The sequence below is a fragment of the Pogona vitticeps genome, chromosome 11, assembly GCF_051106095.1.
Source record: "Pogona vitticeps strain Pit_001003342236 chromosome 11, PviZW2.1, whole genome shotgun sequence".
NCBI classification, from domain to species: Eukaryota; Metazoa; Chordata; class Lepidosauria; order Squamata; family Agamidae; genus Pogona; species Pogona vitticeps.
In genome coordinates, this window is record NC_135793.1 from 15,857,711 (window position 1) to 15,929,799 (window position 72,089).

Genomic DNA, 72,089 nt, shown 5'->3' on the forward strand with positions numbered 1-72,089 from the left:
AACATGCTGAATTAAATTTATTATTTATTTTATTATTATTTATTTATTTTATTTATATCCCGCCTATCTAGTCAATAGACCACTCTAGGCGGCTCACAACAGGGGTACAACATGATGCCGTATTCTCGGAGGTTTTCATGGCGGGGAGCAGATGTTTGTAGGTTTTTTGGGCTGTTTGGCCGTGTTCTGGAAGTTTTTCTTCCTAATGTTTCACCAGTCTCTGTGGTCGGCATCTTTGGAGGACAAGAGTTAGAACTCTTGACTGAGTTCAGAACACACATTTTATTTTTATTTTTTAAAAAATACTCACCTCTACCTCCTTCCAACATAAGTGAGTAGTAAGAAGAATATATGAAATCAATTATTTGACTGGTTCCAGAAAAAATCCAGCCAGAGAAGAAAATGTAGGTTTTGCTGTTGTTATTTCAAAACCTGTTTTCTGCTTTGTTTCTAGCACACCAATTTGCAAGATAATAGCATGCAAGTGCTAGAAATTTTTTTCAACATATTTACTATTTCCTCTCCAATACTGTTGTGTAAACTGAGCTCCAGATTTCACACTTCTCCCAGTATGAATATTTGCAAGTACGAGATGGTCAGAGAGTTACTATTGAAGCTTTCTAGGTATTATATTTTCTTAAACAAGAGATTCAGAAAGCTTGGTTCAATATGTAATTGCTGCATTGCACACATAAATTAGTTCTCTCTCACTCACCTTCTTATAACTGTTCAGGTTGCCAGAGTATCAGAGTCATGCAAATTCATTCTATTTTCAAGACAGAAGGTATAGGGATGTGAAGAGCATTTGCTAAATTCCTCCATCTCATTTATTTAGGCTGCCTTGATGGAACAAGATGCTTTAGCTAAGAATACTCAACCCTTGCAAAATTCCTTACTTACAACATGAAAATGAGACAGAGCTCTACAATTTGTGTGAAATTCTTTGTGTGAAACCAAAGGACTTTCCCTCTTTGAAGCAAAGCACACCCATGAAGGAGGGTTGTTCCCCAAATGGAGGGTTGTTCAGAAAAGATGCAAACAACCCATCAGATGTCTCTAACTCTTAACAGTCCATTAGACAAAGCAGCAACTCTCAAGATTTTGTGCAAGTTGTACAAATTATCTCATTTGTGCAAAAGGCATTCTCACAGATGTGACAACTGCCTTTGTATAGTCAAGAAATTGCCTTTGTGTTTCCAGATCTGTTTTTATTATTAGTATTATTTCTTAAGCACACAAATGGGGATAGAAATGCAAATACTTATGACTTGGTGGGCACCACCCAGTGTTGTAATTGGAGTACATCTTCACTAAAGGCACGTAGAAAAATTCTTTTTTTTCTGGAATCAGAAATCCCAAAAGTGGAATAATAGTTCAATAATGTTCAGCAAAATAAATTGAATAAGAAATCAGAGGGAAATAATATTCTGGAATTCAGAATGGCTTATATAAACACTGATGCACTTTTCCTCCCCTTTAGCCTAGAGTTCTGAAAAAACAGCTGGTGGAGCAGCTGCAGGAGAAAACAAATACTGTGTGGTATCCTCTCTCTGAACCCTCCCTATCAGCTTGGCAGATGCAGTGTCCTGTGGATGTATTGGGCTTTGTGTGTGTGTGTGTGTGTGTGTGTGTGTGTGTGGATTCCAGGAAAATCACCGTTAAGCGAAAACATTGTAAAACGAAATAAAAAACCCCACTGAAATGCATTGAAACCCATTCAATGTGTTCCAATGGGGTAAAAACTCACTGGATCTTCGCTGGACAGTGAGTTTTAAGCCCATTGGAATGCATTGAAAGGTTTTCAATGCATTTCAATGGCCTTTTTATTTTCGCTTTACGATGTTTTTGCTTATCAGCGATTTTCCTGGAATGGATTATCGCCGTTAAGCGAGGCACCACTAATTTGGTTTGGGTTTGCTCATCGGTTCAGAGACAGTGTATATATCTACTACAACACATCCTAGAAATATGTCTGCAGGGTAGTTTCTAGCTGAGGATACTATAATTTTAATTATTCAACTGATTAATCTAATTCAATGTCAGAACCTGCAAAAATGTCTCCACTAGCCAAAAGAGAGAGAGAGAGTGATCTGTGCCATATCAGTGCTTGTAGACAGATGGCAGCTTCTTCTCAAGACAGTATTTTCTCTCCTAGCATCTTATTAAAAGGACTGAGAAATGAGCAGTGATATTCAAGCATCCCGAGCGAAACAGCTCATCATCCAAATGGCATCTGTATCTGAAAGGCAATGACTCCATGAGATGTTCGCAAGTTATGACTCATAGTCACTTTGGTGGTACAAGAGTCCAAACGAGTGACCTGTCTTAATCACCACCTGATAATTGGATGAACTACTGCCAAGGTTCAGGGGGCTCATAAAGAAGTCACTATTACTCTTCTCCATCCCAAGAGAAAGATAAGATTTTATCCATGACACATAATCAAAAGGGCATTACTTTGGAAAGATAAATACATCGTGGTATGCCGAGACCTACATCTAATGAACCGAGTTGAACACCTGACCCTTAACATTATGAAATGTTGCTATTAGAAAAGAAGACATTGATTTCTGTCTTTTTTACTGCACATTCTAAAAATAATTGTCTTACATACACCATCAATTGTTTACACCTTGAACCCTGGGATGCAAAAAGTTTTCGATTTCTGCCCATATTTGAAAGACAAAGAGGAGCAGAGTGCTTGAATGCAGGCTTTGGTGAACTTCAGATGAAATGTGGGGATTTCATATTCTGCGGGAAATGGTATATCAGGTTAGTTAAGCACATGAAATATGAGTTGGGGGATCCATGCTTTAAATCTCATTCCAGCAATGAACTCACTTCCTGGCCTTAGGCAGGTTACTAACTCTTTGGCCTTAAAATACAAACCTGAAAAGGAGGGGGTGGGGGACAGCAGGATGATGTCAGAACCAGAGGTCTATTTCCACTTCAACATGTAAGTGTTTAAACACACACAAAAATTCACACTGACACATGTATTAACATTCATATTCTTAAACATAGTTTAGCTATTTTAAACCTAATTTTCCATATTTAAAATGTACTATTTTTCTGTCTCTCAAAGCATGCATTTCAAAGTTATTTCAAATTAGGATTGTACAGAATGCTCATTAAATTCTTTATTCTCGTTCCATCAGTTCTCGTTCCCGTTCTCGTTCTCTTGTCAGGAGGGACAAAAAAAATACCTTGTTCTCTAGCAAGGTGGGGAGATTACTTTTGTGCTTTCTCTTCCTTTCACGCAAAGAGGAGGCAAGTAAAAAATTTACAGCCCTACACATACATATTTTGAAACCACATTTTGGTAGAATAAACAGCATGAGAAAAAGCACAAAAAAGACATTGGATTGAATTACTCTGCACATTCGTCTGTGTTGTCTTGATATGCTCATGTCAATTTCCAGTGGAAGAAATAAAGACAGAAACCCTGAGGTGTCACTACAGTACTCCTAACCTCCATATATTTATGGAACTTCTTTTGGAGGACTTTTAGGGTAGTGACAATCCTAATAGCCCAGCTGAGGTATTACTTACTCTGGTTTTACCCATCAAGCAAGCAGGACAGTGCCTAGCTCTTCTATGCTGTTGCTTTCCCCACATAAGAAGTGGTACATTTGCAGAAGAGAGGTTCCTGGTCACATGTAAACTCTGAGAAATTGGGATTCTTGCTCATGGTGGCAGCCTATGCATCATTCGAAACTTCCTCTCTGCAGATAGTTCTCCTTCTATGTGGAGAAGAAGTGGACTGGCAGTTTATATTATTCCCCATTGGTGAGGGCAGAAGATTGACCACTGCACGTGTACCCATCCACCTCTTCCAACACATTGCTGCGGCTTTCCAGTATTTGTCACCTGAGAGGACTACCTGTATTAACTGCAGAAACTGGTCCAAACTCTGAATTTGCTCCTACTTCTTGTCATTGCTGATTTGGGGGCACACATTCACCAATTTCAGAGATTAATGTTTGTTTGGTTTTTTAAAAAATTGTATCTGTGTATCTTTTCCAGACCTGCCAATAAGGCCACTTCCCAAGAAGGGGGTTACTTACTCAACTGCCAGCATGACTAGGGAATGCCGTTTTACCTTCCCATTGAGGTGGTACCTATTTATCTACTTGCATTTGCATGCTTTCGAACTACTGGGTTGGTGAGGAGCTGGGACAAAGTGATGGGAGCTCACTCCATCGCGTGGATTCAATCTTACGACTGCTGGTCTTCTGACCCTGCAGCACAGGCTTCTGTGGTTTAGCCCACAGCGCCACCACGTTCCATCAGCATTATGGTTGCCCTCAAATGGCCAGTTGCATCTGTAAGGCTACATAAATGTAAGAACAGGAGTGGGCAATTGTGAGGACTACATTTCCCAAGATGCTGTATCGCATCCAATTGGCTATACTTTCTGACTCTTCGCTGCTTGGAATTGCTGGGATTAGAAGTCCCCCTGGTCAGATTCCTAGCATCCTTGTGGAGCATTATGGGTGAACAAGTAAGTGCCTGAGTATTGTATACTGCACAGTAGCAGGCAACACTGCAAGGGCCACATGAAATGGCCTGGCAGGATAGAATTGGCCCGCAGGCCTTGAGTTTAACATATGTGTTCTAGTGGTTTCTAGCATGGAAAGAGTATAGTATAAAAAGCCAGAGCTAGTCTGTTGAGTTTGGCCTTATGTTCATGACAAGGCAACAGCATGTTCAGGAAAGTGTTATTCCCCAAGGACTATGGGGAACCTTCCAGCTTGCCAAGAAATGAAATAATCTCTCTTCTTTTATCTGAAGCTTAGGGACATATGGTGAAGTAGGGGTTACGAAGGTCTCTATACTTGTTGCAGATCTTGTTAAATTACTGTGTTGTGGCCCAGCAATCCCACTCAATGTCACAGAATATTCCCTCACCTCTTCACCCTTCTGTGTTTTCTTTAATAGCTGGAGGGAGAATAACTCTAACTAGGTTGTTCTGCTTCAGACTGCAGAAGGGAGATGGCTTTTTTGAAAGCTTTTCCAAAGAGCCAACAAAGAAACCAAAACAACCTGCCAAAAGATACCCTCTGTGGCAGTGAGTATGGTAAACTCCCTTTCCTTGCCATGCTGGAAGTGATTTTCTTCTGTTTGCTTTTAATATGTGGGTGGATACTTCAGTGATATATAGTCCAACAGAACTTCTCCATGTGATTCTGTTGGTATGACCCACCTCTACAACGAAATCTTGCACATTCATTTGTGTAACTGACTGTCCTTTAACACCCAGACTACCACCGCTGGTCTTCTTTGAACTTTCATTCTTCTGAACAAAAGCTGCTGACTGTAAGCAAATCCTTGCATTTGCTTTGTGCACTTTCTCTTCCTTTTCAGTTTTATAGATTTCAAAACACAATTGGGTCAGAATAAATACATGTTTTGTATAATATGTAAAATAGGGAATTGAACTGGTGATGGAGTGAAGGACAAGAAGTTTCTCAGACGTGAGATTTATTACCCTGTCTTGCCTATCTTCTATTATTATTATTATTATTATTATTATTATTATTATTATTATTATTATTATTATTATTATTATTATTATTATTATTATTATTATTATTATTATTATTATTATTATTATTATTATTATTATTATTATTATTATGCTGGACAAGTACAATTGTTTTTCGAACCTCGTATTTAAAGGGCAGAGTGGCAGACACAAATAGATGTTTGTTGATTGCAAAAAAAGAGGTGGTAATCATATTGTTATGGCAACCACAACTCCTCTTGCGAACAATGATCAAAGCGAGGCTTGAGTGCTTTGTAAATGTGATTTCCATTTCACGGACCCTTCAGCTGAACTGTTGCCTTATTTTTTAATAAATGCACGTTGGTATTCTAAGCAAATTCTTTGGTGGGCTTTAATCGTTTAAATAGGATCATCCAAGTACAATTAATTTTATAGTCATCAACTCACTTTGCTGAAATAATTATATTTGTGAAGTTAATATTAGACTTTGGTTAACCTTTCTGGTTTAATCTTTCAACCAAGACTGCATATATAGTCAGCAATTCCCCTTCAAACTCATTGAGTCACTTGGAGGTCACTGCCTTTGATTTCTCTCTCAGGTACCTACCCAGTGTCTCTGAATATCCCAGAGATATCTGTAAGACTATCTATATGGGTTTTTCCAACATCATTAGCATCTGGGTACCCATTGAAGGAGTAGATTGGTTGGGAAAGACATACCCATGTGAATGCGGTATCTATACAGTGACTCTACTATTGTCTAAAGCTCCCTTCCCATTTACATGCCCATATTTTTCTGCTTTGTATTCTCTTCATATGTAGATGCTCACAAAAAGTTGCCTATTTGTTGTCCTCTTGTCAACACGGAAGACCTTTCCCAAGGATAACATAGTTAAGAAAGGACTTCCAGATGCTGGGTTAAAGCCTTAGCTGTTGAGTTTTCGAACACTGTCTTAGGCCAGAATGTAGACTCTTTTTTTGGAACTCTTACAATGAAGGCGCATCTGCATGCATGAATAAAATGTTCCTGTTCTCCATAGTCCACACATACAGTTTGAGCACCAGATGTGGCAATGTGACCGAGGAAACACCCTGAATCTGATGTTGGAGCTTTTGCCCCAAGGAAGGTGCTCCCTTCGAAAGAACCATGGGGGAGATCAGAGATGCAATAATTTTTTTGGAAATTTACTCAGTGCTGATGGGGCAGCCTGTCTTAACAGCCTGCTAAGAAATAGCCAGTCCCCAGAATATTTCTCACCTCCTGTATAAGGGAAGGATTTTTTTCTATTGAGGTTTCTGTAAACTATTTTAAATGTCTCTATGTAAGCCTTCACCACTTCACTTTGTGATGCAAAACACGTACATACAGAGAACAAGAACAGGATGACTGACGTTTCATCAAAACAATGCAAACAACCCATCCGCTGCTTTTAAGATTTAAACATTCATGAAGGGAAGCAGCAGCCAGTGTAATTGCATGCAGTCTGTGTAAAAATGGCTCTCATAAATGTGGAAAATGTTGTTGAAAATGAGAGCAAATATTTCACAGATCAGAAGAAAGATCTGACAGTTTCTCATTCACACATGCAAGAATGATAAAAGAGAGAATTTATATTCCCAGGGGGATTAGCCTAGGGTAGATCTGTTCATCATTATTTTAGCCATAACGAGCCCTCAAAATCATCCTGCTTAAAGGAGAAGACAGACTCACCCCCTATAGCCCGTGTTCTGTTCCATGGATCAATACATTGAGAGTTCTGTCGGAGAAATGGACCTCCCTCCAAAGAGCAGGGATGCCCTGAAGAGTATTCTCCACCTAAGATCACTTCCTAGAAAGGGTTGAGTAAGTGCCAGATATCTAAAAAGCTGCATTTGTAAAATTAGACTCTGGCCAGAGTCCTATTGCTTTTGGAGGAGGAAAAATCTGGAAGCCACTGTGGCTAAGAGACAAGGTGCTGATTTTTGTGACCAGGTAATGAGTATCTCATCTGTTACCCTATGAGCACTTCCTTGATTTCTCTTGTTCAAGCAATAGAAAGCAAAGGATTTGTAGACTTTGGTTGTTGCAGAAACATGCATTTATTCTGGTGACTCTTTTTGCTTTGGTGGTAAAATCTAGTTAAACACTAGAGAAGCTGTGGCTCCAACTGTCTTTAGCCAACATGTGTCACACCCCTTCAGCCTGAGAGTGTAACTTTGCCATATATTTGGTCCAGAGCTTGGCAATGTTACTCTTTGAAACATAAATCCTAGAATCCCCTAAACAGAATAGATAATGCCGATCTATAGATATTGAGTCCAAACATAACTTTTTCAAACATTGGGTCCAGTCCTTCTTGGATCATGCAGACATTTGCACCTTGAATTATGTTAGTTTGAATGATTGGCTAAAATCCTGTTGTATAGCTCTACCAGTACACCAGGAGTGACATCTCAAGCTGTGACAGATTTTGCTGATCAAAGAGCCCCTCTTCGGTTGCAGAGTGAGCCAACTTTGTGTCGTTGCATATGAACTGCACACAACCCATAATCAAAGCAGGACCTCTTAAATTAGCAATATGCTGATACCAATGACATAGTTGATGGAGCAAGTCAAAAGGATACTGGACAATATCTAAAATATGTTCTTCTCCTCTTTCTCCTTCTCCTTCTTCTTCCTGGTGGGGTGCTCGTTTTATTTCCCCCCCTTTCTTTCTTCTCCTCAGTTTTGATATTGAAAGGCATTGTTCTTTCCAAAACTATGAAACCATATTAAATATTATCTTTCCCCCCTCCCCATGAGGGCCTTCAAGTTATAATTAAAAATGAAATACGTATGTAAAAGCTTGTCTGATTTTCATGGGTCCTAATCACTCTTGAGATCTGAAGCACTTTGGTTAAGATGGGTGGGTGTGAGAAAGAAAGTCTCTGTAGGATTTTTTGTACAAGGATAGGGCAGTAATATTTGCACAGCAGGAGGAGAAAGGCCTGATAGATTTTGATAGTGCTTTATGCAAAGCAGTTATGTGTTATTTTTATATAATTGTATGGTATATTGCTTTGTGTGTAAAGAGAAATGTAGGCAGCATGCTGGGGGAGAGAAAAAAAATAAAACAACACTTTCTCCCCCTATTAAATGCTTCATTAAAAGAAAAAGAACTTAAGGGTATTCATTGTAGATTCAAGTTTGGCATCTGTCTTTGACTGGATATAATTTATGCTTCTTTCAAAACCCAATCTTTGCAAACAACCCCTACAAATGATAAACTAATTATTGAACAAACAGATCTACAGTGCACGGCCTGCTGCAGAAGCATTAATCACTCTGTTTTGCATCTCGGAAAAGCTGCCCTGCGAACAAGGAGACAATGGGAAGCTTTCTTGAATTCAGTCCGAAATCCACAAAACATGGCACTCATTTAATCAAGCACATTCATCCCACATTTGAGAGTGAAGTCATGCATATACAAAGATGGACCTACCCTTTGACTGCTTGAACAGAAGATGGTACCAGTCAGCTGAATTTTGCTTCAAAACTTGGGAAAAGGCAGAATCTTCCTTGATATTTTGGGGATGGGTAGAAACCAGGAAGCATTGGAATAAAAATGTTCTTTGTTCATAGATGGCCTCCTCCCAGTTTCCCTGCTGTTAGGCTTTAACAAATTGGCTGGGACAGTTGGTACATCACCATCACAATGTGTCTTCCTTGCTCCTTCCTACACCATGCACTCTGGTTACAACTATAGCTGTAATCAGGTGTGGGCAACATCCATCTCCGATATGAATCCTCACTTGTTTTGTTTTCGTATAAGAGGATGAATAATCCCACCACTAGTTGAGATTCTGAACATTTTTCTTTATTTTCCTCAAGCTGGATTTTTTTCCTGGAAGTGGGGCTTTCTACTTTAAATGAGTGTGTCCCAGGACCCTGGGCCTTTTTCCCTAGGAAGCTGGGCTGGGCCTGAAGGCTTCTCTAATTCTATCTCTGGCCCTAATACGGTAAATAGGAAAGCCAATTAGATTTGTATATGCCTGGGAGGCAGGAAAGTTTTAAGGGTTGGATCATACTTCCGCACTATTAAAGAGCAGGCTGGGTAGGTGGGGCTCGTCAGCCATGGAAGGCAGCCCATCTAGGAAAAGGAAAACTCTGATTTCAAACCTCCACTGCCTTGTGGCTATATCCACTAATGGAAAAGGCTTCAGGAGTTAACCTAGAGGCAAAATCCGGAGCTGGAGTCCCGAAGGCAGCATGTGTCGTTCTGCCAACTCCTGTGACATTGCTGGAACCAGTTGTATTGGCTCTTGCCTTTCCATTGAACCATTTCAGCAACAAGGAGAGGGGGGATCTGCTGCTTGGGTAACAGCCTATCCTCCATATTACTTTACCCAGGCTTCGTGCTCTGGAGAGGACACTCCTCGGTTCAGAGCATGTTGCCATAGTCTCTCGAGACTGAAGGATGCCTATGCCACTCAAAGCTATAATGCTTTTTGCTTTTTAATGATATATTTTACACCTCATTTTCTGCTTTTTATTGTGTCTTTTTAGGCCATAAGCTCATGCATTTTCAGAATGTAATTGAAACATTCTTTTTGGTATTTTTATTGTACCTTTTATGCTCCTATATTTTGGACTGAAATCTGACTTATTTGTTTGCAACTTACATTCTGTTTCCATGTGTTTTAAGCATTTGTGCTTATCATTTTTCATAGTTGTAAGACTATGGTTACATGTTCAAATTAATCCATGGATATTTATACATAGAAACAATGTAGATGAATAAAGCTTGTAGAATTAAACAAGCTGACATTTCCTGGAATGAAAATGAAAAGACGTATAACTTGATACTCTGATGAACTATTATATGATCTGTAATGAATAACTGGTTACATACTGGAATTAACCCTTGATGGGATCATCATCATAACCTTAGCACTGCAGAGCTGGAAAGGACCCATGGATCATTGAGTCCAGCCCCTGTCAAGGAAGCACAGTGGGGAAGTGAACTGCCAGCCTCCAGTTCTTCAGCCAGAGACCTAAACCATTGAGCTACCCAGCAGTTCTAAATGCCAGCTGTGCCAACATCTGCTTCTGGTTTATTCTAGATGCCTATAGGGATCTTTAGAAGTTTAGGCACCAGAGTTTCTGACCAGACAACCCAGTGATCTTTTTCTCTGAATAGGAATTTGAACCAGGCCAGTGATGTGGGATAAGGGCAAATGCAATATCAAACACTGGGAGGACACTACATTGGAAAATCTGCATCAGTCATTATACCACACTGCAATCTTTGTCAGGAAATTTTGCTCTGGGCCTCGGGCATTTTTAGAAAAAAATATATTATGCTAGGTGAGTTCTTTAACAATCCTCATGGATTCCCCGCTACTGAATTCAAATTTCCTATTTAAAGTGCCATATTGAAGTGCAATTTGGTGCTGGCGTACATTTGAGAGTTCAAGAAAATGAAAGGCCAAGCATGATTGTAATAAAAATGCTACCTTTCTTGGGGTGTGTAAGACAGGAGGAGCAAGAAGGCAGCAAAATAAAAAGATTAAAAAATGATGAACTTGTGGGGTGTTTGTGTTATAATTTAAAAAATATTTTCACTATTTAAAATATCTCTTTTCATGGTCTTAAAGTATCCTTTTAATTTAATGCCTCCTTTATGCAAATTATTATTATTATTATTATTATTATTATTGTTGTTGTTGTTGTTGTTGTTGTTGTTGTTGATGATGATGATGATGATGATGATGATGATGATGATGAAGAAGAAGAAGAAGAAGAAGAAGAAGAAGAAGAAGAAGAAGAAGAAGAAGAAGAAGAAGTGGGGCCTCTTCTATTCAGTACTGAGTCTACCTCATGAGGAGTTACTTCTCATCCTTCTTCTTGTTAGGGAAACTGAGAGGTATGGCTGGACAAAGGCAGTCTGGACTTCACTCAGAAATGAAGCCTGGTGTTCTAAATGGATGGAGCTTATGTAATAAGGCAACTTTTGCATCACCTAGAACTTTGGGACCATGCCTCCCCTATGAGTGACACATAGTCAAGATGCAGACGAACTGAATGCCAAACGGGGGTCTTAAATCAACATTAGGTGTGAAATGCAACCAGTTTCCCTAAAATGCATCCAAACACCACTGCCCCATTATCTTAGAGCCTTCCATGAATGTTTTACTGTGGAGTCTTGGTGTTCTTCCTCTTACATCTGATGAAGAAGACATGTTTTACAAAAGCTTACATTAAAATATAGAATTAGTATTTAAGGTGCAACAATCTCTCCTTTTTTACATATATCAAAGACTATAGAGGTAAAGATCTGGAGAACTGACAGGTTTCAGTGCCAGCTTCAGTCTTCACCATCGTCAGTTACAAATAATTCTGAAATGAGTACATAATGTAGAAATGATTTCAACATTTCTTAATTCTGTGCATATCTTCCATTCTGGATTCAACCAACTGTGTTTCTATTACTGAGAGTTTTACCCCCTAGACCTATTTATTTATTTTTAATTTGGCCAATGTATCATTTTGAAGTGAGTTTTTAGATCGGACACACATATCCATATGCACAAAGAATCCACGTAAAATGCCATCTAAGTCCTGGTTTGTTACAACACTTGATGGATTTAAAGAAAAAGTGAGAGGGAAGGGATGATGGAAGAATGCAAGCCAGAAGGGATCAATTTGGGAGAATACAGGATTTTGAGTCTGTTGTTGGTCAATCAGCGCAGCCCTCCATCTTATAACAATGCCTCTGTTCTTTTGTGTTCCTAGTATCTGCCTTGCCCAGTAGCAGGAATCATTCTGTGTGCAGCCCCCACCTCCTGCTATTTATAATCCACTCTACAAAGTTACTTGTCAATTATTATTTTTTTTTTTTGCCACTCAGCGCTACACCATTGATAGGCAGTTTATCTTTATGCCACACTCTCGCAGCCTGCAGACCGCTGCTTTGAAGAGCATCTTAAAAGCATCATTTCTTAATGATACTAGCCGGGGCTTCATCTCTAATCCTTCACATTTCTCCCCACTATCTCACCAGCTTTCTCTTCTTAACTGTTCTCACTCCCTGGTGCATTTAAAAACCCGGGATAAATGTTATGCAGGTTTGAGAACTTATTTCTGTTTCCTTCCACTTACAGCAATTGAAACACTTGTTATGTATTTTACATGGATATTAGGAATGAACAATCCCTTCTTTATTGTTCTGTTGGCTGGCTGGAATTTCCTTTCCTATAATTTGTATCCACTGATTGAAGCTGTCCTCTTTTTTTAACATGCCACTCCTTAGAATACTTGAAGGTGGTTTCCAGATCTTCACTCATGTCCAGATGGAAATTACTGGGACCACATGACAGCATCACTTTTTATGGAAGAAAAGCTATCCAATAGTCTACCATGGTACGCAGTCACAGTGCTGTTTATTCCTTTGCTCCTTTGTTGTATTTTCTTCCCACAGCAATACAGCTGTAACCTGGATGGGACAACCAGCATTTTGCTGCAGGATGCCGCCACGTAGAGGATGCACAACTTTGCTGATGAAAGGGAGTGAACCTGTCCACCCTTAACCTGTACATATAGCTTCTAGCCACTCATCCCTGGTCAGAGGAAATGCTAAACAGTTGAGAACCAATAACTATCAAGCACTTTTCTCCCCATTCCTTCATCCCCTGCCACATAGGCTACTCTCATGTGATCCAAAATTAACCAGTAAGGTAGTGAAGACCCAGATGCCAAGCCTAGTTACACTGCTAAAGATTACTGTAGATTATCAAGCAAACAATGAAAAGATTGTGAAAACAGTACACTCCAAATGATGCAACCCAACCCAAAGCAGTGTGATCTAAAGCAGTGGTTCTTAACCTTTGATACTCAGGTGTTTTTGAACTGCAACTCCCAGAAACCTCAGCCAGCAGAGCTGATGGTGAAGGCTTTTGGGAGTTGCAGTCCAAAAATATCTGAGTAACAAATGTTAAGAACCAGTGATCTAAAACCTTGTCTGTTTTATTTCATTGTGAGCCAAAATCTTCAGATGCCTTTTAAGGCAGCCTCTCAATAGGGAAACTTCAAATTGGAAATGAGGGGGGGGGATTTAAAGGGGCTTAATACCATGCCTTCTCTGATACTGCTCAATGGCTTAGGCATCTTGCTGTGGAGCCAAAGGTTGGGAGTTCAGTTCTCCATTGTGCCTCCTTGATATGGATTGGACTTGACGATCCTCACACATCTCCCCATTGTTTGTATCCCCAGTCGCTTATGCAACAGTACATGCATATTCACATCATCTATCACAGACATGTATTCTTGTGCTCACTCTTTAAATAGATATGAGCTGTGACACTCATCACAGGTGCTGCCTGTTTACTTCTTCATCATCCCAAGTCCGCTTGTGTCCAAGGTAGCTGTTGGAGAGAGCAGTGGGACAATCAAGGGGAACTTTGTCCCTCTCTCCGGTACTCCCTGGCCTTGTTAACAGCACTGCCTTTCTTTCCTACTCTTGCTTTGGACTCTTGTACACAAACAGCTGCCTTCTCCTCATCACACATCAATGGTTTTCCTTCAGAGCAAAAGAATAGTATTTTCTGTGGAACTCCACAGCTGTCTTGCCTGTGTGGCAGCGAAGCTTAATTTCTACCTGAAGATATTTTTAATCTATCGAAGTCGCTCATCTGACTTATTTCTCTATGGCATGCACTTTAGAAATCACTCTGGTCCTGGCAAATATGAATAAAATGAGGTCAACAGATTTTTATCCATCCATGGAAATGTCAGCTATCAGGATTGCTTCTCTGAGTGCTCCAGTTTATGCATGACATGGGCTCATTTGAACCAGCTGGGAAAGAAATCCATAAACACTTAAGGAGGCCTACATGACGGGCAAATAATAACTATTTTCCTAACTACAGGGGGAAGAAATCAGCCACTTTTGCATGATAAAAGAGAGCTGCACTGGGATTGAGCTGCTCCTGCATGATTGGCAGGAGCCAACAAGCTAAAAGTCTCAGCTTGGGTGGTGGTGGAAAAGATCTTAAATATTCAGCCATGCAGGAAAACCAGGCACTAGCAACATTACACCCTTGGCTTAATTTCAAAAGCCTTCTGTAGACATTCAGTCCATATGCCTTGCAAATGTACTTCGACCTTCCTTCCTTTGTAAGTCACGAAGGTCGGGGAGAAGGAGAGTGAATGTGAATGTGGAGTTGTGGGGAGGTGTTACATGGTGTGTATGAGACAAAAAAGGGTGATTCTTTGTCTTTGAGCTCTGATCCTACTCATTCTGGAATGTACTACCGGACAGAATTTTCCAGTGGAACACAGCTGTCCACAATAGGGGGTATCCCATAATTTTTCTTCAAGGATTTATCAAGTTTATTAGTAAGGGATGCAAGGAATTTTCTTCAACTCTCCTGGCTCAAAAGTAGCCTGATCCCACACTGCCTAATGTTGCCACACGGTTAAAGCTACAGCTATGTTGCTGTGCAGCAGAGGAAAACAAAATTCTACAAGACAATTCTGAAAATAAGGGCAGCCAAAACAAACAAACAACCCCCTTGAAAACTGGGCTTTGGACCAGCACCAGATGTGCCACAGGTATAGCAGAAAGTCTGCTCTTACTCTGTGCAACATTCAGGGAAGTTTGCACAAAGGGTTTCCAAGTTATGATTTTTTAAAAAAGAAAGTAAAACTCTTCCCCCCCCCATTCAGAAATCAGCAGTCCCAAACAACTCCAGAGTTAAAACACATAACATAAATTGAAAAGACCAATTTTGTGTATCTTGAAATAAAATATTTGGCCTTTTTTTAATGGAAGCAATCCAAGTTGCAGGGGCTGAAAAATTGATCCTCAAAAAGGCCTTTCACAAGAGAAGAAAAGTCACTTTGTTATAAGACTAAGAATGTGTGATACAGGATTGGTAGAAGGAGAACTATAAAATAAGACATTGTATACATTCATAGCAGGAGAGGGTGATATTTGGAGAGAAAAGCCACAGAAACAGATTGAAAATACAGTTTAAAAAAAGTAAAACACACACACACACACAAAATTTGCTTTAAAGAAAGTAATGAAGTAAGAGTCATTCAGAAAGGGAGACATTTTGCCATGTATCCTCAGGGAATTAACTACAGTTTCTTAACATATATTCAGAGTATTTCCCCTTACCTGAGGAAAGCTGATAGCTGCTGTGTTTTTTTCTAGCACTTTCAGTAAACAATCTCTCAGAGTTTCTGCAACCAAAGTCTATTCACATAAGTTTTTAACTACTTTTCTTTGCAATACTGTTTTTTCCGGTCAACTCTGTATTCCCATTATATGCACGTAACAGAATAGTTTAATTTACTAATTTTTGCTCTAGGGAGAATTCAGCTTTGACCAGATTGAGTACCCACTTATTTGCCTTTTAGCTGGCTGTGGTATCTATAAGGCTCTCCTCCAACAGCACATCCCAGCTGTTCTTGTTCTGCCTTTTCTCCTCCATTTTATGAATGTGAGAAATTATTCTTCCCTATTCACAATTCAAAACTCTAGGAAATATCCTGATATTGTTACACAATATTGTGCCTGTGTTGGCAGTGGGCAAAAAAGATGTCAACATAGCAAGGGCAGCCTGAATGTTGACGACACCCATGTCTGCAGTCAAGATGGTCTACAAGATACCCTCTTGTGTAAAGTACAATTCACAAAGAAACACCGAATAGGGGAAATCCCAGAAGCTGACTCCTTTTTTCATCAATTAACCACTTCTCACTCAAACACAAAGCAATTATCAGGGGTGTTTTTCATCAAGTTAAGTTATCTAGCTATCAGTTGCTTGGAACTGATCAGCAAGCGTCAGGAGGAAACCTCTGCTTTGGGTCGAATTGACAAGAGCTGTCAATTCCCAGATGAGTGAATTTATGCTTGAAATTAGCGTTGAACTGATTGCAAATGTTTATGGAGAGAAGTGGCTTTGACTTCACAATACAGATTGTGGCTTCTGTAGACAATGGAGGTCTTCTCATCTGTCTCAGGAACCTTCCTTTTTTCCCTTTCTTTTTTGGCTGAGTAACAAACTGAACTTGAACTTGGCTGCTGCTCTTGTTTTTGAATCTGGATGCTGCCAATGTTTCAAACACAAAGCAATGATTCATAAATCCTGACAGAATAATTGACAATATCTGTTGTTGCATTCATCTTGAGGTAGGGCAGCAACTTAGCCAATACATAAAGATGAAGGGCGTTGAACTTGATTTAACATTTTTTATCCAAAAAGAGACAGCCTAATTTAAGCCATTTCAATTTCCTTTCAAAGGTTCAATCTCCAGTAAGCATTATTTTGGAAAGAACTACACTGCACACTCCAAGGAAGAATTCAAAATGACATGTTGGGTGTGCTGTGCACTGGGTTGCATGGGAGAGAAGCACTCCAAATTCATGCAAATTCCTTGGAATTGATAAGACAATGACTTCCAGCTTCACTGACATGTACTTAAGTGCACACAGTAGATCTAAGAGACACATTCCTTCTATGCTTTTTGATTACTCTGTGGTTCCAAGCAACAGATACCTAGAGAACTTGTTGAAACACAGCCCTGACAATTGTTTTGTGTTCAAGGGAGAAGTGGTTAACTGATGAAAGCTGTTGGGTTCTGAGATTTTTCTCTGCTTGGTGTCTCTTTGTGAATGGTAGCGAGCACAAGAGGGTATCCTGTAGATCATCTTGACTGTTGACACTGATGTCATCAACATTCAGGCTGCACTTTGCTCTGTAAAGTTTGTTGTTTTTTTCCTTCTGTCAATGCAGGCACAATATTGTGTAGCAATATCAGCCATTTTGTGGTGAATGATACACTAGTACAATATCCCACATTCATAAACAGGAGGGGGTTTTTAACTGAAGAATTGAATAATAAATGTTGAGCATGGGAAATAATATACCAAAATTGTGCCTCCAAATTTCAATGCAAGCTAGCCCTTTTGAAGAAGCATTAATATAGCCAATCTCTGGATATCTCAGTGTTTAGGTATCTGATGGCACAACTAGAGGCTGGGAGTTCATTTCTCAACTGTGCCTCCTTGATAGGAACTGGACTCAATATTTCCTTCCAGCTCTGCAGTTCTAAGATTATAAAATACACAAATAATGAAACACACATTCTTTTTCATTCATCTTCACTGCCACTGTTTCTTATATCTCCTTGCTGCTACAGAGCTATCATTTTACAATTGCAGATTTACTTCCTCCTTTCTATATTCATCATATGGGCCACCCCCTCAATACACGGGGATGCAAATCCTAACTCAGACTACTCTTACATGGCTAAGGAAACAATGGAAAGATGTAAGAGCACTGTAAGATTTATTTTGTTTTCCAAAGAAAACAATGTTCATGTTACCAAAACTTTTTGATGAATTCTGCAAAATATGAAGACTTGGGGGCAGGGGGAGTTAGAACCATTGCTGTGTTATAGGTAGACCATTAAATAGAATAACATGGGGTGGTTCTCTCTCTCTCTTCAACTTCAGTGTTGGGAAGTGAAGAGTATTTTCTAAATTCCTCATTTGTTGCAGCTATCTTGGCTGATAAGACATCTCAATGGGGTTTTCAAAACTTCAGATTCTCTGGCACCAGAGCAAAAGTAAGACACAAAACTCTTTTTTGACACCATCAAGGCCTGTAATTTATGCAAAAAAAAATCTCCACAAAATTGCTATCTGTCCTGTTTGAGAAGAAACACACGGAGTGCAAAGATAGGATTGGGTATTTGCGAAGGCTTTCACGGCTGGGATCTAATGGTTGTTGTGGGTTTTTTTTGGGGGGGGGCTTTTTGGCTGTGTTCTGAAGTTTGTTCTTCCTGACGTTTCGCCAGTCTCTGTGGCCAGCATCTTCAGAGCATGGACAGAGTTCCTATTCCAGTCCTCTGAAGATGCCAGCCACAGAGACTGGCAAAACATCAGGAAGAACAACCTTCAGAACACAGCCAAAGAGCCAAAAAAATAAAACCCACAACAACCATAGGATTAGGTAGTTGTTGTTTTAAAAAGGATGGAAGCAATAAGCTTATGCCTTTGATTCTTAAAAATCTATTAAATGAGAATTTTTTAAAAAATTTCCACCATTCATATTATTTGTGCAAAAGTGATTCTTACAAATGCAGAAATCATTTTTATGACTGGCAGAAAACCTTTTGCCTTCTTGAAACTGTGGAGAAAAATGTTGTGCTTGCTCTTTTTTTAAGGCATACATTCAGACAAGCAGCCATTTATGTTTCCGAAAGGTACTATTTTTGTGCAGAAGCTTTTGCACAAAATGGAGAGAACATCCCACCCATGCCCTTTCAATGCCTCAGTGTCTCAGTTAAAACCTCTCAAGTAGACCAAATCTCTCATGGCACTGGAAGTACCTTCAAAGGATGTCTCACCATACCGAGATAACCTATCTTCTCTGAAATCTCATACTTAGCTACCAGTACATGAGTAGACAGGAAACAGAATGGCACCAGAATGCTGATTATCTGATCATATTTGAGCACATAACAATGTCAAGAGGGTAAGTGAAGGGAACTCAGAGCCATGAAAACGTCGATCAGGAAGGGATCACAGAGTGAGCAGAATGACAGCAGGGTGCTAATGATCTGATCAGATTTGAGTACATAATGATGTTACTGAGGGCAAATGAGGGACTGGGGGTCAAGTAAATATACAAGCTAAGTTTTTTTTTAAAAAAATGAAGTATTGACAGTATAGCAGTATTACAATTATTCATTAAAAGCTGACTCATTCATACTCAGGTCTAGAAGAACAGACAGATTATAAATCTGGATCTGCTGATAGATTTCTGAAATTAACGAAGGACTTTCATTTCTGTTAACAATAATTGCAGCTGCAAGGCTTTTTTTCCCTGAGCAGCACTGAACAGCCCAATCTTGTGCGCTTTTATTCAATTGTACATTCCACTGTGTATGATCTTGAGTAGAGATGGGGATGAACCAAAATGGTTGTTCATCCTGGTTCGTGTTCTGTCAATGTTGACGAAACACAAACGACAGATTTCCTGCCTGTAAACCAATGAACCGTGAATTAATTAATTAATTAATTTATGAATGAATGAATGAATTAATGAATTAATTAATTAATTAATTAATTAATTATTTTTTTGTAAATTCATTGGGCTGCCTAGAGTGGCCTTTTAAGCCAGATGGGTGGGGTATAAATAAATAAATAAATAAATAAATAAATAAATAAATAAATAAATAAATACTTTTTTTTAGGCAGCCCAAGGTGGGCCCATAGGCAGAGTGGGAAAGCCTATAGGGGACAAATAAAAATGGAGAAATATCCGTCCCTTTGTATTCGTCAGGATCTCTGGAATTGATGAATATGGAGGGACAAATATTAAATGAATCAGTGATTTTTTTAATGAATACCATGATTCATTTTTATTCGTTCCCCATGTCTAATCTTGACATATTCCCAGATGAGTGTGTATAGCTTGCCATTTGAAATACTTTGTTTATTTATATAAAATATTTTTGCTCTGCCTTTCTCCTTTAAAAAGGACCTAAGGCAGCTCACACCATTAAAAAGTAGCATGTACAGCTAACACTGAGTATACAATACTGAAAGGATCAAACTGCAGTAAAGATGGGGCCAGCATGAACTCACGTGTGAGGACATTCCAAACTGGTGTGGATTTTCCAAATATAGCTACAAACTCAATTGTGGTATATTAAAAAAAATCTGTACTCTGAGCATGTATCCATAGACACCCTGCTCCTTTATTTTGTCTGTATGACTGAGAATTTGGACAACTTTTAGCCCATAGCACTGGCTAGTAAAACTTAGGATTCCTGGGATTTCAGGGTGTAAAACAATGTCTGTCCTGAACATCTGAAATCCGCTGCCCATCTGTGCTGTTTTCCATTTTTTACTAATTGTCATCTTCTCACTGTGAGCCGTTCAACTTTACTTTCCCCATTCACTCCACAATGGAGATTACAATGCATTCCATGCATTGTATAACTCGGTTATTTTAATTGAGTATCGGTTATCATTTCTTTGAGTGAATTCTGCCTTCAGATAGAAAAAAAATCTGCTAAATTCCTCATACTTACCCGTCTAGGTTGTCGTGACATGCTGAGACACCACAACAAAGAATTTGAAAAGCCTGAATGATTCATTTAGATGGCAGTGAAACAAACAGCTTCCCTCTTCTAAATGACCCCTTTTCTCTTGGAAAGTAAAACACCCACATACCGCAGGCACAGAAAGATTGGTTGAGTGTTTAGAAATACCCCAGCACCTCAATTTTAGTCCTTAAAAATCTTAAATAATTCAGCCATATTCCAATTTTGGTCAATTTGTTTAAATTGCCGAATGGTGAATATTGTACAGTATTGTGCAAAAAGTTGGCATATTTTGCACAAAACTGTGTTCTCTCCAATGGGAGAACTTTACCCAGAGCTGTAAGAAATTGCTCACTGGTGAAGAGAAGATGGTTACTGTTTCTCATCCTCACCTGTAGGGATGGGGCAAAGAAATATTTATTTACATACCTACTAATGATTACCTTTGCATTTTTGATCTTATCTTGGGCCACTAGGTGCAAAACGCCAGATAGTTTCAATGATCATATCAGAACTGATCTCTGGATAAAAAATCTTTTAAGAATGATATCTTTTTTAAAAAGTTGTACCTTACTATTATGATTAATAAATTGAACTTTATAGAGTAGCATATGTTTCAAATAATCAAATGTATAATCATGGGATGTTAAAGATTAGAGAAAAGATAGCAGTATCTAATATACTTAATCACAATAACCCAATTTCAAACATTCTTTCTTTCCTCACTAGCTATTAAGGTGTTATTCACATCCAGGGTGTAGTACACAGTATGAAACATTAAAATAATCAAAATAAACCATCAGTACGATTGACTTTGCTTTGATTTTAAAAGTCTGTTCTGTGACTATTGCTGTTTCCCAACATAGAAGGGCAATAATTTACTATCTAGTTTTTTACATTTGGAGTGGGAAAGGGATGTAAAACTAATTAGACCATTAGAAACCTGTAATCTGGCCTGGGGACGTTTGGTAGTAAAAACAAGCATATTTCCCTAGAAGAATTAAGCTGATCTCCAGTTCTTTCTTTGAACTTTCTTCTTCTCAGATTTCGATGGGTCAAATTGGAATTTAAGGGGATTTTATAGTTTCTGTATGTTTTCTACTTGTTTTCTGATGAGCCATCAGATTTCCTCAGGGCAAAATACCTCAGCACTCAGACTTCCATATTTGTTTGAATTGTATTTTTGAACAGGAAATTAAAAGAAAAAACACTATGGAATTCAAGATACAGGGGTGAAGAAAGGGTGTGCTCATATAAACAGATATGTTTCACCAGCTGAGGAACTGCCAGTTTTAAATGCAAGCAAATCCAACCTTCTGTCATTCAAACAAAAGATGAAAAAAAATCTATCAGGTGCATCTTGTCCAACAACTGGACTATTGTCTATTCAGTTTCCACTGAGTAGAAGGTCCCACTAATATAGTATTGCAGAATCATGCTATTTGGAAAAGAGTTGCCATTGCACCTGGTAATCTCTGTGAGATCCTCTTTATTAATTGGCAAAACATATGCGTGTTGTGATCTTCCACTATGCAAGTGGAATCTTCTGCTCAGCAGGATACTGAGCTTGCACTTTTTATCAGCCTCAAGTTCTTTCCAGCCCAAATTAGAGGTGCATGGGACTGCTCCTCTGATCCCGTGAAACCATTCTATGAATTGTTCCTGATAGGTGGGGCAGTCCAAACTAAAAGGTGTAAGTTTTGAACAGGTTCTTGAATCAAGACCATATTTGGCAAAGTGATTATAGACAAGATCAGCTTGCTTTGTGAGATGGTTGGAAAAATACTTTTCAAGATTTTATTTCATATTTTAACACACACACACACACACACACACACATTAACATGCTACAATGCTTTATTGGTTTGTAATGAGTATAGGGGATGTGGTGGTACTGCAGGTTAAACCGCAGAAGCCTCTGTGCTGCTAAGTCAGAAGACCAAGCTGTTGTAAGATTGAATCCACGCAATGGAGTGAGCTCCCATCGCTTGTCCCAGCTCCTGCCAAACTAGCAGTTCGAAAGCATGTAAAAATGCAAGTAGATAAATAGGTACCACTACGGTGGGAAAGTAACGGCGTTCCATGTCTAGTCACATTGGCCACGTGACCATGGAAGATTGTCTTTGGACAAATGCTATCTCTGTGGGTTGGAAATGGAAATGAGCACTGCCCCCTAGAGTCGAACATGACTGGACAAATTGCCAAGGAGACCCTTTACCTTTTAGCTGAGAACTGATGGAAAAAAGAAGTCCGGTTCGTGACTTCCTCTTTTGCTTGATGTCTCTTTGTGAATGTAGTGAACAGAAGAGAGCTTGCAGACTATCTTGACTGCTGATACTGATGTCATCAGCATTAAAGCTGGCCTTGGCTACATCAAACTTGCATCCTTTTTTTTTGTTGATAATGTGGGCAAGATATTTCAAGGCAATGCCATGCTATTTTGTAGCAATTTGAATTGTAGACACAGAAGTAGTTGATTGGTTTAGCAGATGTGGAAACCTTGTGTATTATGTAAAATGCCTAAATAAGTATGGACATGGAGGGAAATGTGTGCAAGAGAGAAAATGGAGAATTCTGGCAGTGGTAGTACAAAAGAGGGAGAAAGCAGAAGAAGAGAAACAAAAATCCCCTATAAGTTGTTCTGTTGTCTATACAGCCTCTTTCCTTTCTAGCTACAGATATTATTTTCATAGTCCTAATCCACTTTCAAAAAACATGCCCAGTGACTATAATTCTAATGGTCTATACACGGGATGATATACTGTTAGTTTATACTAGTCTTACTGATGGTTCTCCTGTGTTTTGTTTTCATTTTGTATGCGTTTCTGCTACAATTCACATGTTTACAAACTTTTGTTCAGCCGAAAATGTGTTGTAATATGTGTGACATGTAAGTCCATTCTAGATCAAATTAAGCCTGAACTGTCAGTGGGAGCTAAACAGACAAACCTGGCACTATTGCACTTTAGTTCCATCATGAGAAGAAGAGTCTCACAGGAAAAGATGGGGATGCTATAAAAATTGAAGGCAGCAGGATAAGTGAAAGACTGAACATGAGATGGATTGACTCAATAAAGGAAGCCATGACTTCCAGTCTTCAAGACTTTGCCAAGGATGTTAATTATAGAAGCTTTTGGGAACATTAATTCACCATAAGTTGGAAATGAGTTGTCAGCACATGACAACAGCACATAGAGAAAACCCTAATTAAAGCCATTAAATGTTTGCTTCAAATGGACTGTAGCAATCTGCTACCAACTAGTTCTATATATTGGGCTGCCATAGGCTTTGGCAGAGGAAATCTCCTCTATACTATAACAGGCTAACCCCCTTCCCTTTGCCTGTTGCTGCCCTTACCTTCCATGTCTGGCCTTATCTTCATGCAGAATAAGAAATCCTCAGATGAGCGATGTCTGTCCACTCCTCATCTGTTGGTTGTCATCCTACTAAGGAACCCACTGCCTGCTATTTGAAGTTTTCAAATGATGGATATGATGTCAAAGTATTTGTTTAATAACACTTGAAGTTTGGCCATGACATTAAAAGAAACAATGGCAAAAGAGATTTGACAGGCTGCAAATCCCACAGTCAAGCACAATTGAGTGCTGATATACCTTTGCTACTGGGGAAAAGAACTGACTACAAGTAATAATTGTAGCTAATTACTCTGCTTGGTTCCAGGGTGGTTGGCGATCCCATTTCGGATGGGGATGGTGAATCTACTCAGGTTTTTAGTATGAGCTTTATAGAAGCTATCCAAATGCTGAACCTATGTCAAGGATAAGGTTCAGTACCTTGGATAGCTCCTGTGAAGTTCAAACTCATAGTGGATTTACAACCTCCACCAACTCAGAGCAACCAGGTGATTCTATGGAAGAAGCTGGGATATACAATTTCCAATGAAAATCTGCCCTTGTGCAAACCTTGTTTACACGGCAATCAGATTCCTCTGATGCTTTCAAAACAAAGCCATCAATTTAGTTTTGCAGAATTGTCAGAATGCCATTAATTAGCAAAATGCTTATGAGGCACAAAATGCAGATCTCACTGCAACATGAAGATGACAGCAAGCTGATCTTGCAGGTTCATTGTGTTTTTAATTGTCAACTGGTGACAGGTTGGGCCAGTTTTGCTGCCTGCAATAATATGCATGACGTAGGAGCCATTTGTTCTGTTAATACATTGAAAAAGGAACTGCCGGGAGTGGGTGGGTTAGAAAAGATCTCATTCTGGTGCAAAAGGTGTTGCAGACAAGCTGCTGTAAATCTCACTGGTTTGCTGTTTCATTCGAGTAACCTTGGCAGAAGGTGTTAGCCGGCTAGGAATTGATCAAGTAAATACCATGCTGGGTGAGTACCATCATCTCCTGGTGCTGTACTTTCAAAATCCACAGGTTTTGCTGCTTTGCTGCTGTGAAAAGTCTGCCGTAATTTGGTGACAAACATTCAGATAATACCTTATTATACAGTCTTTTGGAGTGTCTCATGAGTAAGCTGCTAAGCACAAAATAATGGACAGTGCTTAAGCCAATAATGTGGGGCTGGCCTAAAGGAAATGCTTACACACATACACCTAAACCCTGCATCTATCTGTCTTGCTTTTTGCCTTCTTAGTGGATTTTCCTGCTCTTATCGCTTAATAGCAAGGAAGGAGAACATGTGGGAACAGTCTAGTTACTCTTGGGCTACAGCCCCCAAGCATTGCTAACTTTTTGATCTGTCGTAACTTGAAAAAGTAAACAGGTACGTTTGTTTCTTGGAAGCATACCTTAATGCGGTGAGGGGGTTTCACTATGTCAGAGAAGCCAAGAGCAATGTCTGTTGCAAGCCTGGAGTCCTAGTAGGGTCTCCCAAGGCACAATGTTCACAGCTGAGGCACCAGAATAAGATGCATCTACCTCTTCAGGAGTAACGGCCACATCAGTAGAAGAGAATGAATAGTTCCAATGGTGATGAGGATGGAGACAATTTTGGAAGGCAGCTACTGGAGCCTTGTGGTGCAGTGGTTAAATTGCAGTACTGCAGTGACAACTCTGTGCATCACCTATTTATTTTTATTTTATTTATTTATTGCATTTATACCCCGCCTATCTAGTCGAATGACCACTCTAAGTAGCTTCGAACATATAGAACAACAATATAACAAAATTGTAATATAATAGAATTTTTAAACATCAGTAAACGAATCATCCAAGAAGAAAAAAGGGAAAAAAGAAAAAAGGTAAAAAAATGTTTTAAAAAATAAAGAAGAAATCAAGTATTAACTGGAGGGAAGGCCTGCGTAAACATCCAAGTTTTCAATTGGTTTTTAAAGATGCCCAGTGAAGGGGCTGCACGAATCTCCGGAGGAAGGTTATTCCAGAGGCGAGGAGCTACCATAGAGAAGGCCCGATTTCTTATTTTTTCCTTCCGGCTCTCCCTCGGCGTCAGGCTCCTCAGCCTCACCTCCTGACTTGATTGGATGATACGGGTAGATTTTGGTAGGAGTAGGCATTTCGCCAGGTATCAAGGCCCTAAACCATTTCTATCCTTCCAAAGTTGGCAAACTGAGTACTAAGCTCATGGGGGGGGGCAATGTGTAGCTTGTATAATTAAGAACTGTAAACTGACCAGAGAGTGCTTTAAGTGCTGTGGGACTGTATATAAGCAGAACACTTTGCTTTTTATTTTACCAGACAGCAGTGGTAGCTAAAAGTTGATGCTGGCAGAGGCTCTTTCACAGACAACACAGAGTCACTCAAGTTAATTTTGTTAGTGCTGCACAGAGGAAGACAATGCTAACCCCCCTGCTGAACTTTCCTTACCTTGATAAGACAGTCCAAAATGAAACAAGAGATAGTGTTGAAAGATAAGACTACCAAGTTGGCAAGTACTCAAGCAGCTTATTGGGAAGAAGAGAGGACAAGTACGAATTTCATTGTCACTAATGACATAATTAGATTAATGCTAAAAGGGTGTCTTATGGCTGACATACACAGAGGCGAAAGGAAAGTCTGATACTGCACAACAGATACAATTGGGACATACAACATGAGAAGCATGGAAAGAGTAAAGCAAGAAATGGAACATTTAAACATTAAAATGCTTTGAGTCTGAACTAAAGTGGACTAGAAATGGCAAAATCAGAAGAAATAGAGTGGCTATAACAGTGAGACAAGATGTAGGGGCTAAAATACAAGTTCTGACCAAACAATAACAATTAGACTCCTGGGAAAACCCATTAATGTAGCCATCATTCAAGTCTATGCCCCAATTACAAATGTTGAAGATGAAATTAAAAGCCAGGAAGAAATTGATCACCAAACATAACTACATGTAGACAGACAATTTGGTCTTAGGTTCAGAAATGAGACTGAAGAACAACTAGTAGAGTTCTGTGAAGCCAATAATATATGCTTCAAGCAACCAAACAGATGACTGTACATGTGGATGTCATCAGATGGTGAATTCAGACATGAAATAGACTATGTAATTGGAAGCAGGAGATGGAGAAGCTGTATTTTCTCTGTCATAATAAGGCAGAATTCAAAAAGTGTCTGTTTTTAACTTTATATCTTTTGATTGGATTTTGTTCCAATCACTTTGTTTGTTTGACTATATACTACTACTTTCAAGTCAATTAGTTTCCCTTTTGATGAGATTTCAGGGTCAGAACTTGAGATCAGGGCATGCCCTTGTGATGTCACAGAAATGAGGCAGTCAAGGGATGGAATTTTTTTTCCTCCCAGGCCTTCTACTGCTGCTGTCAGTTAAGAGGTTCCTGAGGTACAATGGTGCTGTTCCACTCACTGTTTGTTCCATATATCAGTGGTCCCCAACCTTGGGCCTCCAGTTGTTCTTAGACTTCAGCTCTCAGAAATCCTGGCCAGCAGAGGTGGTGGTGGTGAAAACCTCTGGGAGTTGTAGTCCAAGAACATCTGGAGGCCCAAGGTTGAGGAGCACTGCCATATATTATGATTGGTACAATGTCAGCAGACCAAACGTTAGCAGCAAAGACAGGGGAACTAGGGGGACATGCTAGTCAATGTGCACAGTTGTGACTGTTTTGCCATTTTGAGTAACAGACAGACATAAGACAACTTTATCCTAAGCCAGGGGCCCCTGCTGGCAACCCGGAATAGATAGCGTTGAATGCCCAGGTTTTAAAGCCACCTCACAAAGAAAACTGAAATGATCTCCTTCTCCAGGGCTACTCACACTAAGAGTTCTCTCCCTGTATAAGAAGGACTTGGAGAAACCTAGCATGGCTACTTATTGTATGGCTGAATCTGACAAGGTATCTCTGCATACTGCAAGACCAGGCATGTATTACGGCAAAAGGGGTCCTCTTACACCCTTAATGGAAGATGCAACCCTCTCTTGAATTTCACACAATGCTTGGAGCAGCTTGTTCAACTCTGAACGTGTTGGGCAGATGACTCGTTCAGATCTTTTAACTCTTCTCTCTTCTTTCCCCAAGCCCTCTGCGAGAGGAAGAAGAGATTGACGAAAGCAGAGAGAAAAGCCCCACTCCCACTGTCACTCTGACCCTACCAGGAGTGTCAGCCTCTCCCACAGAGTGAGGCTGTGTAATCCCATAGCCCCCCCCCCACATATTGTAAGCCTGTGTGATCACAAAGAAAAAATGGCTCCTCAGTTCTTTAGCCCTCTTGGCCCTGTGTACTGAGTATTATGGGGGAAGAAGGTTCATGTGCCACCACATCAGGTCCAGCCCTTTTGTTGCTTGAACTGAAGAACAGGATGTCCCCCCCCTCCATGTACAGAAATGAATGAGTCTGAGATTTGAACTTAACTTCAGCATTAATGTTCTCCATCATCCCTGGGAATGACTCTTTATAAATATGTAATGGCAACTTTATTTGGGTTTTGAAAAAAAAATGAGTAGTTGGGGATGTTAAATATAGCAGGGGGACTTCTGACCTATTTAAAAAGTAAATTCTGCACCCCTGCAGGTTTCCCAGAGCTTCAATTTTTATTATTTTTATTTTGCTGGAAAAGGGGGTGGAAAAGGCTAGAGGCAGAAAAGGACCCAGCCTTGTAAGGTCACATATTGCCTGCCCTCTCCCCATTTAATGGAAAGATTGGCCACGTGTGGAAAAGGTCTCCTTTAAGGAAAACCTATCTGCAGCCATGGCAGGCTTCTAAAAAAAGTCAGTCTTTGGAGTTTGGAGGCTTAGTTGGAAATGTTATCTGGGGGTGTGTTGTGTGCCATCAAGTCGGAACCAATTTATTGTGACCCTATTAGGGCTTTCAACGTAAGTGAGATATTTAAGGAGTGGTTTTACTAATTCCACTCCCATAGTGAGTCTCCATGGCCAAGTGGGGCTTGGAACCTTGTTCTCCAGAATCTTAGTCTATCCACCACACCATACTGGGAACCCAGTGTTCTACCGTGTTCTGTTCTGCAGAAATGTTCTACTTTAGGGGTTTGTTCTCTTCAACAGAAAATTCCCAAGAATGGCAACTGGCCTTGGGCAACCCAGCAGGTTCTTGTCTCCTCCACTCACATCAGTGAGACAAAACTGTCTGAAACTCTTAATTAAATCTCCAGATGGAATAATGGCCTTGCTCACATTCACTACATGTACCAGTGGAATTGATGGATCGTATTATTATTCCTGTAAGGTAACTTTAAAAGTGACATTTGAGAACCACTGGATTAGATTTTACGGCATGGAAATGTCATTGACAAAGGCACTAGCTTTTATGTGAGGGACATGAAAATGTCTCAGAAGAAGAGGCTGACAAAGGAGTGGTGTGGTTTCAAGTTTTCCTCTATGTGCTATCAGTGTGGTCATTTGGTTGTTGACAATTTTGAGTTCTCGTTTACGGGACTGTATCAATGACATCTTCTTATACAATGCCACATTTCTATAATAAACCCATAATACTTTGGGGGTATTATCATGAGTTGGAAAATGCCAACAAGCAAGGTGGGAGGAACTTTTAAAATCATAGGTGGCATCTCCTTTGAAGGCCAGCACACTCATCCACATTTCTACAAGAGAAACAATTTGAAAGTTTTATACAGTTGTTTGCAAAGAAGGCTCAAGATACTCCAACTCAAGACTGTATACAACTACTCAGTTTTGCTAAAAACAACAACAACCCAATACTGATGGCAAGGGATGGTCCAAATTATGATCAGAATCAATTATCAAACTCATACATATTATTATAGAGATAAAAGGAATTTGAGACAAGGCAAACATGTATAAAAGAAGCTGATGGAGTCAAATTAGTCCATGCAGACCTGGGGCTTTGAATGCTCATAAGATTCAAACGTTTTTGCTTAAATCAATATGAGTTCAGCCAGAGAAATGCTGAATTTGGATTGCCAGCTCTTTTTTTGGGAAACTTTTCCTTTTGCACAACTGTTTATCCTGCATGAACCATTCTGGACCAAATTGTACCTTTTGAATTGACATGGGAATAGTTGGGCGAATTTGCCTGTTTGCTCTTTAAAATACTGTCAATATCCTTGCTTGCCATGTTCTTACAGGCCAATGAGAAAGCAGAGCATGGGGATTTTACCCTGAAAAATGGAGAGAGGTTTTAACATTTTTGATCAGACTTTGAGCTTGCAAAATTCTTTTTACACGGGACAGGAAGAACTTGACTTTAAAAAAAAAATGAAAGCAAGAGAAGCAAAATGGAACAATGTTATTAGTCCACAATCTGGAACTGTAATGCTTGAGAAGGAAAGCAGATTATTGTAGACTTCAAAGCATATTTTTGTCACATAAGGTGACTACTAGATCTTTTGTATCCTAAGAAGAACAATACCATATATATATTAAACAGCAAAGGACCTCACAATTAAACATTAATAAATGCAAAATGAATATACTTTATTACTTATTGATTACAATTCTAAAAAAGGGACTTCATGCATTCAACACATTCACATGACATACATACTCACCAAAGAGAGAAGAATTCTTGATTTGCATTGTCCAAGTTCCAAAGAAAGTAGTTGGTTCCAAAAGCCTTTAGTCTCAGTAGACAAATTATGGACCCCTCCTTTTATATTCTTTTGGGGAAGGTTGCTAGCTGAGCATGCACATTGGATGCTTCTTTGTTTCCCCCTAGGTATATAGTCCTTATCACCTATTGTGAAGTATGGAATACTTTTAGTTATACTTAATGGGTCTTCCATCACTTAGTGGAAAGGTGTGGAATTTGTTTGCTCCGGAGGATCCTTGTACCAGAGTCTTTTAATCCCCAAGTTTATTCAGTTAGCAGCAGATAGTTTTTGTCTACTTGTTGAAAGCATTGACCAAAATGTTCACAGTTTAAGAGTTGAATTTCTCACAATGAGGGCTTATAGTCAGAAATATAACGTTTCATAATTCCTCTTGTCTTGCTTGTCTCCATCTTTGTGTCCTTGCTCTCTCTCTCTCTGGTTCTTCACCCTTTCCAGGCCAAACATGCACTCCACCTGAGCCAGCATAGTTATCCTACAACCAGTGGATCAAGGCCAGAGCAAAGAAGCAATAAGGGATGAGGGGTGGGATGGAAGATCACGAACCAAACTAGACATACTTAGTTGCAGTACTGCTTTTGGTAGAGCAGCGGGAGGTCAGAGTAAGCAGGTGTTCAGCAATTCCCAGAGGTCAAGAGAGCACGTATGTCCATCTGTGGACCATGGAGGGCCACACTATCTCCCATGTTGTTTTTGTTTAGTTGTTAAGTCATGTCCGACTCTTCGTGACCCCATGGACCAGAGCACGCCAGGCCCTCCTATCTTCCACTGCCTCCCAGAGTTGGATCAAAGTCATGATGGCAGCTTCGATGACACTGTCCAACCATCTCATCCTCTGCTATCCCCTTCTCCTCTTTCCTTCACATTTTCCTAACATCAGGGTCTTTTCCCATGAAACTCACCCAATTCCTTTTCTTAAAAAACATTTAACCAAAAAAGCCCCCTTGCACCGTCTAGTGGCCATATTTTAAGAAAAAGAAAAGGAGGTTTGAGGCACAAAGGCTCCTCCAGACTAGGCAGCATTGCCCTGCATGTCTTTTACAGGAACAAAGCCAGAGTCTTTTTCAACTAAAAACTTCAAATGCAATCTTGGGGGATGTGGGCATTTTGAGGTATATGTTGCCACTAGAGATGGGCATGTATTAAAAAACAAATTGCTAGTTTGTCAATTCATATTTGCACAAATCAATGCCCCTTATGAATACAAACCAACAAATTTTAACTATTTTTGATTTGTTAATTCATTTGGCTATAAAACAGCCCCCCCAGGAACTTAGAAACACCAAAATTGCCAGAAAGCGTCTTCTGATTCTCCTCTACAATCCCTCCAGATTTGGTGATGTTTGGGTTTCAGATGTCTGACTTACAGTATAAACACACAAAGGTGATCTCCCAGGAAAGTTCCTAAACACACCAAAATCACAAATAAGCTTCCCAAGATTCTGCTCTACAATCTCCTCCTAGTTTGGTGCAGATTGGGTTTCCCCAAGCCAGCTGCTAAAGGGCACTTTCCTGGGGAGACCCACTTCGTGGGTGTACAACTTGGAAATATGAAACCCAATCTTCACCAAACTTACAGGGCTTGTAGAGGAGAGTCAGGGAAATCTTCTCTATAATTTTGGTGTCTCTAGGTGCCTGGGGGGGGAACTTCTGGGGAGGTCCTCCTTGTGGGTGTATAATATAGATGTCCAAAACCCAAACTTCAGCAATTTCAATGGGAGAGTAAGAGGAGATTACCCTGCAAATATGATGTCTCTTTGTGCCCATCTCTATTGCCCAACTCTAGTGTAAGCAGAAAGCCTATGCAGCTTTTAGTAGGAAAAAAAATCCCAAGGGACATGGCAAAATGACCTCACATCTGTGTGAGTATGCGTAAGATTGCACTGCAAGTCAAGCTTCCATCCTCTTATATTCATTTAATTGTTTTAAATTGGTTTTACTTTATTTCCATTAACAGCATCTTCCTATGCATATCTACCCAGAAGTAAAAAGCCCAGAGTTGAATGGAGTTACTCTCAGCTTGGCATATATAAGTGTCCTAATGTGTCCATCTGCCTAGTTTCCCTCTGTTGTTTCATGATGATGATTACGAGTATTTTGTTCATCACTTTTCCTTTTTGTTTGCAGTGTAAGCCATCCTAGAAAAACTTACTTTGAAGGCTGTATATAGATAACATAAAAACAAATGCATAGATAAGTGTTTCCCTTGCATCTTACTTAAATTTGTAAAGATTTATGAACATTGTTTTCTGGGCTCAGGGACATTGATTATGACAAATAAGTAACATCCTTTTTGGGTGGTTTGTTTTTAGAAACCATCCGGTGTTGTGAAAATAGAGTTTGGTTTGATGAAGGCAGATGTTTTTCTCTGTGCCTGTGTGTGTACATGTTTGTGTGTGTGTGTGTGTGTGTGTGCAGTGGAAGCAAGTAACATTGATTCAGTCTCATTTTAACAGCAGGAAAGGGATGGGGAAAGGGGAAAGTTCAATTCTGGAACCCATTCATTGAAACTTGGGTGATTCAGTGCAAACAGAAGCTTGCTGTATTGATTTGAGATGTACTGTCCAGTGGAAGATTCATTGCCATGGTTTCCAATATACCATGTTTTTAATTCGGCATTTGCCTTTTGGAAGCATAGAAAAACAATAATAACTGATTTACAAAATGCCAGGTCAGATCTTTTGTGTGGGGGGTGTCTGCGTGGGTGGCTGTGCATACCCAATGCAATGTAATGTTTTGTGTTCCCACTGTTTTGTTATTTAGAATTGTTCATACTTTTTATTGTTGTATTTTTATGATTGTCAGCCGCCTAGAGTGGTCCTCACCCGACCAGATAGGCGGGATATAAATAAAATAAATAAATAATAAATAAATACATTCAAAACACAGAAACTTTCACTCACCTACCTATATGTCTGTCCATGTCTGTGATAGCTCTAAATCACCAAAAATAAACACCTCCAGGACATAATATAGGAGTTAGAGGGCTTTGTGTGTGTGTGTGTGTGTGTGTGTGTGTGTGTGTGTGTGTGTGTGTGTGTGTGTGTGTGTGTGTGTGTGTGTGTGTGTGTGTGAGTGTGTGTGTGTGTGTGTGTGTGTGTGTGTGTGTGTGTGTGTGTGTTGTGGGCTTTGTGGCCAACCTATTATGTTGTTAATCTGGGAGTAGGAGGGGAGAAACCAGAAGCGAAAATTGATGACTTTCTAACTTCATACTGTGCTTTTGTCCATGTGCAAAGCAGAAAGAAATGCTTCCTGGGAGGTTGGTTATTTATTTATTTATTTATTTATTTATTTATTTATTTATTCATTCATTCATTCATTCATTCATTCATTCATTCATTTATTTATTTATTTATTTATTTATTTATTTCCACCCCACCTTTCTTCTTAGAAAGGACACAAGTCACCTTACAACATTAAAAGGACAATATTTAAAAGGTTAAAACCGTAAACATTTAAAAGCTGAAAACAACAACAGAGAAGGCCCTCTCCTGTGTCCTCACAAAGTGTGCTTGTGAGGGTGGTGGGATTGAGAGAAAGGCTTCCCCCGATCATCTTGATGCCCAGGCAGGCTCATTGAGGGAGACACAGCATTTTATATAGCCTGGACACAAGCCATTTAGTTGGAAGTTGCTCCCTGTGCCAGTCTTGCTACCCATTAGGTTATACAGTGGGGTCTTGACTTGAGAACTTAATCCGTATTGGAAGGCGGTTCTCAAGTCAAAAAGTCTGTAGGTCGAGTCTCCATTGACTTACAATGCATTGAAAACCCATTAATCTGTAACCGGCCATTTTTGTTCCATTTTGGTTTTTTTCTGGTCTGTAAGTCAAATCTCAGGCTGCAAGTCAAACCTAAATTTTGCAGCCAGAGAAGTCTGTAACTCAAAAAGTCTGTAAGTCAAGCCATCTGTAAGTCAAGGGTCCACTGTACAGGGGAGACTTTCAATGAACTATTCTTCAGTGGAGCAGTGAGGCAACTTCCAGCAAGCAATGTGAATGAGGGGGGCATCCGCTTCCCATTTAAAGCATTCTATAATAAAGCAGACAATGGCAATAGGGTGACCTCTCTTTCTTCTGCCTTCTTTTTCTCCTCTCAGTCCCAGAAGTCTGTATGGGAGATTCTAGATGACGTTTGGCATGGAAACTCCTAGAATTATAAAAATCGTGTCCCTAGAAGCCTCCAGGTTTGGCCTGGCTCCAACCTGCTAGAAAAGAAGCAGCGTACAGCAGAGAGGTGCCTCCTTTTACAGCTGAGCATGGCTACAGAGCAGGAGTTGCAATCTTGACTCCTCACTGTGCCTCCGAGGAGAAGACCAAGTCTACATAACCTCGAACCAGCTGCACAGTCTCAGAATGCCACCAGAAGGAAGGACAGTTAGACCATCTCTGGATACTTTATAAATACAAAACTCTAGCAAGTCAGAACTGACTGGAAAGTGCATCATCATCATCATTGACTGAGTAAGAGGATTTACATGAGCTCTTGTTTGTATACTATTTCTGTTCCTGCTCCTCATTCTGCACTTGCCTTCTGCTTTGCCCTTGAATCCTGACCGTGATCCAGACTCCAGGAATGTTCAGTTTCCACGTCTGCCTCCTCTGTGTTTTTTTTTTTTTTGGGTGGGGTGGGAGTACTTCCTTGTGTTTTTTTAAGGTAGTGATGTTTTCTGCTCAATACACATACACACCACAAATAGTGACTAGAACTGGAGCTCATAGGAAGCAATAAGAATCTCTTTGAATTGAGCCACAGAGTATTCTACTTTATTTTTATTATTTATTTATTTATTTATTTGATTTATACCCCGCCCATCTGGTCTAAAAGACCACTCTAGGATTCCCAGAGTGATAATACTGCTGCGTCACGTTGCTTCAAAATAACTTGTGTTCTTTATTGGGTATCATCCTGACCATGAACAGGCTTAAAGAATGCTTGCATAGAAATGTTCAGTTTTAGCCAAGTCAATTTTAGGTTCTCATAGTTACAGTTTGATTGCCACCAGCTTAGTTGTGAGGTGCAACCTACTGTTTCCAAGGAGATGTTTCACAGCAACATGCTGTGAAACAGACTGAACATCTTCATTCCTAGGTTTGCAGGCTTCTTTGGGAGTTCACTGTGATCATCTAAGTGGAACGTGGGCACAGGTCTCAGTATCATTACCTGAAATAACTGCCTAATAAAGTGATTGCAACAAAATCCAATCAAAATATCTCCATATAAAAATAGGCACTTTTTGAATTCTATCTTTTTTTTTAAATTTCTGCAAAGAAGTTTCATGTCTGTTTCCCATCACCACCACCTTCTGTGCTTGAAACAGTGGATGAAATCCCGTTACTCAGTGTAAAAAGTCACACTAGAGTAGGCCCATTGAATGCATGAGGATCTGGTGAGTCAACTCCTCCATAAGTTCCATTGGTTCAAATGGGTCTTCTTTTGTTATTAATGGTTTTAGCGTAATAAGTTACAACTAGAGTAAGCCCATTTGAATCAATGGAACATATAGAGGAGTTGAATAACCAAATCCTTACTGATTCAATGGGTCTACTCTAGCGTGACTTACTGTGCCAACCAACAGGATTTCAACCATGGTTTTGCAATGTTTGATGGGAGGGTATGGATCTTTGCTTTTCCAAATCTTGTTGAGTACCTTTCCCACAACCACCACCCCCCCACATCATTGCTGGGGATGTGCACTGTAAATAAATATTCTGCTTTGTCTTCTCCAAGGAAACACGTATTAACAATATCATCATAAGAAATCTATACAAAGAGCTACAAAGATTATAAATGGTAGGCCAAAATGAAGTAGTAGCCAAAAATCAAACATACTGAATACACTATACTACACCAAAACAGCAGGATTTCAGTCACTGACATTGATTTCACCTCTACGTTGTGTGCATTCTGCCATTGACGAGTAAGTAGCTAAAGTGCAGTGTGCAGTAAGAAGAATTTATTGTCGTTAAACATCGTCCTCCCCTGCCTCCAAGATGGGCATTTCAGTGAAAATACAAGGTTAAGAAAGTAAAATAATTAGAGGTAGCAGGAGGGCAAAAAACTTATAAGACACTATCTACATGAAGTCTGCTCTCACTGACTTAACAGTTGGATATGTCAAGTACAAGAAATGTCATCTATTCTCAGAAATATAATAAGGCATCATAGAGTAGCCGCACCTACCCATTCTGTGTTGAAAAGCAATGTGTTGCAATTATAGATGTCAGCTTTGTATGGTTCACTTGCTGGCAGAAAGGACAAGCAACAATGGCCAAATGATACTCAGAAACTGTGGCCTATTCTCACTTGCTTATACCCCTGTTAGGAGCTCACTGACAATCTGATGCAGTACAATTTTATATACACACATAGATAATTTGATAATGCTAATTTGGCATATCCTCATTACTAACATGTGGATGTTTCCACATTTCCTTCTATTCCAGCTATTTACTGTTCAGTTTAATAATTCCATTTCCCCTGATCCTGATTACAAAGTGACACCAGTGTTCTTGCTTTCTTCTATTCATCCAGCCTGGGTTTTCAGAATGAATAGAGTCATGCTATTGCTATAGTCACAGCTGTCTGATGGTTTTTAACATACAGATTAAAACACTGTGTTAACATTTGTATCTCTGTTTCTGTCTCTCTTGTCTTTACAGCAATTGGCAATTTCGGTGGGCTTGATCAACCAGCATCTAGGTCAAGCCTCAGAAATGCCTCTAAATTGTAAATAAACAAAACAAAACTGGAAGTGTTTTTCCGTAAAAACATCCACTTGCGCCACCTGTTTCTCTCAGGCCATGCTCCTCTGGGTGGCCATACCAAGGGAGGACGGGAAACCATCAACCAGAAATACTGCCTTCTCTTCAGAATGGGCTCCTGGTGCAGCTACGCCTGGCATCCCCCCTCACTATAATAGGATACTCAAAAGATGGCTATTTACTGCAGCCTTGGAGAGCATCCTCTCTTTATGTGGTACAATGGATTATATTACTCACCCCCCAATTAGTAGCAAGTTCTGCATAATCAGCATTGAGGCATCTGACATGGGGTGCCCATGCACATAGAGATCAGCTTGAGACATCAAGCCCTTGCCAGTCCTACATTTTAAACAAAGTTATTAAGTATTGGTCCTCAAGAAAAGAAAATGCATTTTGCCATGTATCTTCAGGGAATTAGCATATAATTTTGTAAGGCACATTCAAAATATTTTTGCACACATTAAAAATAAGATAGGAGTTATTTTGTTATAGTTATTCTCTCAGGAATGTATACTGCCACCTTGGACCCTTTTCGGAAGAAAGGTGGGACAGAAATATTTTAAATAAATAAATAAATAATAAAATTCTGAGACAAAACAGTTTCCTGAGACAAATTTTCTAAAGAGAAATCAGCTCCACGTCTGTGGCAATCTGAAATTTTGAACCTGTCCGCCACGACTCAACTAGCTGACTTTTAGGATAATGTTTTAACTCATTTCTGGCCAAAACGACTGCTTTGGAGTCATGCTTGCAATGATACTCTGTGCCTAGTTGTAAAAATATTTTTAAAGATACAGTGGTGCCTCGACTTACAAACTTAATCCGTTCGAGAATATGGTCGTAACTCAAAATGGTTGTAAGTCGAAGCTCCGTTTCCCATAGAAATGCACTGAAATGCAATTAATCCATTCTGGGTGAAGAAAAAAAATCACCCCAAAAAATAAAAACACTGCAAGACTCATCAGAAATGCGATTAATCAGTTCCGGCCGAAGGGGGAGAAAGAAAAGCAACAAAACATGCAAGACCCATCAGAAACGCAAAAAAAGCAAAGCAGAAAGCAAGCAAACCATGTAAGACCTATCAGAAATTCAAAAAAAACCAAACAAACAAGGCAGAAAGCAAGCAAACCGTGCAAGACCTATCGGAAATGCAAAAAAGGGCAAAGCAAAAAGCAAGCAAAACCCGCAATACCCATCAGAAATGGGAAACCCCCCAAAAAGCAAACAACCTCCCCAAGACCCATTGGAAATAAGGGGGAAATCCAAAAAGCAAACAAGACCCATCACAGCATAGAAACATAATCCCACCACTCAGCCCAAAACCAAGCTGCAAAACCCACCCAGAACAGTTTTTAAAAAGCAGAAAGCAGCACCTTACCTTACCAGGCAGTCCGAAGCCTCCTCCAATCACACTCACTCTAACTGCTGGGGTGAAAGAGGTACAAAGAAACAGCCTCTTCGCCTACCAACGGTTAGCAATTTGAATTCTCCGTGTTTTTCCCTGCCTTTTTTTTGGTTGTAACTCAAAGCACCAGCCACAAGTCGAAGCAAAATTTTGTGGCCGGAGCTGGTCGTAACTCAAAGTGGTTGTGCACCGGGATGTTCATAAGTCGAGGCACCACTGTATTTTTATTTAAAAACTACATAACAATTGTTCAGAAACTCAGTATTTCAGCTGCAATTTTTTATTTATTTATTTTAATTTTATTTTATTCTATTTTTGCTTCATAGCTAGGGCCGATCTTACTCAATGCTAGCACAACCTTTGTGTCTATGTCCTGTCATATCCCATTTTGTCACTATACATTGCTTGGTAATCAATTTTTTTAAAAAAAAAATACTCCAAAGATGTTATGTGTCATCGGCTCATTTGTGATAGGACAGCACTAATTTACTCATTTTTGCTCTAGTGAGAGTCCAGGCTTAATTGAGCACACACTTATTTATATTTCTGGTGGTCCATCGTGTCTATATAGATCTCCTCCAGTGCCATATTTCAATTGAGTTGATTTTTCCCTTATCTTTCTTCACTGCCTTACCTTTTACATGGTACAGTTTATTTTGAATTTCATATCCAGTGACAATATTTGCTAACTAACATCCACACTTTTTAAAAAAAATTCAAAAGGCAAGGGGACACCTTTTGGAAAACATGCAGGCAACATGTTCATAGAGGTTTTCTTCCTCAGGTTGCCTGCTTCAAGGAAAGGGTTTGAAAACTGGAACATATCTTTCTAGTCTCCAGTCTGTTGAGTGGGCATGACAACATTAGTTCACCGTACAGGTTAAAAGGTGCCTATGTCGCTCTGTTGTATATTTTGCACTCACTCACACTCTTCCTTTCTCACTTGCTCAAGTCCAAAACAGACCCTCAAATAGAGGGACTGCAGCCACATCTCAGTTGTTTTTGGTTCTACCCTCCCCTAACAACCACATTACAGATCATGTGCTCACCTTCTGGGATTCTCTATCACTGGGTAATTCTTCATGATGGGAATTGTTGTTGGAATTTGTGTGTGGTATATGTGTACTTAAACTTCCATTTTAAAAAGCCAGAGAATTCAATTCTTAAAAATAAATCTTCCCATTTATGAATGTGGGATATTATGCTTCTTTATCCATGACTGAACACACCAGAAAATGGACAAATATTGCTATGCAATATTGTGTCTGCATTGCTGCCAGTCAAAGGTCTGCATAGGAAAAGGCAGCCTGAATATTGACAATGCCAATGTCAAGAAGATACTCTTGTAGTCATTATCATTCACAAAGAGACACCAAGCAGTGGAAAATCCCAGAAGCTGACTACATTTTTCTTCAGTTAACAACTTCTCACCCAAACACAAAGTAATTGTCAGGGAACTTTTTTTCAACAAGTTCTCTAGGTATCTATCACGTGGAAAATATGGATGATTATGAAGTGCTGTCTTGAAACCTCTGTTTTAGGGGATGGGATTGGGAATAGACGGGTGGTGTCATTTCCCAGTTGATTAGTCATGTTCATAAGTGAACTTGCCCTTGAACGGATGGCAGATGTGTACAGAGAAAGGTGGCTTTCAGTTTACATTTTGGATCTTGGATTTTGCAGATTCAGAGGATGGAGGCCTTCCTGCTTTCTTTTCATCTGCACCAGACACCTTTGTTTTCTTTGCTGAAGTACCAGCTGAACTTGATCTTTGCTTCTGCTCTTATTTCTGAATCAGAATGCCGCCAATGTTTCAGACACAAGGAGATGATTCATAAATGTCTGGTATTCAAGAGGAGGCTGAGAGAATAATTGATTTTGCTGCTCCAGCCACCTTTCTATAGAGCAGGAACTCAGCAGATACAGCAAGGCGAGGGAACTTGATTTAACATATATATTTTTTCAGTCTAAAAGGGACAACCCTAATTTAAGCCATTTCATTTGCCTCCCAAAGGAAAGCGGGAGCATCTCCTTATCAAGCATCTTTTTGCAAAGAAAGAGGAGGCTTGAGCTCCAAGGGTTCCTAGATGACATAGATTATCTAGAGCCATTTCATTCTGGCTTCAGAACAGATTTTGAGCTGGAGACTTCTTTGGTCATGAATGAGTTATGCTGGGCACTGGACAGGTGGAGTCTATCCCTGTTAGTTCTGTGGGAGCTCTCAGCGGCTTTCAGTATTATCAACCATGGTATCCTTCTGGGCTGTCTCACTGGTATGGGACTCGGAAGCACTGTTTTACAGTGTCTCTGGTCCTTCCTGTACAGAAGAACTCAGAAAGTGGTGTTGAGGTCTCCTCTTTGACACCCAGCCTGCGGGGTCCCTCTGAGCTTTGTTTTGTCTCCTATGCTATTTAACATCTACACAAACCACTGGGAGAGACTGTCTGGAGTTTTGGTCACCAATGTGCGCAAGACACACGTCTCGGTCTCCCTTTTTCATCAAAATCCAAAGAAGCTATTTCAGTTCTACATCCATGTCTGATGTCAGTCATGGACTGGATGATGGTGATTAAACTGAGACTTAATCCAGACAAGAGAGGGGTGCTCCTAGTCAGTCAAAAGGCAGATCAAGGAATGTACTGGATGGAGTTGCATTCCCTCTGAAAACACAGATGTGCAGCTTGGTTATGCTCCTGAATTCATCTCTGAGGCTCAACGCCCAGGTTTCAGTTGTGGCCAGGAATGCCTTCATATACAGTGGTGCCTCACAAGACAAATGCCTCACAGGTCAAAAAACTCGCAAGACAAATGATTTTGGCAATGGGGTTGATGACTCGCAAGACAAATGTTCCTATGGCCGTGCTTTGCAAGACGAATGTTTTCTGTTTTTTGTTCCTGCCTCATGTTAGCTGATTTTTAAATGTTCTTCTATGATGTTTAAAAAGTTAAATTTTTTGATTGAAATTTTTAAAATCATCTGCACAATATATATGGCTTTAAAGAGCACTTAATAAACCCATTGTAAACCAAATTTGACTTTGTTCTGACTTTTTTTTGCCCATAGGAACGCATTAATTCGATTTCAATGCATTCCTATGGGGAAACGGGTTTCGCAAGATGAATTTTTCGCAAGACAACATTAACCACAGAACGAATTAAATTTGTCTTGCGAGGCACCAATGTAGTTAAAATGAATGCACCAGCTGCATCCATTCCAGGAGAGGTCTGACCTGGCCACGGAGACACATTCTTTAGTTATATCCAGCTCTGTGAGACTGCCTTTGGAAAGTGCTCAGAAACCTAAGCAGGTCCAGAACTCTGCATCTAGATTGATAATTGACACTAATTACATGGATCACATAACCTCCCCCCCCCCAAAAAAAAATACAACAGCTCCACTGGCTGCCAATTTGTTTCTGGGCACAATTCAAAGTGCTGGTTTTAAACTATAAAGCCCCAAACAGCTTGGGTCCAAGCTGTCTCAAGGACCATGTCTCCCTTATGAGCCTGCTCAGGTGTTAAGATCAACAGGAGAGATCTTTCTCTCTGTCCCACCACCATCACAGGTATGTTTCATAGGACACAGGAGAGGGCCTTCTCTGTTAATGCTCCCAGACTCTGGGACTGCCAGCCATGGGAGGCCAAGCTGGCTCCATCTTGCTGTCCTTCCACAAGCAGACAAAGACCTTTCTCTTCAGGTGGGCTTTTCCTTAGTCACTGGCTGTCTAAGAAAGGTTTTAAAATTGGATGATCTGTAGTTTATTGCTTCCAAATCTGTATTGTTTTTTTTAATGATTTTATCTAACAATGTTATTAATTCTTTTTAAATATTTGAATCATTTACTATTTTTAGCTTATAATATTATCTTATTAATGGTGTAAGCCACCCTGGATCCTCTTTTAGGAGGAAAGCAGGGCAAAAAATATTTGAAATAAAATAAAATCAACATCAGGCCAATTCCTGGCATTTTGAGTCATGGGTACAGAAGCACAATATGCCACGTTCATGAACTGGAGGGTTTTTTTTTTTTTTTTTTTTTTTTTTGAAGAATTGAATATCCTCATCCAATGAGAATGGGTAGCACAGAAATGTGAGCCATGTCAGAGAAGCATTATTATTAACTATAGCTCTTTGGTGGGGGAAAGGGGGGGGATTTACACCATACAAAAGGAATGCCAAGGAGAATTAATCTTGCTGTGCTTCAGATGCAGCACACAAAGCTTATTGTCCCTTTCTCCAATGCTATATAGTCCATTTGACTGAAGAGAGCAAGATTCTGGCTTGGGTGGGAAGGTGGAAGTGGAAGTAAGGACAGAAAGTGAATACATGCTTTTGGCTTTTTACTGACTCTTTTCCAAGGTTAACCATCAATACTATACAATTATTCTGCTGCTGGGCAAAGATTCACTTTCTAGATCGTCCAGCTTGCAACTGATAGCATTGTACACAAAGCTACGCACATCAATCTAGCAGTACAAGATGCTTTTAATGTGTTTGCTGCCTGTCACGAGGCTTCCTTTTGTGCACAGAACAAAACTTCGCCAGTTCAGTATTTATCACTTCCCAGGGCTTGTGAGTGGATTTAATTTGGTCAAATCCCAAATCCAGTTGGCTACAGAATGTGGCTTGGAACTGGTAGAGTTTTCACAAAAGAATGGTTTTCTTTCAAATAATTAAGATAAGGACTATTTTAAAAAAAAGAACAAGTCTTCTGGATGACTCTTTCATTTCTTTCTTTCTATTTTTAATTCTAAGAGTTTTTTGGCCTTTGAGGAAAGGGAAAGGGGTATTTGACAAGGAGGAGCTAGGTTTGAGGTTTTTTAAAAAAGGTTTGTATAAATTGCTTTTAAATTCAGTAGTGTTTTAGAATTATGCTCTACTGATCTTTTCACAGGACATTTAGCAGTGTGCTCTTTTGCATTTTTTGGACTGCAACCCTCAACATTCTCCAAGAATTTCCCACAAAGACAAATCTGCAGTCCTTTGGCTTTTTCCTCACTAAAGAAAAGCGTTCAGGTCATTTAATTCCGGCACTGCCATGCTCCCAACCACCTCTCTTTACCTCTCTTTTTAAAAGAAACTTGCTGTGGTGCTTCCTGGCAGTCATAGTTCTTGAGGTGCTGCTGACCATAGAGCCTGACATGCAGCAAGAATAGGACTCCCAGTGTTCCCCATACCTAGGAGGGCCCAGCATCTGCAACTCAGTCACATGATGGCAGAGGTGGTAGACAGGTCTACAGATTTGTGTTTGTGAGCTTGGCTCCCAGAATTTTGCCTACGGAATTCTTGGATCATTCCAGCACTTGTTGCCCAAGAACATGAAACAGCACATCCTTAACACCAATCATTTTTTTGAATTTTTATCTCTACCCTGTTTTCCCTTATTTTTGTTACTTGTTTTATTTCCGTTGTGAACTGCTTGGGTCCCAGTTTCGAGAGGAAAGTGAACAAGAGCAAGAACAGCAACAGGAGGAAAAAGAGGCAAAATCTCAAAGGGCAGAAAGCATGGGCTCGGTAATGAACACTGTATTCAATGCTGAGAGGATCAGAAGATCTATAAATATCTAGATATTCATGAAAATCTCAACATAAGCCACAGGGAACTTAAGTTGTTATTCAGAGACAAGTACTTTGATAGAGTGAAGATGCTACTGAGAACAGGACTCAATGGGAAAATAAAATATACTGCTATTAACAACTGAGCAATGGCAGTATTAAGATATACTTTTGTTTGTTTGTTTGTTTGTTTACTGGATAGCTCAGTGCTTTTGGTATCTGGCTGCAGAGCCAGAGATTGGCAGCCTAATTCCCCACTGGGTCTTATTGTCAAGGACTTGATGATGCATAAGATCCCTTCCTGTTCTGCAGTTCAAAGAATGTAACATATAACATTTCCCAACTTTAAATTTAAAATATCTGACTTTTAAAAATGTATACTGATAAAAATGTACTGTAACCCCTTCTTAAATATATATAATTCTGCAAGGCTTAGAGGTTAAAAGCCATCTGAGGCCATGGTCATACCAGTGAAATGTCCCCCTGTGATTTCATGGTTTTTAATTGTGTTCCTTCCTGCCAACCTAGCGGTTCGAAAGCATGCAAATGCAAGTAGATAAATAGGGACCACCTTGGTGGGAAGGTAACAGCGTTCCGTGTCTAAGTCGCACTGGCCATGTGACCACGGGAGATTGTCTTCGGACAAAACACTGGCTCTATGGCCTGGAAACAGGGATGAGCACTGCCCCCTAGTGTCGAACATGACTGGACAAAAACTTTTACCTTTACCTTTTTAATCATGTTCCTATCATGCTTTGAGGTCATGTGGCATTTATCCCGTGGTGTGTGTCCCAATTGCCTGGAGCTTCTTGTTGACACCATTTGACAAAAGTTAACTGACACATCGACACAAAAACCATGGGGGGAAAAATTAAAAAAATTAAAAACATTTTAAAAATGGGCAGTGGCAATAGTTCAAAATGGGCAGTGGCAATAGTTCAAAAAAGTTGCAATAAGCCTATTCACTCATGCAGCAACACTTTTTTTAAAAAAAATAGATCTGCAACAAAAAAGGAGATGCCTCTGGCTGAGTGAGAAATAATACACAGTTAGCACGCTTGCTGGGTAAATGATTACCTAATGATTCCGTGTCATGTGACTATAATTTAAATTGCAAAATCAAAGGGCGAGGAACTGGAAAACATTTTATTGTTGTGACCATTGTCTGAAAGAGGAAGTTTTTCACCTGCTGTTGGAAGGACTGTAAGGAGAGGGCCAACCTAGCCTTGTAAGAGAGGAGATTCCATAGACTGGGAACAGTCGTTCAAAATGTCCTCTTGAATGTGCTTAACCAATATGCCTGCAATGGTAGTGAGACCAAGAGAAGGCCTTGCCCTGAAGACCAGAGTCAGGAGATGTGGGCAAATGTAATCCTTCAAATGTCTGGACCCAAGACATATGTGACTTTACAGTGTAGGTCATAACCAGCATTTTGAATTGGACCTGGAAACAGACTAGTAGCCAACAAAGTCATTGTAGCAAGGGAGTTATATACGTAGTACAGTGGTGCCTTGCTTAACAATTGTCTCGTTAAACGACAAAACCACTTGACGACAAAGTTTTTGCGATCGCTTTTGTTATCACAAAACAATGCTCCTATGGGGAAAATTCGCTTAACAATGATTGGTTCCCAGCTACGGGAACTGATTTTTTGCTAAACGATGATTTAGAAACAGCTGATCGGCGGTTCTAAAATGGCCGCCTGCTGTGCAAAATGGCTCCCTGCTGTGTTTTCAGGACGGATTCCCCGCTTTACAGGCAGCGAAAATGGCCACCCCTATGGAGGATCTTCACTGGACGGTGAGTTTTCAGCCCATTGGAATGCATTGAACCGGTTTCAGTGGGCTTTTTCATTTTGCAAGACAACATTTTCGTAAGACAGTGATTTTCGCAGAACGAATTAACATCGTCTTGCGAGGTACCACTCTACTTGTAACTAGCTCCAGTCAACAGTTCGGCTACAGCATTTTGAACTAGCTGAAGTTTCTGAATCTTCTTCAAAGGCATTCCCACTAACAGTGTGTGTGTATGTGTGCTGTCAGGTTAATTCCAACTTATGGTGACTTTTTCCAGAGTTTTCCAGGTAGAGAATACTCTGAAGTGGTTTACCATTCCTTTCCTCTGGGGGCACTGTGGGACTTCGCACCTTGCCCCAGATTGCACAGACTGGCTCTTCTCCCTGGAGGTAGAGTGTGGAATCAAACTCCCAACTTCTGGCTCCCCAGCCAGATATCTAAACCACTGAGCTAGCCAGTCAGCTTACAGTGCATTGCAGTCATTCAAACAGGATGTAACTGGACCAGATGTCACTGTAGCCAGATAAGATACTTCATGGAGGGTACACCAGATTTAACTGTGAGAATTAATTCCTAGCCACTGCGGAAAGCCAGGTATCCAGACTTGAAGAAGAATCTAGGCATACACCCAAATTGCGATCCTAAGTTATCAAAAGGAGTGAAGCTAACAGAGAATGTATTCCTATCCCTCAATCTGCCTTTCAACTGACAAGCAGGAACTCTGTATGTATTACCAGGATTAAGTTTCAATTTATTTATCCTCATCCAGTCCATTACAAAGATTCAGGTGCTAGTTTCCATTCACACCTGTTGAAAAACAGTCCTGACAATTGCCTTGTGTTTGGATGAGAAGTGGTTCTGATGGAAAAAAGAAGTCCGCTTCTGGGATTTCCCCTTACTTTGTGAATGGGAGTGAAAACAAGAGGGCATCCTGTAGACCATCTTGACAGCTGCCATTACAGCTGTCAACATTCAAATTGCCCTTTGCTATGTAAAGCCGGGCATCCTTTTTTTTTCCTGCTGGCAACATGGGCATAATATTGATATATTGGGCCTTTTCTTGATGTTTTTAATTATGCATACAGAAGCACAATATTCCACATTTAGAAACCGAAGGTGTTTTTGAAGAATTGAATTAATATACACAAACTAAACTGAACACTCCTTCCCACATCCATCTCCTAACAACAACATATGAAATAATTTAATTTGAGAGTAAAGGATTATCACAAAACAATGCTCCTATGGGGAAAATTCGCACACACACACCATGTCACTTGAAGGACAGATCCTGAAGCTGAGGCTCCAGTACTTTGGCCATCTCATGAGAGGAGAAGAGTCCTTGGAAAAAACCTTGATGTTGGGAGGGTGTGATGGCAAGAGGAGAGGGGGACGACCGAGGATGAGATGGCTGGACAGTGTCTGCGAAGCGACCAACATGAACCTGACACAACTCCGGGAGGCAGTGGAAGACAGGAGGGCCTGGCGTGCTCTGGTCCATGGGGTCACGAAGAGTCGGACACGACTAAACGACTAAACACACACAAACACAAAGGATTAAAACAGTTAACTGCCTGACATTTGTAATAAAGGTAACATTTTTAGGACATGGAATCCTGAAAATAGAACTGGATACGTATTGAAAGCTGAAAACCTTTTTTATTGGGAGCCTGTTCTTATCATACTTCAACAATATCATCCATGTGAGCTAAGGGATGATGATATCTTAGTTCAAAACCCCAGGGTGTTACCTGAATGAACAATTCCATTATTTAGCCTATGGGAATTGTGCTGGGACTGTTAGCTATGTCCCAGGTTCAACACTACTATAATTTCAGCCTAAGAGGTTGGAGGTTCTTCTCATGGATCTCATCACCAAATGATAGCAGAATTTGATTAACAGTAGTTTCCTTTCCTTTTGACATTGTTAACGGGTTCTCATTAGGCGTGCAATGAAATTGAATTGCCATCATAATACCACACCATAAAGGCATATTAAGAAGACTTTTGTAGCTCCCTATTAGAATTGGTCCCCTCCCCCATCTTACTTCCTATAACCTTGATATCGAACATCTTATTTGTGGATAGATAAGCTGAATAATTAACCTTGGATCCTAAATTCTCTCTCTCTCTCCTTCTCTCTAACTTAAACATAGAGCATCATTCCCAACTGCAAAATACAGAATGGTAAATCACATAGCACAATCTTGCTGGAACTGATAGTCGTCACCAATGGCTGACTCCATTATTACAACAGATGTTCATCTAGGCAGGCAACCTACGTACAAGTTTGCACATAAAACTCTCCCTCACCATAGTTAGGATATGTACGGTCACTCAGATCCTCAGCTTTTAGGCCTCAAACAAAGGATTGCTCCTGTAGTCTCCATCCACACTTTGAATGATTTATTCAAGGACCAGTTCCCATAACCCTGTTCTGTGCAGATAATTCCTGGTTATTTCTTGCAGAAGTAACATGTTAAATATAACAACATTGCTTGCAACAAGTTTCAAGTGTCTTTGAAATGGAGAGAGGGAAAAGCCTTTTAGGGGGGAAAAAAGATACCAGCTGGTATCTAAACTAAATTTATTGGAATTCATAGTCTTCAAACTACCATTTTTAGTAACAACCATGCACGGCATTTTCTAATTTGTGCACATTCATAAGCATGTAATTTGAGCATGAAAATGAAGAAACATTTTCTTCCAGTATACAACTTATTGAAGAGAGACCTCTTCGTCACAGTTTTGATCCATTCCTCCACGTCCCCTCTCCTGCATTTTCTTCATATGCTTGTTTTGTATGAGGTTGTAAGATACTGCAATTTAGCTGTTTTAAAATATGGAAATTCACAAGTCTTTGGGTATATAGGTAAAGGTCAAGTTTCTCCTTGACATTTAGTCCAGCCATGTCCGACTCTAGGGCGCGGTGCTCATCCCTGTTTCCAAGCCGTAGAGCCAGCATTTGTCCGTAGACCATTTCCATGGTTACGTGACTGACACGACTAGACACGGAACACCATGAGCTTCCCACTGAGGTGGTAACTATTTATCTACTCTCATTTTTACATGTTTTGAACCGCTAGGTTGGCAGGAGCTGGGACAAGTGACGGGAGATCACTCCATCGCGTGGATACGATCTTATGACTGCTGGATGGCTGAACTCACAAGGTGGTGTGGGGGAAATCTTGTATGAATCATTGACCATTGGTCTATGGTATGCCTTAGAGCTCAGACCTGCCCCCCCCCCCATACTATTCAACATCTACAGGAAACCATTGGGAAAGGTTGTGCAGAGTTTGAGGTTTGGTGTCAGTCTATAGAAGTGCTCCTGATCAATCACAAGGTAAATCAGGGGATAGGGATCCAGTTTGTACTGGATGGGGTTATATCCCCCCCAAAAGGCCAGGTCTGCTGCTTGAGTGTATTCCTGGATTCAACCCTAAGCTTGGATGCACAGGTTTCAGCTGTGACCAGGAGCGCATTTGTACAGTTAATACTGATATGCCAGCTGCAGCCATTCCTTAAAACGTCAGATCTGGTCACAGTGACATATGCCCTTTTTTTTACATCCCATTTGGATTACTACAATATGCACTATGTAGGGTTGCCTTTCAAGAGTGTTTGGAAACTTCAGATGGCTCAGAATACTGTTGCCAGACTGCCGACAGATGCTGGTTAGAGGTAGCATGTACAGTAACTCCCTAATGAAAATAGTTTCACTGGCTGATAATCTGTTTCTGGGCTCAATTGAGATTGCTGATTGTTTCCTATGTGGCTTGGGTTTGGGCTATTTGAAGGATTATATTAACCCATGAGAAGCCTTCTTGACTTTTAAGATCTTCTGGGGAGACCCTTATCTCAGTTCTACCACCTTCCCAAGCTTGTTTGGTGGGGATACAAGAGAGGGCCTTCTCGGTGGCTGCTCCCAGGCTTTGGAATGCATTGCCCCAAGTAGCCAGATTAGCCCCTTCCCTCCTGTCTTTCCATTGTCAAGCAAAGACCTTCTTCTTCAGGCAGGCCTTTAAGCTATTGCATATTATTAGTTGTCCCAGGAATGTTGGTTTTGAATTACAATTTTTAAAAGTTTAAAAAATGTTTTTAATCTTGGTTTTAAATCTTAATATATATTTGTTTTTTAAAAAATATTTATGTGGCATTTTATTTTTTTTAAGTACCTGTATCTGTTGTGAACTGCCTTGGGGAGAAAGACAGAGTATAAATAATATAAATAAAATAAATCATAATTAATATTAATAACCTGCCAAATCACAAACTGGACAAATTTCTCAGTATTTGGGGAAAATAAGATTACTTTCAAATCAGATTTCTACCGTCATTGAATTAATTGTTACTTGAGGGACTGCTGTTGTGTCAGTTTGAGTCCTGTATATTGCCCTCCACAACTTTTGGTAAGCTGACGTGGGCAGGATGAGTCCCGACATTGATAATTTGACAGACATTATGTGGAAGAAAAATCTTCCATTTCAGTTTTAGTTATTTATTCTTTGTGATTTAAAAAAAATCAAATCAGAGTGAACCAAATTTCCCTAATTCTGCCAATATTGGAATATTTGCCTTTTTGCCTGGTTAACTTACTTTCCAAATGTGATTTGATTAAATCTGACAAAGCTGCAGGCCTACACATTTGCTACTGACTCTTATTTTGAAACCTGTGACCAACATCTGTCATCACAAAAGCATGTATTTCTGTTTATTTATAGATAACTTGGAAAAAAGTAAATAAATTGTGTTTATAATACACACACACACATTTGTTCAGTCATTCCCTGAGAGCGTTTCAGCTTGACAGGAAGGTAGGATTCAAGGTTGCAGAGTAGCTTCATGTTAAAATCAAGTATAAAACAGTGGGACTCTCTTTTTTTAAATTAAAAGACCGTTGACACACACAGGAAGAATTTTCTTAGTATTTGGACTGTTACCAATATATGAGTTTTCTGTGCTTGCTTGTTTGTTCAAATAAGTTTTTAAGCAGCTCCATCATATGACTGGGTCTATTGCTTATTCTGTGTACTTCTTCAATTTTATTTTCCCCCTCTCCTTTCCTTTTTCTCCAGGGTAATCATTTCAAATCCACTAAATGCAAAGAAAGTGAAGAAAATATGCAATTATAATGTTGTTTTTCTGTTGTGGTTCAATACACAGCCCAAGCAGCTCACCTGCTTCTCTCTCTCTCTCTTTTTAGAAGACATGTTTTTGAAGACGTTCTTCACTTCAATAACAATGCACTTTTTGGGTGCTGGGTTCTAATAGGTTCTCTTACTTCTCTGTAGAGACTTGGAAAACAATACATAGAGCATTGTTATTGTTCAGCCTTCATTCATTAAACTGAGATATAGGCATAGTTCCTTAAATGCACAGAGGCTGCACAGAATCAGTATTCGCTGATACACCGCTATTCCTTGAGTACTCCACTCAAGATTGTTATCAAGGGGAGGTAAGGTGTTGTTGTTGTTTTAATAGAAGTGGAGCATATTTTGACGGATCCAGGCTCAGACGTTTTTCTGCTGAAGATAAAGGATAGGGCTACATAGAATTCTGTGTCGTACAAATCCTATGTAGTACAAACATATTGATCCTTCACCCAATCTGGGTTTGTAGCCCTCTAGACTCTACAGAACATTTCTGCAATGTTGGGAGGGCTGCCTTTGGGAAAGCACTGAAGTCCTTGTGTCTGCTGAGTTCTGCTCTTCCATGGGGAACGGTCCAACACTGGATACAGCCAAATGGCTCCCCCTTTCCTTTCCATGAATAGACATAGGCTGTGCCCTTTAATATATCAAAAGTCCCGCCCCATTTAGGGAGCTTAGGACATGTCAACTGACATATGAGACTATCTATGGAATCCAGAAGTAACACCTAGAAAACTGCAATTGCGCCTTCTTCTTCATCTGCAACATGTTAATACCCACTCTGTGGTTGGTCATAGAAATTGATAGTCTTTGTTAAATGTCCCGAAAGATGAAATATGATTCATGGTCATCAGAACTGACCTTCATGTTTACCCTTATCTTTTTGTGTAACTACACAGTGAGCGTAATGCAACTTAGCTCATTGTGAAGATACAGTGAGGGATCTGGGTTTTCTGGGGCAAGTTTGTGTTAACTAGCCACACAGCGAGGAGGAAATGGGATAAACATCCTTATTTGCAGCTTTGTTGACATAGCTTTTCTGTGGCCTTACCAGTAATGCAGTTATAGGAGTACTAACTTAATAAGCTGTAAACAAGGACCAAGTGGCAGTTTCATTCAGCATAGCAACTGCTCCCTTTAAGAATAGGCTGACTATGCAGGTGAGCATCAAACACCCATTGGCTGCAATACTTTGGCCTGTCCAATGAAAAGCTCTTTAGAGAACTCATTTTACTTCTTTCTATGTGAGGGTGGCAAAATACAGCCATCCAGAAGTTCTTGGATGATAACTAAAATATTTTCTCACTATTGGCTATGCCAAGTAGAATTCATGTGAGTTGAAATCCAGCAGGATCTGGAGGGCGAAACAACTTTGTCTCTCCTTTTTGTGGGCAGTAGATGTCTCTGTAGATTTGCACACTGTGGAATAGTAAAGGGAGCAATATACTTTTTAGAAGGCAGCACAATCAGGAGCTTGATACCAGACATGGTATCAGCCAGAGGATTGGATGGTTCAAATAATGCTTGATGTTTCGAGGCAGTGAAGTCTGTAGTGCCCAAGCCTCCATAAGGAGCGCTTAGCACTCGGTCAGAGAGTTCGACAGGCCACTTACCTACCACATTTGCACTGAGGCGAGTCCCAAAACCTCAGCAGTGCATAGCATAAGCCCTTTGAACAGGTCTGACCTTAAAAGAACACTTTCTTTTTATCCAGTACTTTGTAAGTACAGACACATGGACTTTGAGATTCCTTAGAACTCACAACAGCTCAGTTAGGTAGGACTCTAAAAGATAGCTAGTTTGTGGCCCTCTCCACTTCCTGGATTTAGCCAGACCCTGCTGTTCAAGAGACTAGTCCTTTTGTAAGAATTTTATAATTAATTTTTATTATAAAAATAGAGTTTCATAGAATCAGATTATATTGCTCAAGCTTTAGCATAAAGAACATATTCAAAGATCATTATAGTTAAATAAAATAACTAATCCCCATTAAAATAATAAACACTACTAAGTTGGGCTAAGGCGGGCTAGCCCCACCTCCTTCTTTCTCTTCACTTACATTCTTTCTCCTTCAAGCCACATACTCAAACCATCAAATTATTTCTCTCTTCCATCATCATGGAATTGAAGTTAACTGAACTTTTCCCACATAACCCATTGTCCATTTTCTACATTCTCTAACTCCTCCCTTCTTCTTGACACTTCATGGCTGTTAACCGATTAGCCTCGAGGGGCTTGAACACCTTCCTCCGCCCTCAATTCCCATGAAGATCCAGGTGTTTTATCTGTTCTCCAATTAGCTCAGAATGTTGAGTCTTTCACGGGCTTCTTCTACAATCTTCAGCTTTATCTCGAAAAACACTCTCATAGCACTTAGAAAAACACATACCAACGTCTCTCAAATCATCTTCACACAGAACCTGTCTGACTCCATCTTATATTTCTCTGACTACATATCCCATACTGCTTCAACTCCATCACATACCCAAGTGGAGAAAACACTGATTTTCATAATTTTCTCAGTTGCTGAAGAGCAACAATAGGAGACCATGAGAACTATGAATGAACTATTTAAGGATTACATGACTATTGACTCTCATGATATCTTCAGAACAACCAAGTATGTTTCCCAGCTGGACTGCAAAAAAAAAAAACCACAATCAAATGTTTATTTTGCCAAATACAGTGGTGCCCCGCATAGTGATGTTAATCCATTCCGGATTAATCGTCGCTATGAGGAAACATCGCTAAACGGAACGGAAAACACAATAGGAACGCATTAAACTTAGTTTAATGCATTCCTATGGCTCCCAAACTCACCGTTCAGAGAAGTTCCTCCATTGTGCCGCCATTTTTGCACCCTCGGTAAGCGAGGGCAGGGCGCAAAAACACTTGTGGCGGCCATTTTGGGCATCCGGTGGCCGTTTTGGAACCGTCGATCAGCTGCTGGGGAAACATCGCAATGCGAAGATCGGTAAGCGAAACGCTTACCGATCATCGCAATGTGATTTTTTACCCATTAAAATATCGCAATGCGATTGCATTAGCGATCTCAAAAAAGAGATCACTGTGCGGATTCGTCGTTAAACAGTGCGCTCATTATGCGAGGCACCACTGTACAGAACTTGGTAGATTCCTTTGTTCCAGCCATCATGCACACAGAACGCACGGTGAAGTGGAGAGGCTGAAAAAGCCACCATCCTCTCCTCCTCCCTGTTGTGAAAATACAGCCCGCTTGGTAATGTTCAGCTCTTGGTTTATCGTGGCCTAATGATAACATGGGATATGCACATGATGCGTCACAAAGAGCCAGTCCTTTGTGCACATGCACAAAGGGTGGTGCAGCGCTAGTGCAGATGTGCTTGTGCGCATGTGCTAAGGGTGGTGCAGTGCTCATACAGGCACGCAGACTCGCACACAGACACAAACAGGCTGTGGAGGGGAGTGCATGCAAGAGTGGGGCAGAGGCCTCTCTCCACGGCTAGGTCAGGCTCAGGCCATTGACCAACACCAGGACACGGACCGGGGGTTGGGGACCTCTGCCTTTGACCATATTTGTTACTGAAAGATGGCATGTCTTGCAACACAGGTATACCACAATTTGGAAATGCCTCTCTTCTTTGGGAATCCCAGAATCCCCTCAGTCACCATAGCTACATATCACAACAGATCCTTCTTTACATCTTTTATGAGACCAGCACTCTGATTTGTTGAAGATTCAGATCGATGGTTTCCTGATGACAGAGATTGATGGGTTCCGACAGTTGGCATGGGAACAGCCCAGGCCAAACAGAAAGAGAACTCTCTGATGTCAGAGTGAGGTCACTACCTGGAGAGCTTCTGTTTTTCTTCCAACAAAGTGACAGTTGATAGTCAGGCTGAGCCTTCATATGTCCAGGATGACTCTTTGTGATGACGGGTAAAGAAGAAGGAGGGTCTGTATTAATCTTTGAGGGTCCCTTAGGGTAGCCCATGACAATGACATTACCCTTTCCTGGATGGGAAAAGATTTTAGAAGGATTTGTAGAAAAAGTGTTGGTAGCGGTTGTCTGTCTTGTAAGGGAAATGGCTGACATTTCAAAATAGGGATGTTCTCCAAAGATAGCATTTTCCTCAGAGCTTGCAAAGAGGTTCCCTTTTGGGCCAGAGCTCTAAAATTCTTGAGTCAGGATTAATGTGGGATATCAGGAGACCATAAGAGCCTCTTGAAGAAGTAGGAGCCAGTCATTGAGATGACCTTCCACCCTTTTCTAGACGACGAATGTCTTCCTTCTTTTCCTCTCAGTTCACAGGTCTGGGGCAAGCAAAGACAAAACCATTATTTTGTCTTAAATTTAGGATCCCAGAGAGAGGTGGGTGTGACAAACCCAGACCTACTGGGATCTATCACACAGTTACTAAGCTGCCACCAACCATTCCCTATAATAAGTCACACAGACCAGGGATGGATTTTTAAACAACAAAAGAATAAGGTTTATTTTAAATACAAACAGGGTAAATAAAACAATCAGGTGAATAAAATAAAGTAACGTGGCTTATTCTCACACACACAAGCATACAGTTTGGTTCACCTAGAACCTTTAACTTAAAGCACAGACCCTGAACCCATCAGTTCTGGCTAACCCACAGACCCCTGAACCTTTCAGGCTGGTACTCTGACACACAGTAGTACCCGGTCAGACACCCAGACTCCCACAACAGCTTCTTCTTCCCCAGCTGCTGCTTCGTCCCAACCCAGTGTCTCACAGTCTGTCTCAGCATCCCCTCTTCACCACACAGGCATCACATATTTATACAGTACAGCCCCTCCTCCTGATGTCCCGCCTTCCACTCCCCATAGGATGGAACTGTCCCTCCAAACCCATGACAGACAGGTAACATCAGTGCTGTTATGTAACACCTCCCCTCTTTAAAAGTTGTTTTGTAGGGGGAAAGCTAAAAGTGCTTTTCACCAAAAAAACAACCTGCATAAAATACACAACAACATTTATACATACCATATAATACTTACATATACTTACACTCCAAGTTAACCTTAGCAAATATGCATTTAAACATTTTACCATATACAGTACATCAATTTACCTTTATTAATACCAACCAAATTCAAAACCAGGTACATTTTAACTTTTTGTTTTCATTATATACATATAGTCCATGTTCTTTCGCCGTCTTCAGTCTTCAGGTCTTCTTGATAAGGCGTCAGCAACACAGTTCACTGACCCTCTGACCACCTTCACTTCAAAGTCATAGTCCTGTAAGTTCAAAGCCCACCTCATAAGTTTGCTATTGTGGGTTTTCATCGTCTTTAACCATTGCAATGGTGAATGGTCAGTACACAGAACAAAATGTCTTCCCCAGATGTAAGGCTTGGCCTTCTGGATCGCGTAGACTATGGCCAAACACTCCTTCTCCACGGTTGCCAAATGTCTCTCACCTTTTTGAAGTTTCCTACTCAGGTAGGACACTGGATGCTGGTCACCATTCTCATCCTCCTGGCACAGAACTGCTCCTACCCCGCTGTTAGACGCATCGGTGTAGATGATAAACTCCCGGTCGAAGTCTGGAGCACGCAGGACAGGATAGTTGATTAACGCCTCCTTCAACCTCTGGAACGCCGCCTCACAGTCGCTGGTCCACGGGATGCGGTCATCAGCCTTCTTCCTCGTCAGATCGGTCAGCGGAGCCGCAATCTCGCTAAACCTCGGGATGAACTTTCTGTAGTAGCCCACCAACCCAAGAAATGATTTGACTTTTTTCTTGGTGTTGGGTCTAGGCCAATCACGAACAGCTTCTATTTTGGCCTTCAGGGGTTTTATCATTCCTCCCCCTACCATGTGACCCAAGTATTTTATTTCTGGGCTACCCAGCTGACACTTGCTGGCCTTTACTGTTAGCCCTGCTGCACTTAACCTCTGCAGCACTAACTCCAGGTGTATCAGGTGATCTTCCCAGGTATTACTGAAGATCCCTATGTCGTCAATGTAGGCCACTGTAAAGTCACTGAGCCCTACCAAGGTCTGGTCCATCAGCCTTTGGAATGTGGCTGGTGCATTTCTGAGACCAAAGCTCAGGACTCGAAACTCATAGAGACCAAAAGGGCTGCAAAAGGCAGTCTTTTCTTGATCCCTGGGATCAATTCTTAATTGCCAATATCCCTTTACCAGGTCCAATGATGAGATGAACCGACAACCCCCTATGGTTTCAATCAGGTTGTCTAGCCTAGGCATTGGGTAGGCATCAGGAGTGGTTACACGGTTTAATTTCCTGTAATCGACACAAAACCTAATGCTCCCATCAGGCTTGTCCACAAGGACTATCGGAGAGGACCAAGGACTAGAAGAGGGGACGATTATGTTCTCCCTCAGCATTTCGTCCAACTCCTTCCGCACCTTGTCCCTATAGGGTCCCGTTACTCGGTATGGGGATACTGCCTGCGGGGGTGCATCCCCTGTGTGGATCCGATGCATCACTCCCTTCACTATCCCCGGCTTGTTGGAAAACACCTGTTGATATTTTCTAAGCAGCATTTTTAGTTCTTGCTGCTGGTCTTGGGTGAGTGCAGGACTGATTTTTACCTCCTCTGGGTTGTATTTTACTTCCCCTCTACCCTCCCAGAAGGGTAATTCAGCTTCCTCACTCTCAGCTGCTTTTATCGCGAATAAAACCCTCTGTTCCCCTCTGTAGTAGGGTTTTAGGGCATTCACATGAACCACCCTCCTTGCTTGGTTCTCCTCCTGCTCTATTAGGTAGTTCAGGTCTGACATCTTGGAAATGACCCTATATGGTCCTGCCCATTTGAGCTGCAGTTTATTCTCTCTGCAGGGCCTAAGCCAAAGCACTTCCTCCCCTGGGTCAAAGTGCCTCTCTCTAGCTTTGTGGTCATACCATGTTTTCTGTCTGACCTTCTGAGCTTGCAGGTTTTCTGCTGCCAGCTCTAGATTTCTCCTTAGGTCATTCATCAAGGTGTCTATGTAAGTCACAACGTCTTGTGGGTCATCCTGGGTGATCTGCTCCCAATCTTGCTTGATCAAATCAAGGGGCCCTTTCACCCCTAAGTGTGCAGCAAACATGTCAGAGTGACCCCTTTGTAAGATCATGGGGCGATACTTTGCAGGTACCACCAGCTGACTTCTGATCCCATCTCCCCCTTTTGAGACATTCCTCAGGGTCTCTCTATATAAAATCCCCTTTTTCTCCAGAAATCTCACTGGGGTTTCAGGTGTTAGCTGGGCGTCAGTCACCTGTTCAAAACACTTTTGGAGAGTGGCGTCTGCCTTCTGCTCCTGTCCAAATCTGCTGTCTGTGGTTAAGGTTTCCACCACAGCTTCTGAACTCCCCCCACCTGCTTCCGTCTCTGGCTCATCATTACCCCCCTGAACTGTCCCTGTGGTGGCTTGTGAGCGTGTAATCACTAGCACCCGTTTCACATGTTCAGCCAGGTCATTTCCCACGAGCACGGCTGCTGGCAGAGTCGATGAAATCGCTATCCGCCAATCTCCCCTCCAGCCTTGAAAGTTGACAGGTACCTCTGCTACTGGCAGAGAGATTATCTGCCCCTCAATCCCTGCCACCTTCATGCTCTCATTTGGGATTATAAACTCCCTAGGGATGATATCTGGATGGCACAGGGTTACCTGGGAACAAGTGTCCCGCAGTCCCCTATACTGACGGTCAAGTATTCCTACGTCCACCCCTGCTGTCTCAAACAACTGAGAATCTGTTTTTATCAGCAAGCAGCGCTTCACCTCCATAAGAGGACCATTTTCCTCAGCCTGATCAACAGAGGTAGCTGTTCCAGACTGAGTAGTCATGGCAACAGGCTCCCTCTGTGACAATGAGCTTTGCTCCTTCTGGACACAGAACACAGCTTTTGGCTTGGTCCCACTAGCATTCTGAGGCACCATTCCTTTTAGCTGCTTTAATTTCTGACACTCTGAGATTAGATGACCCTTTCCCTGACAGAAATAACATTTTCTGGCGTATTTTGATTCTCTCTCATCTTGTTTTGGTTTTCCCTCCAAAATCTGAGGTCTTGGTTTCATGTCTGAGGGCTTCCCTTCACCATGGGCCCCTCCCCCTTGCTGGCTTTTCCCTGGTCCCTGAGAGTACTTGCTGTAGGTTTCTTTGGGTTTACCTACAGATTTCCCCTCACCCAAGGGCTTTCTTATTTGGGAGATAAAATCCGCGATCTCTGCGGCTGCTGCCACAGATTTCGGTTTCCTTTCCCTCACCTGGAATTTCAATTCCCCATGCAGGACTGAATAGAACTGTTCCAGGGCTATCAAGTCTTTAAGCTGTTCATAGGTCTCTGTTCCCTCCTGCGACAGCCATTTCTCAAGCAGCCTCACCAATTGGGCCCCCACTTGGGTAAAAGTCTGTTCTGGCTTCTTGGTGAGGGACCTGAACCTTTGTCTCAGCTGCTCTGCATTTATCCCATGTCTTGCGAACACCAGTTTTTTAAACTCTGCAAAATCTTTCCTCCATTTCCCTCACCCTCAGTTCATGCTGTTGGGCTAGGAGTATTTTCCTGAGTTCTGGGTCCTGCTCTCCTGTGCTGTCACCCTGCACTGAGCCAAATTCATCCTCAGAACCTTGGTCAATCTGGGGGTCTTTCACTTCACTCATGTCTGCTACTTGGCTTCGAGTCAAGGGCATAACCCCCCTCAGAACAGGCTGCTTTAAAAAGTCAAGCCTCAAAATAAAACGACCACTTTTTTTTTTTTTTTTTCCTTTTTGCCTCAGAACCAGCTCTCCCTAGAGATTGCTGCTGTTCTTCAGCACTAAATTTGCAACAGTATCGAGTCAGAGCCTACCCCCCTCTGCTGGGCCTCTCAGCTGGCAAGCTAGCTCACTGTTGCTACGCAGTTTTGCCTCAGCGTTTTCCCGCCAAAATCAGGCTGCCTCAGAGCACCTTAATCTAAGTCTCCCCAGTTGGCACGTTCTTCTACTAGTGCACCTCCCCGTGAGGTACACCTAGAAGATTACCTACGCGCCTCAGACTGTCCCTGACTAGACCCCCCTTGCTCTGGGCACACTTGCCAAGGCTTTGCTGGACCGCTGGACAACTGGACCAGTCGTATCCCACACGCTGGACACCAATCAATGTGACAAACCCAGACCTACTGGGATCTATCACACAGTTACTAAGCTGCCACCAACCATTCCCTATAATAAGTCACACAGACCAGGGATGGATTTTTAAACAACAAAAGAATAAGGTTTATTTTAAATACAAACAGGGTAAATAAAACAATCAGGTGAATAAAATAAAGTAACGTGGCTTATTCTCACACACACAAGCATACAGTTTGGTTCACCTAGAACCTTTAACTTAAAGCACAGACCCTGAACCCATCAGTTCTGGCTAACCCACAGACCCCTGAACCTTTCAGGCTGGTACTCTGACACACAGTAGTACCCTGTCAGACACCCAGACTCCCACAACAGCTTCTTCTTCCCCAGCTGCTGCTTCGTCCCAACCCAGTGTCTCACAGTCTGTCTCAGCATCCCCTCTTCACCACACAGGCATCACATATTTATACAGTACAGCCCCTCCTCCTGATGTCCCGCCTTCCACTCCCCATAGGATGGAACTGTCCCTCCAAACCCATGACAGACAGGTAACATCAGTGCTGTTATGTAACAGTGGGTAGGTGGGTTTTCTGCCTCAGGTGTCAAAATAACTTGGCCAGCCCTGCATTTTACACACTTTAACTTAATACAAGGAGGAAAGCCGATGATTTGAAAGACTCATTCAATACATAAACGCTAACAGATATTATTACTGAGGTATTTGATGAAGGAACAAAGCTATATATGGCACATGTTGCCATAGCCATGAAACAAGAGGGGACAGAACCAAAAGGTCAAGAAATGTGATGTCTTCTTAACTGGCAGTAAAAAGCAACGAGCCACATCCATGGGAGGAACCATATAGTATTCAAGCACCCTGTCCTGAAACCATTCCTACAGATATTCAAGCACAGTTTTATTTGGGATGATTCTTCTTCATTTCAGAGTACAGAGGTTGTTGGGGTATGGATTTGTTTGCACCCCCTCTTCTTTTAAGAGTTAAATATTCTTGTTTAACCTTTTGTTCTTTTTCCACATTGGTCATTGTTGGAAAGAGTTGTGTTGGAGAGGATATTCTCTGCATGACACAAACAGCAATCATATCATTTATTTGTATTCAAAAGTCTTTTTAATCCAACAGAGCTTCCCCCAAACATCTGATGATTAACAATGTGCTCCTGCAGACCAACATTTCATAAGGACAACCAGCAACACCAAAGGATGTATGTTAACAACAGGATACCTTGTCTGTATTTCTGAACTATATACCACCCCAGAGTGGTGCTAGACGATAGTTTGCTCTGGACAGTCTGCACCATGTTGGAAGTCACTCATCCATAAGGTGGTCCTAAATCAAAGGCAATGTGATGGCTCATAAAAACATTCCAAGCAGGTCTTGGTAACTGTTTCCATTTTGGACTACGGTTCCCAGAATCCCCTGTCACCCTAGGCATAGGTCAGTATAGGCTGTTATTCAGGTCCATTACAAGACCAACCCTTTGCTTTGCTGAAGGTTCATATTGATGGTTCTGTAATCACAAGGATTGATGGGTTCCTACAGTTGGCATGGATACAACCTAGGCCAAACAGAAACAGAATTCTCTGATGTCAGAATGAGGAACGATCCGGAGAGGATCTGATTCTCTGCAAACCAAATGACAGTTAACAGTCAGGCTGAGCCTTAACGTGGTCGGCATGGATCTTCATGACAGAGAAAGGAAAAGGTTGGATGAGGGAGGGGAGTTGAATTAATTTTTCAGGGCCAATGTGGTACAGCAGATAAAGCGTTGGACTACGGCTCAGGAGACCTGGGTTCAAATCCCTCCTTGGCCTCCAAAACTTTCTAGGTACTTCACAAATCCTATTAGGGTCACCAGAAGCTGGAAATACCTTGCCATAAAAAGACAATAAAATTGCTCTTTTAAGAGTGGGGAGCCATTAGAAGGATTTACAGAGAAGGTTTTCCTAGTACTTTTCTGCCTGTTTTGTGTGCTTCAGAGAACACATTTCCCTCAGAGCTTTTTTGGACCACAACTCCTAGAAAACTTAGGTCAGGATGGCCAGTGGCCATCCCCATCTGGGAATTCTGAGAAATGGAAGTAATTTTCCCAAGCTCTAGCTCAGCCTATGAGATTGAGGAACTAGATGACTGTGCCTAAGAAAGAAAGGAAGAAAAAATCAACATCTTTAATTTTTATCTGATTGCAAATAGATGGTCATGAGGAATGCCAGGCAACAAGAGAGCGCAGGTTCTTGAACGAGGAGTCAGTCATTGGGGTGACCTTTTGTTTCTGCTTTCTTTCCATCTTTTGCTGTAGAAGTTATGTTTTTCTCAGTTTGTTCCTGATTCACAAGTCTGGGACAGCCATGCTATGATGCAGAGAAAGGAAGCCAATTCAGGTGTCAAGCAGGGACAATAAACCTTGGTTCCCAAAGAGGGAGGGATGTGTAGGATTTTCTGCCTCAAGTGTCCAAATTATGTGGCCTGTCCTGCATACTACAAACATTGTTTTAACACAGGTGGGAAAGGGGATGATTTGAAAGACTTCTTCAGTGCATAATCACTGAGAAATATTATTATCCACATAGGAGGAACAAGATGATAGGCAGTACATGTTTCCACAGCCAAGAAAGAAGGACAATCAACAATATCGAAGGTTGTGTGGCAATTTGAACAAGCCAGGGACAATGTGAAGAAAACCGTCCAGAGAACCTCCACAAGGAACCTTCTTTCTACAATTAATGTGCAGCCATGTTAGTTTCTGAAAGGTGAGGAGGGTGTGGATTGTAGACTGAATGAAGCCATTCCTGCAAAATGTTCAAGCACAGCTTTATTTGGGAGAGGACCTCTTCACTCCAGGGTATAGAAGTAGTTGGGCTGTTAATTTCTTTCTCACATCCTTTTCTAAATGGCTGAATATTTTGTTAGGAGCCTTAGCTCTTTTTTAAAATTGGTCGTTTTTGCAAGGGGCTGTGTAGGAGAGGACATTCTGTCTCTCACACATACATTTCATGAGGACAATCCACAAGATCCATAGCTGTGTGGCAATTTGAACAATCCATGGATGGTGTGAAGAAGCCCACGCTAAGAGCCGAAGTGAGGAGCCTGCTGTAAAAAATGAATGTGCAGCCATGATAGTTTCTGAAAGGTGATGAGGGTGTAAGAGGCAGGCATAAGGTCCGGAGTCAGAACTAGGACTTGAGAGACCAGGGTTCAAATCCCTGAGTGACCACAGAAACATCCTGGAGGTGTGGCACTGGTGAAGCCCCTCCTTCAAGATCTCCCATACCTTGAAAAATCTGTTTGGGTCACTATAGGTTAGATAAGACATGATAATACATAAATGCACAGGTTTTTTTTAAAAAAAGATAAATATATTCCACAAATACCATTTAGTAATCCATAATAGAAAGAGCTATCTATTTTCACATTGCATTTCCTAATGTTCCATGACCCTGATTTCTGCAGAACTAATCACCATAACGCATTCCAAACTTTACCTTCCCTTTGAATACAGAGGTCTTATTCCCAAAGCAACTTAACCCCTTTACTTTTCTTTTAAAAAAACAAACTCGGTGACTGCAATACTTATAGCTACATATGTACTAAGAAAGTATAGATATCTTTCACAAATTTGCTTTTCTGTCCCCACCCCCGTCCCCCAAATAGGTCTCTGAAGAATGTTGTGAGCCCTCCTGAACACAAACCACAGTGGACTTGCCAGAAAGATGGAAATGAACATCAGGAACTATATTGCACGAACTGTTATTGGCCTCCATGTGGCCATCTCTGCTCTCACTCTGCCCCAGGATCCAGGTCCCTCTCAGCAGATCCCTCCCTCCCCAGGAGTCTGACTTGCTGTGGCTCCCAGGGCCCCAGTCCTCATCAATACCTGGAACCGGAGCCCCTTCCTCTAATTGGGAAACCAAGAGGGAAATGCAACGCTCCAGATTGGCAGATCTCTCTGAGCCCTCCCCCAGGCCCCATATTCCCCCCCCTGTGAGCTCCATCCCGTCCCCCCACCTGTGGACCCCCAGACACCCTCACCCGATGGCTGTAGCTGCTGGGCTCCCGTGAGAGTGCCAGAGGCCATGGCAGAGCAGGAAGGAGGGTTCTCTCCCCCTCTTCCTCCCCACTCCCCAGTTTTTTGGGCTCTCCTTCTCTCTGCCTCTCTTCCTTCTCCTCCTCCGTTTCCCTCTGGCTCTTCCAACGCTCTTTGGGTAGCCTTGGCAAGGTCGGAGGGGCAGAGGAGGAAAAAGAAGAGAAAAGGGAGGAAGAGGAGATGGGGAGGGAGTGGAGGAGGATTGGGAGAGAGGAAGGGAGGGAGGGAAGCCATTGCCCTTCCTTCCTTTTCTGCCATCTAGTGATGTGTGCCTCTCCCCTCCCCCAATATATCCTCATTTGGGCTGAATCAAAGCCCACGGCTTGGCCTTTTCCAAGCAAATTGGACTCCAATTGGATTGAGTTGTCCCCCAGTGGGGGCACCAAACTGTAAGAGGCCTCCCCCAGCCCTCCCTTGAATCTCCAAGTGTTTGTCCCAAATAAGGTGGACCAGAGGGCTATGAGATGGAAGGGAGGGGGGCTCAGAGGGTGTCAGGAGAAGTGATGGGAGAACGGAGGGAGGAGGGGGAGCCTTGGAGACTCAAGAGAGGGGACCGGGGAGTTGAGTTCTTCCACGGTTCGGATGGGCATCCCAGCCAGGGAAGAACTCTGGGGGGGTCGTAAAGCTTCCTTCATATTTGAGGCGAAGATTACGATGCACCATCGTTGTGATCTGAGCCAAGCCATGAGAAAGCTTGGCACCTCGGCACCGTCAGCCGCACAGCACAGCCCAAGTCGGGTAAGAGGAGTGTGAGTGGGAGGGAGGAGCAGCCCACTGCCCTCCCAACTGTCCTCTGGCTTGGAGGGCGAGACGGGCGCCAGGTACGAGCGCACCACAAGCCTGCTCCGATAACAGGGAAGCAGGAGGTTCGGCAGGTCTTTACTTTCCCTGGCACTTGAAACGCTGCTATGGCCAAAGAGGAAGGGCACGGAAGAGGGGTGGGAGGTCGAGAGGGAGGCCGAGGAGAAGCCAGGGTCTGACGGCAGGTGCAAAATCCTATCTGTAACTAGAAGAGGAGGTGGTTTTGCAGGCTCCCTAATGTAGGAAAGGAGGAGGGTGATGAGGCGGGAGTGGCAGAAGACAGAGCAGGATCTAATCCTCCCTTCCTCCTTGCCATCACTGTTGCTGCAGCCAGAAGCTCCAGAGGGGGGTCGAAGGAGGGGAGGGGAGTAAGGTTTTCCCTCCAGAGCTTCTCCAAAATAAATTGCATTCTGTGGTGGAGAATCATGGGGGGGAAAGGTCCCAAGACAGAACAGGAGCGTTGATGATGATGACAGTCCCTTTATATTCTGATTAGTTCTTGGATGGGGAAAAGGATGGGCATGTTTTCCTTCTGTGCTGGGGTGAGGCTGGAGGGAAGATCTCCCTGGCGTGGAGGCGGCAGGAAAGGGATGACTCCAGTCTCTTCCTGTGCTGGGCTGACCCTGCAGGGTTATAAGGCCTCCTTGACCACAGGATCTCACCACAGGGCAGGCACAATCACTCTTCCATTTCTCTTGTACAGTCGTACACTCTTCCTCCAGAAGCTCCTTGTGATTGATTCTGCAAATAAGGAACTTAGCTCACATTTCTTCACCCCAAAAATCCTCTTCCAATCTTTATGAGGATTTTTCCATGCCTAGTGAGGGTTCTGCTCCAAACTGATCGTCCTGTCTTCTATTCCCGAAGGGAAAGATTCTGCTTCTCTGGAATGGAGCACCAGGGTTGTGGTGGTCATTGTGTCCTCCTCTTCTTGACTTCTCTCCTTTGCTGAGTGGCTCCACCCGCTTTCTAGTGAAGGACCTGGTTTGAGGGCCTTGGTAGAATTGAAGGTGCCCTGCAGTCCATGAGACCAGGGTTTTTTTCAAGCAGTTACGATCCATTCTCATGATTAGATGTGGTCCAGTGATAAAATGTTGCATATGTTCTTATACCTTCACAATGTCCAATGCTTTGTGTGACCAACTGGTGCAATGCATCCATGTTGATGAATATCTTCTTCACACACAAAAAATAATGAGGGAGGCTTGGCAATAACCCGGACATTTTTTGTTCCTGTTCCAAGCCTATGAATGTCATTTCTTTGACTCGTTAGATTTGACCTGGATTTGGTCCTTCTGATCAGAGTAATTCTGATCTCCTGAAATACCTTCTTCTGAAGCTCATTTGGGGCAGATGATTTATGGGCTGCGTGAAGGGTTCCATATCTTCCATTATAGTCATTTTCTTTTCTCGACTTGGTCAACAGCCAAAGATTTGCCAAAGAACAGTAGCAGAGAGAGGTTTGGGATCTACTTTCTCTTTAATCTCACAGGGAACCCCATCCTGTTCAGATCCTGCAGGAGAACAGTGAACTTCTGTGAACTTGGTGTTTAACGCCACACAACTCGAGCACTGACACAACCTAATGACCTAACAGGATGTTCAAAACTCTGGAATCCACATTTCATTCCTCTGATTTCTTCCTTTGCCTTCTGTACGTGGTGGTTTTAACTCTTCCCATTCTTGCCATTTCCTTTCCCGGTAGTTTGTTTCAGGCTCATCTCGAACTAGAAGGCTCTGTCTTGAACGTTGCCCCAATACAACAAGTGGAACAAGGGTGGTCTCTGTCTCCTAGTCTAGCTTGAATTCCATCTGGTGTCCATCCTTGTTGATTCCTGCCACCATGTCCACAGTCTTGAGTGTTTCATTGGGCAAATTCCTGTGGGTGCCATTTGGCCGGTGTAAACCAGAATCAGCTTCAGAGGCTCCCAAGGGATCCCTTTTACCCTGAGGAAGCCTTTATTTCCAGAACTCCAATTGGAAGACCTACAGCAACAGGAATTTGTCAATTATCTGCTAAGTAGCCCAGACAAATCAGATAGATTAGTTATAATTTATCATTTTGCTGTGGTTCCAAATCTCCCCCCACCCCACCCCCATTGGTGCCCAAAGCATCCTCTTTCCGTGCGGGAAACCATCCTTTGCTGTTTCCTCCCATGACTGTTCCCTCATTGTCTTTTTTTCTTCCTTGCTTTGAGGGTTTGGTCTTCTTGGCTGCTCCTATAGCTCCCCTTCGCTTCTGTTGTCAGTCACTGCTTTTTTGTTCAGACCCTCTGCATGGTTCAGACCCATACAGACATCCAAATATTATGCCTCCAGACACCACAACTGTAAAGTTGCTGTATTTCTATTGTTCCACAACGAACCAGGGCAAGCCTTTTCTTAACTCTGCCACACTCTGGCACCTTGGGAGGGAGGGAGGGAGAGAGAGAGAGAGAGAGAGAGAGAGAGAGAGAAGTGACTGGCATTTTGGCTTGCTTCCTTTGTGTGTTCCTCTTCTGAACGGCCCCTGGGCTTCCCGTGTCAGGGACTCCTCTCATTTACTTAGAATTGCTCTGATCCTTTCAGATCTTTGTCCCCTACAACAATTCTGCCTCTGGGCATCTCAAGAAGGAGGCTGCTGTATTTCCAGGAGTAGAGTAAAACTGCCCACCAATCTGTTTTTTTCCAAGGGTATGTGACTTACACTTTGCAGGATGGGTCTCATGGTGGACAGCTGTCAAATCTTTCAAGCCTTTCTCACACTTCTTTTAATCCTTCTCATTCCTATGATCGTAGGATACAGTGGGCCTGATCCTTTCATTACTACTTCTGAGTTTAGTTGCTCCTCTTCCATTCTGTTTTTAAACTCTGTTGCCTCTTGGATCTGTGCTTCACTTTGGGTTCTTACTGGGGGATTGTCTGTGGGAAAGGCTGAGGGGATTAGGCATCAAGGAACGCTCCTGAAATTCTGTGTCCACAACCCTTTTCCCTCCTTGGTTCTCCAAAACGTCTCTTGCTTCTTTTCTGCTTTTTGGCTCGCCGTTGGTGGATGGAGGCGTGGAACCCATAGTACAGCTACCATGGACTGCTCTGGGGACAGGTCTGTTCTTAAGGAAGAAATTCCACAATGAACCAAGACAAGACTTGTCTTCAGTCAGCGACATTCTATTGACGGCGGGATGCTTTCTCAGCTCTTATTTAAACCTGTTTCTTTTACTGTTTTGCTCTTTCAACAAGAACATTCCCTCACAGGACAGCACAAAAAGATAAAGAGTCTTCTTGCTTTCCCTGCCATGGTCCGAGTCTCACCTCAGCACTAGAATCGGGGACAGCCCCCTCCTGTGGGGAGATTCCCTCTCCTTTCCCATCCTGGGGTGCGACACAGTCTGAACAGGGCAACGAGGAAGCTCAGCAACACCTGATCCCCTACCTTTCCCAGGCTCCCCCATCTTGGAGCTCAAGGCGGCTCTGGGGACCCTGGGAAAGGTAGCTGCCATAGCAGCCTTGCATGTGCCTGAGGATGAGGGGCAGGGACGTAGAGGGGGAGGCCTCCCTGCCCCTCCCTGCCGCAGCCCGGAGCCGGAGGCAGTTCAGCAGGTGTGAGAGGGAGGGAGGGGCCACACGGGTGGGAGGGGGCCATCGGGAATACGGGCGCCAGTCAAAGAGGCGTCCCCTTGACATTGCTGAATTGGGGGATTCCAGGGCTCAGAGGCACAAATTCTCCCTGGGGCATCAGTTATCCATGCCTTGAGGAAGACTTGGGTGACCAGGATGAGAGACTGGGGCAGGAGACCGAGCTCCAGCTGCCTGTGGGAGCAGTGGAGGAAGAGGTGGAATCTGCTGGGAACATACAAGATCCTCTCTATGCTGTGTTGATGTTAGGCTGGTGTTTTACTTTCTTGGGCTCCATGATCACTGCTGATGGTGGCAGCAGCCACGAAATTAAAAGACACCTGCTTCTTGGAAGGAGAGCGATGACGAATCTCGACAGCATCTGAAAAAGCAGAGACATCACCTTGCCAACAAAGGTCCACATAGTCAAAGCTATGGTTTTTCCTTTAGTGATGTACGGAAGTGAGAGTTGGACCATAAAGAAAGTTGACTGACAAAGAATTGATGCTTTTGAATTGTGGTGCTGGAGGAGACTCTTGGGAGTCCCCTGGACTGCAAGGAGAACAAACCTATCCATTCTGAAGGAAATCAACCCTGAGTGCTCACTGGAAGGACAGATCCTGAAGCTGAGGCTCCAATACTTTGGCCATCTGATGAGAAGAGAAGACTCCCCGGAAAAGCCCCTGATGTTGGGAAAGTGTGAAGGCAAGAGGAGAAGGGGACGACAAAGGATGAGATGGTTGGACAGGGTCATCAAAGCGACCAACATGAATTTGACCCAACTCTGGGAGGCAGGGGAAGACAGGAGGGCCTGGTGTGCTCTGGTCCATGGGGTCATGAAGAGTTGGACATGACTAAATGCCTAAACAACAACAAAAGCCACAGATGTGAAAAGACATCGGATTGCGGCCTGAAAAACACTAACTGGGATACTAAGAAATTTACTTTAGAATTTGTAAAAAATGTAAACTTTTAGATCTTAGAACTGGAGGACCAGTTTGAAGAGAAGTAAGTGAAAAGCCAGAGCCAGCCTAGCCCAGGAGATTCCTTGCCCCAGATGGAGAGAGGGGCTGTGCTGGCTGTCTCGTTTCCACCTGACAATGCCTGCAACTCCCCCGGCCTCCCTCTGCTGTGTTCTGGAAGGCCTTTGCCGCTACTCTTGCGTTCCTCCTCATTATCAAAGAATCCATCTAGGCTCTGACCTTATTAACTGTTTTGATATTGTTCCTTTGTTTATGTATTTGTAATGTCATGAAGGCTTGTGATATGATTCCTTTGGTATTTTGATTCCTTTGGTATTTTGCTACAGCTATAGAGTACACGATGTACTTGTCACAAGTTTTCTTCAGTGGGATTATTTTGTTGAATATTTCCATCTGACTCTTTTGTCGACTACCTTGACCATATTGGTTATTGAAAGGTTTAGATGCTTTATTGCTATGTTCCATGTGCTTGAGTCTTTGGAAGTCTTTGGCTGATTTCTTGAAAGTCTTCAGTCTCTGGGTTGATTCTTTGTAAGGATTACCTTATAGTAAGATAGCTAGAAAATGAAATAAAAAAAAATAAACATTTGTATTGGAAAAAGTCAAATTTATCTTCAATATGTTTTTAAAATAATTATGGGCAATTCACACACTTAATATAAATAAGTGGGTGTTGTGAAAAACCATTCTGAGAAAAACCAGGAACTGGCTTCCAACCTAGACATGTATATCAAGATGGAAAGAGTTCAGACTGGACATTTATTGAGAATTCAGGCTTTCAGCCTGAAAACTGGGTTGAGTTTCAACAAGCTAAGCAAAGGCAGGACTCCATCAAGCACAGCACCATCCTGGTATGACAGAGACCGGACACCGGCTTTAAGAAACTGCTAAAGAGCTCTTTCTTTGGCCACCTGCTTTGGGGATCTATAATTCGGTCATCCCAAATCTAATATTCACCAAAATTGGACAGGGTGGGGAGGTGAGACCGCTGACATTTGTGAGTTTGGAAAGTTTATAAAAGTTTAAGGTTTGTGGTTCATGAATAGTGCTGAACCATGAACCATCACGAACTACCTTTTTCCTGGTTCATGTCCATCTCTAATATTAAATATTAAGATGCAAATAAACTTTAAAGCACGTGAATAATTATTATGCACATTTTAAAGTCCCAATTTTCAATAGTCCCTCAGTTGCAACAAGTTCATCTACATAACACATCAACAACAATATCTCAGAACGGAAGAGCTGGAAGAGGCCCTATGGATCATGAAGTCGAGCCTCTGCCAAAGAGGCCCAGTGAGGAATCGAACTGCCAACTCCACAGCCAGAAACCGAAGTCACTGAGCTATCCAGGAATTCTTTGTCTGTGCATAGAAGGACAACAGGAAGGGGCCATCCTCCTCACCTACCCTTGGAAGAGTCACTGGGAAGGGACACGTCTGAGTCTAAAATAAAAGGGCCAATAAGAGTTGTGGGCCCAAGGGAAGGGGCTCCCCTTAAAAAAAATCTCAGAACATGGCTATGTAAGCCATTATCTCTTTGGGTTGCCATGTTATCTGTCTGACCAAGTTTTAGATGTATTTTAGGTGTACTGTATCACCCTGTTCCAGTTCAGACCATAAGCTGGCCTGGGTTCCAAGTTTTCATTTTTATTTTTCAGCAAGTCCTTTGCCCTTATAGAAACAAGGCCAAATCTAGGGTTGAGACCAGCTCTTTGCAAGAAATGAATGCAAGCTTTTTTTTAAAAAAAATGCTAATGCTGCAGATGAGAAAAGCACTGTGCTTTTCATCCTTATGCAGGGGCGAAAGATCTTACCGGGTAGTAATTTGACAAGATAATAATTTTCAGTGGTGTTTTGGGATGTGTTGAGACACTTTTTTTATTATTATGAGGAAATTCATAATTCTTAAAATCATTAGATCCATTGACTTTGACCCATGCTTATCATCTTCTGCTCTGTCCCAAATTTATTCTCTTCTTTCTTCTCTCTCTCCCTCTCTCACACACATACACACATAGAGAGAGTGTGCCCCTTCTCTTAGCTAGAGAGGTGGGTCACCTCCCTCAAGCACTGACGATTTCCCTATTATAGTAATCCTATAAGGGTTGGGCTCATACCTTTTGCTGTCTGAAATAGTGCAGTAAATGCCATCTTCTCCCTCTCATACCTGAGCTGCCTAATAAGCCAGGCAGACAGTTTCACGAGCCTCTCTCTCTATGGCCAGGAGGATAGAGAGGACATCCATAGGCATCCTTCAGTCTCGATAAACTATGGTAACAT